Here is a 60,948-nt window from a genome sequence, read left to right on the forward strand (position 1 = left end):
ACTCTAATTTTCTATATTAATGATGATGGTTTCATGAGTTTATATAGCACCCAAGTACTTCTTGTTAAATAGATGTAACTTTTCATCTATAAGTATACATCATTTGAAAAGGGAATTCACCTAAATAACATAACCTTTCTAAGAAATATGGTTAACATTTTTCATTCAATTAGTAAAATTATATATTACAATATTTTATGTTATCATATATAATTTCCAACAATCCCCCACATGAATGAAAAATCAAGAAGAATTTAAGAGTACAGGAGGACAAGAGATGCATCAGGAGAGGTGTCTTTTGGACTTGAACCTACCCTAGTGAATACTTATCGGGTTTACTTGGTGACGTAATGGATGTGGAAGATCTTGAACTGTTCACCGCAACAGTAAACCAAGACAATAAGCAACACACATCACTAATCCTAATATATTATGGTTTATACGGTTGTGTTTATTTTGGTCCTGAACAAATCCCGGATTCATGAGAGCTTTAGAGAATTTAGCCATCTCATTCTCATAGAAGCGACCCACTTCTACTCTCACATAGGTGACCACTGATTAAGAATAGTCTGCTTTATTCCTCTTATTTATAAGATATCACTGTCATTAAGTATAAATATACACCCTAAAACTTCTGAAGACAACACACTTCTTCCATCATAGGAATGAGGTATATAGTGTGTTAACTTCTTTGAATCATGCCTAACCAGTTTGCCTATTGAACTTAGACCATGGGATCTCCAATCAACTAAGTTAAGTTTTGGCCCAGCTAATTCATTAGTTATGTTGGCATTAGCCTCATTCCCCTCAATGATCAACTTACTCTCTAGTCTAACCTTTAATAATTGGATCCACTACTAGGTTTTTAATGGTATGCACAATTCATCTGATGAAATTATATTTCATATGAGAGTAGTTGTTTCTCAATTTGAAGCCCTCAGAAGTGTGTGTGTGTGTGTGTGTGTGTGTGTGTGTGTGTGTGTCTATATATATATATATATGTGTGTGTGTGTGTGTGAGTGTGTGTGTTGGGACTTTTGTAAGTAATTTGCTAACACTAGGACGTAGACTTCCCCCACATTTAAAATATTTAAAGAAAGATCTCTAAAGCTTTATGTACCTTAAAATTGTATATTATTACGTTTAGGTAGCAAATTCTTTTAGTCTTTCTTGTTAAGTAAATACCATTATATCTTAATGATATTTAAGCAACCCCACAATTCTCTCATAATTGTGATTGCTTTAAGGTTGTTAATGCACTTCTTTGGACCTTAGCCTCCTCTATTTATTAATCCAGTTGTCATTTTATTAAGACGAAAGTAACTCATCCAGAATAAGTTCAAGCTCTATGATTTGAATATGGTATTGTGTATTGTTATCACAAATGCGTTCTTACCATGAACAACCATGATATGACAAACTCATTGGTTGTCCTTGCTTACCAAATAAGCAACATCGCATCTTTTGCAAATGTACAAAAGACCTGTAGAAGACCCCCACACTCTCAGTGTCTTATTCTTTTCAAATGAATTGGGAGTTGACTTCATCCATGGCTAACTTGGTCATTGCGCGCAAGATTCTTTATGATGCTTGTCATAATAGTAATTAACTGCCTTTTTGGCTAGTATAATTAACAGCCTGAAACTATTTCTTTTTAGCCGTAACACAAATATCTGATAGACAATATTATCATCTTCTTGTAATAACATCATTTAGATGACAGCATTAATTATATCCATTTTGTGCAAATAGAACACCAAATCAAAACACCGCTTCAAACAATATTGCAATTGCTTTAATTTGTTCATGTCTCTTCATTTTACAAACTAATATTGGTTATCGTTTGGCATGGAATTCTTGTCCAAAACACCTAAACAATTCCCAGGTTTTGATCTTGGAAATCAACTTGCAAACCCATCAAGAATCCTAAGCGGTTTCTAAGTTCCTTCATCAACGCAAATATGTCTCGCATATTTATAGGAACTTCTCATTTATAGATCATAAAGATAGCAAACTAATTTAGAAAACCACAAGTTCTTATCCACATTTTAATAGCAATGTCTCTTTTTCCAAAAGAAGGAATTGGAAACACCGATAATTAGTTATTTAAATTGAACTGCATATATGTACAACTGATCGACATGTATTTCACAGAAACATGCATGTATCCTAGAATCAGACTTGTTCTAGATTAATGCATAACTTATAACTTTATAATACTAGATTATAATGCAAGATCCTCGTGGCCTGTGTATATGCATGCCAAGTCAATTAACAATTCATGGACAATTCTACACGTACCTCTTATGAAGTGTCAAATTTTCAAGGACGCCAAAAAGGCTATTGAGACACCTCCTTTGTTTGAATCAAATCATTCAATCCAAAAGGCATGAATCAAAATCCAAAAATCCATTCTCTTTTTACTTTTATCTTCATCAATATATATATATATATATATATATGAAGTCTCACATTTAGATATCTCCTATCAATCATTTGTACTTAAGAATGTGGCAATTTTTTATTTACGCTACCATGGAATACAACGAAAGGTCATACTTTCATAACGATCATCACATACAATGATTTGAAGATCTCCAACTTGTTTAACGATTTTTTTTTTCTTTTTCTCTTCACTGTTTTACGTATACTGCATATACGTCTTATAGCATATTTTCTAACAATTGCATATAAATTTTGTCTTTAGATTGTTAGAGCATTATTAGAAAATATGAAAATAACATAAGAATTCCAATAATAATAATCATAAAGAAAATCACAACATCAATTGTATAATTAATAAACAACTAGTGATAAAATTAGAAAAACTGACAAACTTGGAAATTGTGACTTGCATAAATGCAATGTCCTAAAGACAGAATTTCGCCCCTACTCATGTGCATGTAGTTCGGTAGGTGTCCATCTCTTAGGATTCAACAATCTATAATCTGAAGTCAAAGCACTTCACTTTTCATACTCTGGCAAACTTTATATATTCTGTACTCTCAAGACACAACTCGAAATTTGACACACGAAACATGAGAGAAACAAAGTGGGGAAACCCTATTTCTCAAGAGTAAAAATTAACTCTAATTTTCTATATTAATGATGATGGTTTCATAAGTTTATATAGCACCCAAGTACTTCTTGTTAAAGAGATGTAACCTTTCATCTATAAATATACATCATTTGACAAGGGAATGCACCCAAATAACATAACCTTTCTAAGAAATATGGTTAACACTATTTTTCATTCAATTATTAAAATTATATATTATAATATATAATTTCCAACAAATCCTACAGTAGTGAAGTTGTTTGAGAAGAGAATCCAACTCTTGGAGGGTTGAATCGACAGTGTGAACCGCTTTTGGACCCGTAACAAAGAAAGTGACACTAGTGTAGGATATACCACCACTCGAATGGGAGCTTGATAAGTGGTGTTATACCACCACTTGGTCCAGGGCAACCAAGAACTCCAACCAGAAGGTTTATCACTGATAAAGCATCTCAGATAATGCTCCAAGGTCATGTTCAGTAATTCCGATTGCTGGTCCGACTGTGGATGATAGGCAGTAGAAAAACAGAGTTTTGTACACTACGCTTTGAAGAATGTTATTCAGAGTCGACTCATGAACATGGAATTCCGGTCACTGACGATGCTTTTTGGCAGGCCATGTAGGCAGAATATCTCTTTAATGAATATATATGCCACCTTTGAGGGCGTGTAAGGGTGGGTAATAGGCACAAAATGCCCATACCATGACAAACGATTGACCACCACTAGATTGAGTTTTCCATGTGATGGTGGCAAACCATCAATAAAGTCCATTATGATGTCCTACCACACATTCTCCAAAATTGGAAGTGGTTGAAGTATAAGGAAAAAGAAGGTGGGTTTGGGAGACATTTGGCTGAGACAATTATGATTTGGGTATGAGTATTCACAATTCTAATTTATTTAATAATATTTTAATAAATACAAGCGGTCCTTTACCACAGTAGTGGAGAGGAGTGTTGTATTTGCATCACGGTCTGGATTTGAACCACGTCGACCCTCTAATTTAACATCTAATCTAACAAATCTGTCGTTTGACAAAAAAAAAAAAATATTTTAATAAATTAATCTATGTCCTTACTAATTCTGTAATTTGGGCTTCTTTAGTTGAATGATGGTCACTTATGGAAATAGTGTATCTAATTTGTAAAGAATAGCTATAAATATTATCTCATTGGCTACACTTTACACTCTCCTTTTGATCTTCTTTTGATCTGCTTCATCTGATGATCAGAAATAAAGAGAAAAGTGCGTGAGATGGAAAGGTCAAAAGGTCAATGCAAAATGACTCCCCTTGCAGAAAGTCCGACGACGTAACATAAAACTGTCAGCATGAAGAGTTTAGGCAAATGGAGCACAGCAAGTCAGAACAAAAGGGAAAGATACGTATCAACTATCAAGCATACGTGAACATTTGGAATAATATCTTTGCATATATTTTGAAATCAATGTGTACAATAATACAGGCACATGTTAGAGCTTGCAATATACATCACTGAAATTATTCTAATTCTTCTGCTGGCAGAAAAGAGACCCTCCATTATTCTAGTTTCAAACTTAGTATAAACCGGAAAATGAACTGCCGTTTTTAATGTCGAATTCAATGCAACAATCGAAGTTACTCAACCAATCCATCTCTGATCAACTCTTCTAACCCTCTCCTCAGCCTTTCTGCAGCAGCTTTGCAGTCATCCTCTACCAAGCCAGCAAAGGAGATTCTCACATTCCCCGGGCACCCACATGCACTTCCAGGGATCACCACCACCCCATGCCTGTGAGCAAGCCAGTGAACAAATTTATCGTCATCTGCATATTTGTCCGGAAGCTTTGCCCACAAGTATATAGCTCCCTCTCCGCCTTTAATGGCATTGTCCCCAAGGGGAGAGAGCGCTTTTATAACGATGTCTCTGTTCTTCACTAGACTTTTCACTCGTTCACTGACCCATTCGGGTCCCATTTCCAATGAGTAGAGGGCAAGGTGCTGTGAAATTATTGAAGCACATATAGGAATGTTGTCCTGAACTTTGAGGAGTTGGGTACCAAAGCCCTCTACTTCTGATGGGTATGCTATCTGCATAAATTCATCAATTAAGTTGAATCAGCAATGCTGACTCATACGTCCATATATCGATTTTAATAGATTATCAAGTTTGAAGATACAATTTTGAGATCAATCAAAACTTCTATGACTCGTGTTCTAGACAGACATGTGCAGTCGTAATGGCTATTTGATACCGTGTCTATCAAGATTCAAGATGCAAAATATACATACTACTGAAGTAAAACTTTCCCAATAGTTTTCCAGATCCATCTACTTAACAAGCATCTAAGATAAAGGGTATTTCTTACATATCCGACACGCCATCCCATCATTCCATAAGCTTTCGAGAAGGAAAAAATGTTGACTATGTGATTTCCCTCAACACATGTGTGTTTCAAATCATCATACATAAAATACCTGCAAGATCAAACGTTATGACAATCATTCTTCAACCGAAAGCAGTTAAAACTCGGACACAACTGAAATGGAGAACAGGAAAAGAAAAATCTCACTCAAGATTAACATGAAACTCTGTATTATTACATGCTAATCATATTAGAAAAATTTAAATGTTTAATGCAGTTCACAGTTTTGAAACTTTCTTAATACTCATCATTTTTCATGGACGTAGGCAGATGCAAAGATCAGCATCATCGTTGCCAAGAAATTGACTGAGATTTTGAGGACCAGAGTAACTTCCATTCTTCCTAAATGGGAACCCACATACAGTTTATTTGCGTGTCCTGAGATTTATACGAACGAAACAGACAGACGAGTATCATACAGAACCATGTCATCAAGTCAGCAAAATAATGACATCAGCACATATTATTGCAACATTGCTGATAAGAAAAAAATCGATAGACTTACTCATATGTATTATCCACAACTAGCCATGATCCAGCACCTCTGCATATATCGGAAATCCTCTACTCACAAAGAGAGGAAAGAAAGTAAGAACAGCATATACAAGATTTTATTGTGCACACAATCAACGGCTACATACTCTTTTAAGAGAGCGAGATAGAGAGAGACCTTAAGAAGAGAGTCCGGAATATAGGTTCCACTTGGGTTACCAGGATTAACAACCGTAACAAGTTTTGGGGTTGGTTTGGTTTCCGATAATGTTTTCTCCAACCAGTCTGGAATCAACAAAGTAGTATATATGATGATAAGAAAGAATAATGGCTATCACATGTAGCAGTTACAGTCATAAATTGATAACTTAAGACAACAAGAATTTTGACATGATTTGACCGACGACAAACATTACAACTGAAGATAACAAGGCTTTTGACATGGTTAATTTCATATCAAGATCTAAGGAGTAGAAAATGATTCAATTGAAGTTCAAGAAAAAATTCATTCTTTTATGTCCCTCTGCAACAAGAAGTTCATGAAGCTTCTCACCTGCATCTGGGTAAAGTGTCTTTGGGTGACCAGGACCCACGAGTATATTAGTGACTCCCGTCATTTGGAAGGACATGTAGGCATTGAAGTAGTATGGTGCAAACATAACCACAGAGTCCCCGGCATCACACAATGTAAGAGCAAGGTTCACAAATGCCTGCATTGAAATCATCATATTCAAAAGGCTGAGAACCTAACGATCAAAATAAGTTGCACAGACGACCATCATGTTTGATTTGTCTCACATTCTGTGTCTGAATCAGATGATGCTGATGCAATATTTGAGAGAACATGATATTCACAGGGTGTAACAAGTTTCTGGTAGCAGATTGCATGCTTATCCTAATAGTGCTAATCACTCCATGATTTAACGGGGAAGTCAATTTTCTTCTTATTTGGGCTGCTAAGCTACACACAACTATAAAGAAAACTGTTTGCATCTCCTAACAACTTTTGTATCATTTAATAGTCCAGACATCTGTTATTTTTTATAGACCTTCCATGAAACCACAAAACACAAATATAAATGCATTAATAATCACCTGATTCGCGCCTGCAGTAACCATCACTGAAGATTTGCACAACTTATTTTCACGACGCAACTACAAAACAAATAAAGAAAAAAGAATGACAAATATGTTTGCCAATTATAAAGTTGTAGTTGGATAATCATACTTTTCATAAGTATTGATCTCAGACAAAGACAACATTCCAACTTCGTCGTAGACTGAAACATTGTGCACAAGAGAAGGCCAAATTTTTTTTCCTTGCAATGAGAAAATTCGTTAAAAGGGTACCAAGGGGGCATAACCTGTACACAATTAGTGTACAGGATCAAATGAACGGGAGTGGCGTTGAATCTGCCATCCATGAAAGAAAATGAGTTGAATCCACATATCTTTCCTAACTTTACCATGATTAATCATAAAGTAGCTTCTTCAAACTCACACCCTCTTTCATGAATTCTAACCAATAGTAATCTAAAGGTACCCCGTATCTTGTTCCTAAAACTGACCTTTTCAATCGTATAAAGCTTCAGTTTACAAAAGGGTAGGCAGTAAAACAATTAAATATATATGACTAGCCAGTAGCCATGCATTATCTGAATATAACATTGAACACAACCCAAGCATCTGAATGCATCAAGAGATTAAAACGGATCATAATTAGAAGAAACATCGAACTAGTTCTAATGATACCTTTTGTACTAATGCCTCCCTGAGTTCAGGTAAACCTTCATCAGCACCATAACGACTAATTGAAGGCTCCCAAACAAGTTCTTTCACCTTATCCAATGCCTCTTTGGGTGGTTGCCAGTGAACTACTCCCTGCAGCGCGTTCCAACCAAAGAACATTAAAGGCTATTTTCCAAATGTAACTAAGTCATAGAGACAGCATAAAACATCCGAATGCAAAAGCAGTGACGAGAAAATTTGTATCTGATGAAAAAAATTCATATAATGCAACCCTCTGTTGAGAAAACTATTAAATTAAATAGCACAAACTATCTAGCAGTTTGAGCAAAATATAGATAAAAAAGGTCTGAACTTTGGTGAACTTAACTTGGACATATAACAATACAAAGTATGTTGTTTCACTAAAAAGGCCTAAAGTTCAGCAAGTGGAAAAAAACAAAGGTCTAACAATTAGGATGGACTCCGCTCCCGTTGGTCATGATTTCAGAGATTTGTTATTTGGGAATTGGGACGGACTCGCTCACCTTGCTCCCTAGCAGTTTCCCTTGTTAATAGTTTTCAACTTGAAGGTTGCAAAAATTTGCACTTCTCTCTCACTTGTGTGTCACCCAGAAGATAAGGCACGCACAAAAACAGCTTCTTGAGTGCATGGTTTCCAAGTGAAAAGCTATTCTAATATGAATAATCAAATGCTTCTTTTGCAATACAATCGTTTCCAGCAAAAGAAACCAGCACCAAACACGCAACTCACACTCGAAGAACAAATCATACGGTTCTCATTGTCCAATAGGTTAATGTTTACAATTACCTCAGCCCAAAACCAAATGACAGTTTGGCATTGGAACACCCAAGGTGAAAAAACAACCATTCTCAGTGGCTCCATGGTTGTAGTAAAACAAAAAATATCAATCAAAATTAGATTTCAAGTCATTGGAATCAGAGAAGCAAACCTGAGCCAATGACACAGCATTTTGGGCTCCTCGGACCAACTGCTGTATCTGCAAAAGGAAACACAATCCCACCATAAACATTGAAACACCCAAAATGATATAACATATTCGAGCAATACTCTACACTAAATTAATCTAAACTACGAGGGGCAGAATTCAAAGCTACAAAATTCAATGAGTTAAAGAAAACCCCAGTTGGGGTTTTGGCCTAAACACCTTAACCATGATCGGCATATCAGTCTCCACGGCCCTCCTTGCAAGTAGTTCATAGGAACCCATCTCACCAACCAAACCAAACGCCCAAAAAAATGATCTCCAATACAAAATTCTGAAACTTTCCCAGAAATCCAATCCAAGAGAAAGAACAAGAAACCCCAAAAAGGTTTTGTCCTTTAGCTTCAAGGATAGAATGCCCCCGCCTAACCAATAAGCTTTCAGCCCCACACAACGTTTGACAATTCACCAAAACATTAACAAAGTAGGTAGTAACGTTATCAGCTAACACCCCCGCAACGTTTGACGCTCCACATAAAGATTAGCAAAGTAGGTAGCAACATTTATCAGCACTTTTCGTTTAATTTATTTTTAGAAATTTTTTTTTTCAACACAGCTTTCTTTATCTCACACTCAGCTATAAAAAAATATTCCACCCTGTGCCTTACAATAGTGGCAAAATGTCTCTTTCAAAAAAAAATGGCAAACAGCAATAATGCATTTGCAGCGAGTTCAATTTCCATTAATCTTCTTACTCTCTATATTTAACAATTTAACACACTAACGACTACCGTTTGAAAGAAAAGTAAAAAAACAAAAAAAAAACCCTAACGGCTGCTTAGCAACCCTTCTCTCATGTCTTCGGCAACCACGATCTCTCTTTTACTATTTTCGTACGTCTCTTCTCTCTTGATTCCCTCGCGTGCATCTTTACTTTCTCCTAATTTTGGTAAATTATACCCAATGTGTTTTAGTGAATAAAAAAAGCAACCAAACCCTACAACCGCAAAGCTTCTGTGCATTTTCACTCCAACACCCATCTTGCTGAACATTAAATCAAATTAAAGGAGAGAATTTAAAAATTAAAAAGAAAAAAACGATATTATTTACACTAAGCTGAAGCAGGTGAGCTAGTAATAATGTAGTTCAAATTCGTTTTTGACAGAAATCTAACTTAGGACCGTTCAAGTGAGGAGGAATATCATTGGAGCGTAGTACCCAACATACTTGTGAAAGTAACTCAATCAAATGAAGAAAAAGAAGATCCTTTCTTCATCATATAATAGAAACGAATGATGATTATCGAGGAGTTTGGAGAAGTGTTGCTGGCATTACGGTGAGGTTCACCGGATTAAATAAAAATTGAGTTCAAATAAAACTTCCTTTTATTTTTTTTGTTTGTCAACATTCAGAATTCAGGTAGTGGCTGCTCTCTTTTGGGTACCTTTTCTTTGACTTGCTATTGTCTCCCAGTCCTTCTTGGTGAATTTCAATTTTTTTTTTTTTTTTATACTTTTGGCAAAAATAAATAAAATTCTGTTTCTGTGATTTAATTTATTAATCGGAATCTCCCAGGATTACGCTTACAGGTTCCAATTTTTTATGTTGTGTTTTTAGTTTAATGCAGTTGGGTGAACGGTACAGACAGAGTAGCCGAAACGGGGGATCTAGAAGACCGGGAACTTGTCGGGTTCTATTTTCTTCTTGGGTGTTCCGGAGTATTCATACTCTGAATTCTTTTTTTTTTTTTTTTTTGTTTTTTGGAGTAAACAATAGAATTTACATTAAGGGGATGGACGAGTGGGTTAAGCATTACAATGGATCTGTCATAATAATGTGATTAAACTTTTCGCGAGAACCGAACCTAAAATCTCTCACTTACAAATAAAAAGGAATACCGTCAAAATGTAATACTAAGTGGTTATACTATGAGTGTTTTAACCATTTGTTTTTATATAAAAATACAAAACTAAAATCTAACCGTTAAAACACCCTGGAGCATTGGGTACTCCGGAGCATCCTAGAATTTTTTTGGAAATAAGATTGAATTTGAGAATAATAGAAAAGGGGATTGAAGTGTTGGAACCCCCAGTCCCACATCGGACAGAGGGAGAAGAGAAGAGTGCTTTAAATAGAAATATCTCTCTCTAATTAACACCGAGGCCTTTTGTGATAAAACCCCACACCTGAGGATTGTGCAGGTGGTTAAGTGGGGACAATATCGGTGTTGTTGGAGTGGGCCCTCGGCCCGTCGACCTGAAAATTTCCACATGGTATCAGAGCCAGGGGACGGGCCCGTACTGCCACGTGATTGGGTGGGTCTCCATTGGCCCCGCGTGATTGTCCACATAGGCCAAAGATGCCACGTGGTTGGGTGGGTCCCCATTGGCCTCGCGTGATTGGGTGAGTCCCGACATGGCAACCACGTGGTTGGGTGGGTCCCCATTGGCCCCGCGTGATTGGGTGAGTCCCGACATGGCTCCACGTGGTTGCCGATGTGTGGAAATTCACGTGTGACCCATAAGTGGGGTCTCACGTGCGGGGGAGTGTTGGAACCCCCAGTCCCACATCGGACAGAGGGAGAAGAGAGGAGTGCTTTAAATAGAAATATCACTCTCTAATTAACACCGAGGCCTTTTGTGATAAAACCCCACACCTGAGGATTGTGCAGGTGGTTAAGTGAGGACAATATCGGTGTTGTTGGAGTGGGCCCTCGGCCCGTCGACCTGAAAATTTCCACATGAAGATCTCCAAAAGAGATGTCAAGTTTAAAACATCAAAATGATATTTGATGGCTTATGTGGCAATTTGAAATTTTGTACAATTTTTTGTTTCACCAAATATATTATTCTATGAAAAAAATTTCTCTCTTTGTGGGGTCAAATTAGAGACAACAAATCAATACTTGAAATAGACAACTATATTTTATAAACTGCATCACATCTATTAAAAAAATCATTACATGAGTTTGAATGCATAAGGCTTTGCCTTTAATTGACTAAGCGCCACATAAGAAATTGAAAGCTTAGTTGAAGAGAGTTTTTTATCATTTTTTACTGTTATATGTCTATATGGCAGTTTTGACATCTCATTTGGAGATCCTCTTAAGTACATATAATATAACTAGCTAATCTTTAACAGTGATTTCAAATTGATCCAAACTTTCGAAGCATTTTAAATAACTACCCAACGTTTTGAAATATAAATATTTATTAGGCGGATTCAAGATTCTAACTTCCTCATGTTTTGTAAAACATTCAAGTTTTTATTAGATGGAAACAACCTTTGAAGAGTCAAGTTTTAAGTGAGGCATTCCATCTGCCACTTGGTGGGCTTATAGTCATATGTCGAGCCATGTCACACATTTATAGATACTAACAACTTCTGAACGAGTATATTAATAGATGTCGATCCTTATTGTTGAGTAATGTCAAAGTGTTATCTAGATTTGTCAAGCAAACATTTCATCGAACACTTGATAAACACTCACGGTCCCTTAGCAAACATGTGAAGGGGACATCAGAGCACCCATACTAATTTATTTATTTATTTATTTTTTTTTTTTTGGGGGGAAATGAGAGCTTACACAATATTGATTAACTACTTGTTTTCTTGGAAGGTGTCGGCTTTCGACTAACTGAACTTGCAGAACGTCTAGTTTATACATAAAGACCCAAGGCAAGAACTAAATTTGAAAGGAGAGTTAAGTGGACCAAAGAAAAACCCGGATTCACACTTGCTGGGTTAACAAATAGTGAATCCAGGTCCCAACCATTCAAAAGGAAAGGGGAAACGGGATCATCATAAAGGGCAAAGATAATATGAAATAAAATAAAACAAAAAAACAAAGGCATAGTGGCATACAGAAATATAGTTTTAATTTTTTTATTTAAGCGGTATGTTATTTTAATTTATATTAGAGAAATAGGTTTTTTTAAACAATCGATATTATCTACGCTAAGACCTACTCTAACCTTTGAAGTAAAACTCAAATTTTAAAGTTATAAACTTATCTCAACTTGCTCCAACCTTTGGAATAAATATGAGTTTTAACCCAAAGCTCATTTTTGGGGCAAATTTAGCCCAGAATTTCCCCTGACTTAGTGGGGTTGGTCCACCATATATATGTATTTTTTTTAGTTTTTCTTTATGATCAAATCCAGCTGTAAAAAAAATAAAAAAATAAAATAAAAAAAAAGGAGAGATCTGATGGTTCAAATTTATATCCAACTGCTTAAGTAATTAAAAAAATATTATTTTATGTGTTTCATATTCTTTCATAGTATTCCACGAGTTTAATTGTGTTGGTTTAGTGTTTTTTCAATATTTATCAGAATCTAAATATTTTGAGGTTTTGAAAAAGAAAAGAAAAATTAAATAAATATATATATACACACACACACACACATATATAGGTTAAAATGTACATAAAATTAAATAAGGATAATCTACATAATTTATTTTTTTTAAAGTTACTATGAGAAAAAAATTATCTTATATTCATTCTTTAATAATTTCAAACTAAAATTAACCCAGAAACAGTTTTTCTTCTCCAACCCTTCTAGGTTAAATTTTTAGCTCGAGATTATTAAATAATGAATTTAGGATAATTTTTTTCTTAAAGTAACTTTTAAAAAAAAATGTAGACTATCCTAATTTAATTTTATGAACATTTTAACCTGAAAATATTTAGATTCCGATAAATATTGAAAAATCATTAAACCGACACCATAAAATTCGTGGAACACTATGAAAAAATATGAAACACATAAAATAATATTTTTTTTAATTTATTTAGCCGTTAGATTTAAATTTGCACTGCTAGTTAGATTTAAATTTGCACTGCTAGATCTTCTTTTTCACCGTTGGATTCGATCATATTAGATCTTAACCGTTGGATTCAATGAATTTATAATATAAAACTAAAAAAATTACACATATATAGTGGGCCAACCCCCACTAACTAGGGAGAAATCCTGGACTAAATTTGCCCCAAAAATGAGGGATGTCGTGGAGAGTGAAGCCTCAGCACTGCGGTGAGGCTCTAGGGATGGAAGGAGAGTGTGAATGAGCACAAAGGAAAAAGATGAAGGTGTTGATGGGACGGAGGAGGAAGAAACAGGAGAGGGGAGAGGAAAGAGATGAACTCCCAATTGTTTTATTGTTTAAAATTTTTTTGGTTAATTAATCTTTCTTTATTTGCTTTTTATTTACATGATGCCAAGTTGGCAACCACATCAGCAAAAATATGAATTTTATATTTGTCACATCATCAGTTAACGGTTAAACATTTTTTTTAGCTGAGGCATGATATTGAAGTGAAATGATAAGTAACATATGAAATTGAAATGTTTTAAAGATGTTGTATGAGATCGCAATTGCATCTAAACCTGAGGGTGTAAAATGTAATTTATCCTTAATCTAAACTATCGAAAGAGAAATTCCAACTTGAATGCAAAGAAGGGTGTGTGTGTGTGTGTGTCTGTGTGTGTCTGTGTGTGTGTGTATATATTGAACAAACGATTGTATACACTAAAGGGGAGGGAGTTGGGCTTAGCCTTACAATGGGCTAGCAATAATGTGGCTCAAATTTGCCTATGACAAGAATTGAACCTAAAACCTCTCACTTACAAGTGAAGAGGAATACCAGTAGACCGTAGTACTAAATGGCAGGAGAGGTATATTTAACTAAGATAAATCTAAGTCTCGCTCCAAAAGAAAACCCCAAATGTGCAACCAAACTCAGCCGTCTGGCCCTTATTTCAACTTAGGGCCAGTGGTAGCCTCTCCCCACGTCCTCCTAGCCTCTCCCACCCCTATCAAACCTCATCCACACTTGTTCGTCCTTACACCCCTCCGCCTCTCCTCCTCCTCTTCTCCTCCCCTTCTCCCTGACTACTTCCCCAGTGACCCACCCTCTTTTTTCTCCATTTTTCTTTCTATCTATGGGTGTTGCCCAACACCTGTAGTATAACACCCCACCCCCCCCCCCCCATTTTAGCAGCCTTTTTTTCATGGCTCTGTTGGAACGTCCACCGAATTTCTTGATTTTCCTATCCAAGGCCTTTCCCTTGTTTTGGGGCTAAATCTATGAACTTAGGTTGGTTTTTTGGTTGTTGGTGAGTTGGATCCTCTCCTATGGTTTGATTTTCAAGTTAGAACTACTCTTCTTGACAAAATTGTGGCAACGTCGTCTTACCTGGACAGATCGTGGCGGTTCCCCCTTCTTAGCTAGCAATAGTGATAGATCTCACATAAGCGGCAAAGTCTCCAGTGTAGACGAGCAATGTGACAATTCGTCCCTAACTTTACGATTTTATTAATTTAAAAAAAGTGAATGGACGAAAATGCCCTTGAGGCGAGATTGTTGACCTTCGTTGACCATCAATTCGTGAGTTGAACAGGCTGTTATTTTATCGTATTCTCGAAGTACTCAATGGTACGAATGCATGGGCGCCAACGGACCTTAATTTCGAGTTAGAACGGAGAAGTTACGAGCCTCGGAAGTAGTGAGACCTTTTAGACATGTGGACTTACTATTAGCAGTAAGTCTCTATAATTATTCAGCCAAATTAGAAAGTTTCCATTTGAGGAAATTGACCCAAAAGCCTAGAAACCCTAACCCAATTTGGGACCCAATTGACCCCCGCAACCTCCTATTTTCTAACGTCGATTCCAGCCAACTTCGATGGATTTTTTTGACGCCACCACCACCACCATCTTGAAGCTCTCACTCCCCTTTACAAAATACCCAACCAAGAACCACATTGATTAACCACCGTACGTGGCGGTGCGAGGCCACAAAACCCGATGAAAACCAATGGTGCTTCGGCCACCCTTTTCTTTTTTTCGGTGAATCGGCAAAGCGATGGGTGATGCCACCCTTTGGGTTTTGTAGCCCATCATCCCAGGAGTAAATCCTGACCAGCTTTGACCCCATTAGACCATTGTAGGCAACGAATTCACGCCAGGAAACTTTAGGCATCCGCCGCCTTTATCGGCAAATTGACCATCTTGCATCCACTTTTGGACTTCGTGGCAGATACAAAACTTGTTCTTCTTGTTGAGCTCTATCTTCCTGTAAATTTTGGTAGATTTTGGAGTTAGTTGAAAAAGTAGGTTTCTGGTCCCCGGAAACCACCACGCGCGGCGGCGAAAAGGGCGGCACATGGTCAGTGGGCCAACGCTACATTTTTAAGTTAAATTCGATGTTTTGATTTCAATTTGATAATCATTTGATATAGTTCGATAGTTTGAACCTAGTATGGAATACTACGCCACTTGATCATTTTATGATTCAACGACCCGATTATTGGATCGTCACCAAACCTTAATATGTTATAGTACGTAATATTTGTGGACCACAGGAACTAATGGATTGGAAATCCGACGTACAGATCTTCCCAAATTGAACTTCTAAGTTTGTAAAACAAACGTTGATAGCAACCTAATTCCAGCTATTAGCGGAGATCCGACCGTTGGATCGTAAAGAACTTTTAGTATGTTGTTCTAGAAGCATAGTGTGAACTATGGGAAGTTACAGATCGGAAATCCATGGGCGGATGTTATAGGTTGACTTGTATAGGGTTGTGGACCTCACCTTTGATAGAGACTTGACTTTTGGACACTATGCTACGAATTGATCTCAAATATTAAAATCAATATTACTAGAGATTATGTAGGGCTTAGTTGACACACCCTGACCCCGAATGTCCACTAAGACCCCGAATCGAGCGGTGCTGGCCGACACCAGGAAGGTGACGAAGCCATAAAGTGTGATAATGTATAAAATGTGAATAAATTAAAATCTAAAAGTGCCTAAGTACACGAGTGCGCGATGAGCGGGTCTGGACCCATTTCACACGTAATACAGAGCATAGGTATAGTACAGTAAGGTAAGATAATAATTATACCATCATAAGAAGAAATTTGTACTGAAAGGTGCCATGAATTCTCGTCGATATGGAACTCTGCTACTAGAACCTGGAGGGGTGCAAAAATAGAAAGTGTGAATAGGTGAAACAAAACTTTTCAAACGAATTTCAATTACCAAAGGCAATAACCCCTCGCCGTAACACCTGTATAATTTCCTAGAAAATAACAGGCGTGACAATAATTTAAACCATAACCAAAATAACAGTCTCACAGTTATGCCGTGTCCAATATCTCAACAAGAATAAGTAACCCAGATGAAATAAATCAATATGAAATAGTATATCAGCCGGATCCACCTATTGTGGCCTGTACGGCTGAATCAATAGCTCATCAACATACTAGCCGGAGTTACCTCACGTGACATGTACGACTTATTCATATCTCATCAATTAATGCTAGCACATAAGTCAGAGTCACCTACAGTGACTTGTACGACTTAATCAATATCTCATCACATATCTCATCAATCAATGCTAGCATATAAGTCGGAGTCACCTATAGTGACCTGTACGACTTATCCATATCTCATCAATCAATGCTAGCATATATGTTGGAGTCACCTATAGTGACCTGAACGACTTAATCAATATCTCATTACATATCTCATCAATCAATACTAGCATATAAGTCGGAGTCACCTATAATGACATGTACTACTTATCCATATCTTATCTCATCAATCAATGCTAGCATATAAGTTGGGAGTCACTTATAGTGACCTGTACGACTTATCCATAGCTCATCAAACATGCTAGCATATAAGTCGGGAGTCGTCTATAGTGACATGTACGACTTATCCATAGCTCATCAAACATGCATGCACATGAGTCGGAACCACCTCTAGTGGTCTGCACAACAAGACTAGGTGTAAATAAATACGCTCAAGTGCTACAATCACGTGAAGACTATGCGAATAATCGCGGGTCACCTACGAGTCGGAACCACCTATAGTGGTTTGTATGACAGGACTGTGCACCTACCTTGGATCCAAGGTGAGCGTAAGGTGCGGGAGGTGAACATCACGTGAAAGACTGTGCCCTGGCCACGGGCAGGAGCACTAACACTGGGGTGCAGGTTATGAGCTCTCATCACATCTCACATAATCATCAATTCACTTAATCAATCAATAACTCACCTAGTACTTACCTGAGCGTCTTGCGTTCACATTTGCACTTCAAAGCATTCACAATAATTATGTGCAGATAATACATATATGGATATGCCATGATGCAATCTAAAACACAACCATAACATAGTGTTTCCAAATATATGTATATATATATATATATATATATATATATATACACCCGGGCAGGATGTGACATTAGTGGGCCTATGTTGATTGGTGAGTTATCCCAAATAATATATACATTGGTTGACTTTTAGGTTAACCGTTGACTTTTTGTAAAATTTGACGAGGACTTTCCTTAGCGTATTTCTACGCGTTGATTCCGAATTCGCCTTCCATTTTCCGAAATTTAACTGTTTTAAGATAATTCATTTATTAGCCATACTTTGTACGAAAATGCGTAATTTCATTAGCACGTTTTATTTACCTAAATGGTTTCGTTTCTAGGCGAAATGCATCACAAGGATTCTCGATGCTACGAGGCTGGTTTGACTCGGCGACATGATCTATGAGTGGATCTTTTCTTTATATATATATATATATTAGTTAGTTTCCATATATACAAGCATTAATAAATTCTTTATGCGATTGGCATGATTAAATTAATGTTTATAAGAAATGCCTTATTGTTGGAAAATGATGAAATAATCCTACGGGATGCACATGTAAGCTTACTATAAGGAGAAGCCTTGATTATATTTATGGTCATGAATAGTACGATATTGATTAGAATTGTTGAATGGCTATGGCATGACTATATTGATATTATCTGCTCATCGTTTGCTGCACTGGTGTTGGTACTCGCCTGGGCCAATGCCAGTCTTTCACATGTATGTGCACATCACACCGTACGTTCACTTTGGGTCTATTGTAGGTGTCAATCATATCTTACAGGTTATCATAGGCAACTTTGACTCGTACGTGCTGCGCATAACGTCAGTCTTCACGTGATTGTAGTACTAGAGCATATATTATTATTACACTCAGTCATGTTCATGTCAGAACACATCTGCATGAACTCATGTGTCATCATGTGTCGATGAGCACTCGATATGATATATTGTTTATGTGAGATTTTGTGATTATGGATATCATTCCCTTATTTACGAGATATTGTGCCGTAATGAATTCTTGAGATTTTGCAGGCTACGGTAAGTATTTTTATACTATATGTAGTAAGTATATTTTGGAAACTATACTTGTTTTACGGCGAGGGGTTACAATGTTTTCATAAGGGTTTTTATAAAACTTTATTTTCAGACCCACTCACCCTTTTTTTTTTTTCGCCCTTCCAGGTTTTAGTAGCTGAACTTTCTTATCGACAAGGATTCTTGGCAAATCTTGGTGTGGACGATTACCTTCGATGGTATAATTCTCACCCTATCTTATTGTACTGTACTTATGCTCTAACATCATGTGTGAAATGGGTTCATTCCCGCTCATAGCGCACTCTATTACTTAAGCACTTTTAGGTTTAGGTTTATACACATTTTCCACACCACTACACTTTATGGCTTCGTCATCTTCCAGGTGTCAGCCAGCATAACTCGATTCAGAGTCCAAGTGGACATTCCAGGTCGGGGTGTGTCAAGCAAACCCGTGGAGATGAGTTGATGGGTGGATTCCCTTCTCAGATTAGTATAGGTTTTGTTTGTATTGCGTCTAACGGGTAATGTCTCACCTAGCGAGTGATGTGGCCTTGTTTGTCAGGGACAATTTGATGTGGTCTCGCTTGTTGGCAACGACATTAGGTGTGCCTAGTTTAGGTTCATTGCATCTGCAGTATTTGTGACGAATCTAAACTTGTGCGCTTGTGTGACTACAATAGTGCTTGTGGTAGCCAATTAGGGAATTATTTTTATGCTTGTTCGTGCGAATTATCTTCAGACAAATGAATTGATTACTGAAGAATGTACCCATGTGGACAACCTTCGTATTTGTTCATATTTGTCAATGAAATCACAATATCTTGTAGAAAAAAGCTAAACCTAAGCCTATTCTAGTTTGTATATTTTAATTATACACATTATATTTTATACATTGCTAATTGGTCACGGCAAAGTAATGTAGTTGAAAGGTCACGTTGTTGAAGTTTTTCAACTTTGTTCAAGTGAGATTTGGATTGGAAAAGCCAACCCTTCAATTATTTTTCTTTGTTTTCGGTTACGTTGGCTGGCACGTAACATGCGCGCTTATTGCTTAATTTAAAAATAAAAGGGGACTAGTTAGCTCCCTTCATGTGGTGGTCCAGAGTCCAGATCAGCTTCAACTGTTGAAGGTAAATGATAAATCATAAAACTGTCATAAAAAGCTGCAACATCACATGTTAATGGTAATCAACTTCCCCATCCAAATCCAATGATGTAAATAATTGCTTCAAAATTCAAAAGCTAATCTCCCCTCCATTTCCATCGCAATGCTTCCCCTCCACATCCCACAGACTCGATTTGAATTTGGATTAATAGAAAATGCATGCCAGTGAAGACTCTTAGTTAGAGGAAATTACAAACCAGAAATGCAGGCGGGTATGTCTCTCGGGAGGCCAAATATGTAACTTACCGTTTGACTTAATTTTCTTTGTATGGTAAGCGTTTTTTTTAATGGCCATAGAGCTACATGATACTGTTTATGATGTATGTGTTCTTGGAAGACAAAATGTATTTGGGCGAGGTCCCTTAATTCTAGTTAATTCATGAATAAAACATCTCTTATACTATCGAAAATCTTTTAAAAGGTTGAGATCAAACCATCGAAAGAATAAACTACAAAATATGAAAGGAATTATAAATTCACTACTTCCACAAAATGATTTGCAAATATTTCCCAAATACATTTGTAATCTTCATGACGTGCATGCAATTTTAATTTCTCTTATGTAACATTTTGCAGTTAATTCTTTACTACCTTGACATCAATCCCATAGACTTTCAGTCTGCCATTACACCTTGAGAAGTAAAATTCTAGAGAAATTTCACTAACATAACCTAAACAACGTAACTCCATTTGAATATTTTTGTTTAATTGCACAAGTAGCTCACAATGATGGTAAGTTAATGATGTGGTGTATTGAACTCTTTACACACTCATATCTAATATTTTTGTTGTTCTTGGTTGCCATTTTAAACAGTAAATTAATTAGTCATACTCTTGCACGATCTATAATAATACTTAATTTTGAGGTTTTCTGTACCAACCGGCTACCCTTACATCGTACAAAATAATTTCGAGGTTCAAATATGTTCATCGTAACAGTATGTTCGACGAGACTTCATAAATACAGTGACAAATTTATTTGTTTATTTTTATAATAAGTGTAGTGACAAGTGTTGAGAGTGTTAAATGTTAGGGACATACCCGCCTACACAACATGTTAGGGACATACCCATCTACATTTCTTGTTCATAAGAAGTAGGTGTGAAGTCACAGGAAATTATACAACTTAATACTACGTTCAACTGATATTATTCTCTCACTTGTAAGTTTGTAAGTGAATAAGTCTTATGTTTGATTATTTTCAAACGTAAATTTGAATCACATTATTAGTATCGCTAGCTCATTGTGAGGTTAAACTCACTCCCCTTCCTCTTAATGTAGATAATATCGTTTGTTCAAAATATCAGAGGAAATTACATTTTCATTAACACCTACTTTTAAAAAATGCAGGTGTGAAATCATAGTCCCGAAGATTTTTGTTAATTAGAGGAAATTACAAACCAACAAAAATACATAGTCCTTAGATTTTGCATATGCTTATAAGTAATTGCTTACTTCTTATATTGCCAATTGATTTGATGATGCAACTTCAACTTTTTTCATGGTATCAATTCAGGTTGTCCCATGTGTGAAGCGCAAGAGCCACATATGCTCCACGTCACCTGATTTGTGTTGTCCACGTGCTAAGTTTGAAAAAGCGCCACATTAATTTCAAATGGAGAAATGATGACTCTTGCATGTGCTTATAAGTAATTGGACTACTCTCTCCATATTGTCAATTAATTTTCTAGTGGAACCTCAACTTTCTTCAATAAGACATGATAAAATCGCTGCACATCAACTCCTTTCATTTTGTGATACAACCATGTATAAAGAGTCATACATATTCGTTTGTAGGTGAATTCACACCTACTTTTTAATAAAATATTATGTTAATAAAAATATTAGAGATCATATTTTCAAATCATATTGTGTAGACCGCATGATGTGGAGGATGATAATTGAATTATTTTTTTTAATGCTTTAAAGGAGGAGTTGGGTTTCTAGTTCTACCCATATGTTCTTGGTTTGAAACTCCCCCCACTCAAAAATTATTTTAATTTTTCTCTATCAAAATTAACACAATTTCATAATGTTTGATCCTTAAAGTCTTTCTCTAGGGTCCAGACCCCAATATACTCCATTCTCACAGCTTATAATGTTAGCAAACATTAGAACCACTTCTAATGTGTGCGATTCTCTTTCATGCACTCCCATTCCTGTTTTAGAGAGAGAGAGAGGGGGGGGGGGTTGTATTCATTTGTAAATTTTAAGGATTTTAAAAGACTATGGTATTCAGTTAAAATTTTAAAAGAGTTAATGAAGTTTCATAATATTTAATTAGGATTTTAAAGGATTTCTTTTTACAAACGATATATTTATATTAACACATGAAGGAATAAAATGATATCGAACTTGAAATTCATGAGATTTGAATCTAAGAACTCTCATTTATAAATGATAAGGAATACAGTTAGACCATAGTACTACGTGTCATCATTTTAAGGGAGTTTATAAAGGTCCATATAAATTTAGAAGTATTCACTAAGAATTTTAATTGAGACTCAAGCAGATAGCACAACCACCAACCGTACAAGCATCGACGGCGCATGGCAAGAGTAACTGAGATAGTGAAGCGGGAGGACATGGAGGAGAGATATGTAAGGTTTCAAAAAGTGGGGCTAGGCTGGAGTCGCATAGAGAGAGCGAGAATAGAGAAATGAGGAGTCGCAGATAGCAAAACCTCTTTTTCCCTACCTTTTCATCAAGGGTAATGATAGAAAGTTAGAGAGACCAAATATTTAAACTGAATGATATGACATGGTTGTTGATGATTGAATTATTTACTTCATTGTTACATTGAAGTGCTTATTTCATATTGATGACACATCATTTAGTTTGCAAATTTAGTTTAAAATTTAGTTTACTTAGCATTATCTTTTTATCAATTATGTCAATTAATTTAGGCCAAGAATTGTAAGGAGATGGAGATTGAGGTTGTTGGGGGACAATGCGGCGGAGAGATATGGGGAAGACTGAAGAGATGATTTCAATTTTTTTTTAATTGTATTTTAAGTAACTTGATTTAAATAAAGGAAGATTTTCTTCTTTTTTAATTTGATCCATTTGGTGGTTGTGAATTTTATTAAGCGTAATTTTTTTTTCCTTTTTTTCCATTAATCGTCCATTTTTATTTTTAAAAAGTAATAATACTTTGAATTCTTTTTATTCGGTATAGTATCAAACACAGTATAATAGTATTATTGTTAGTACAATACTGCATCAAACATCAGACTAGTTTAGTCAGTAGTATCCGGTGACTATTTATCATGTCCTACTGAAATAGTTAGTACAGTCTGAGCTACTAAACGAGACCTTATTGTAGTATGTTTAATATTGGTAAAAAGTGCATTTGATTTATTTATTTATTAATTAGTAAATGAAATAATTAATTTAGGACAAGATTATTTTAGTAATTAAATTTTTTTTTTTTATTCCAATTCAAGTAGATTAGTAAACAACTTATATGAAATCATTACCATTCATTCTTTGATTCCACAACACTTTAGTAAACAACTTCAATAAGATATTCTAACTTCTTCTCATTCCAACTATTCCTCAATTCAATTCCTCTCATTTTGATTACAGATTGTAAAAGAGCCTCAGTAAGTCTTCCCTGCTCATGGAAGGGTGGACTGCTGTCACGAAACCACCAACTAGTCTTTTTTTTAAATAAAAAAAAACGTTTCCTACTGCACTGAATATATAATATATTGACAATATATGGGTATCATACGGTAAATATACGGTCAATAAAAGGTGGATACAACAATTTGAAGATGTCAAACAAAATGAAAATAAATTAAACCAAAATTTGGAAACTTAAGGGAGAATGAGTGAGTGATTAAAATAAAAAATTGGAAGAAAACAAGTCATGAAGAATCACGAAACCCAAAGAAGAGAGGATACCTATGAGTGAAAGAGAGTTACCCTCTTCTCTAAGTTTGATTTGCATTAGTCGATAGTGATAGTGAATTTACTATTTTGCCCCGAAACCCTATTTTATTCCCAACAAAAATAAAAAATAAAAAAAATTTCTTCCATTCGTTAGAGTTCTTCTCACTGATGTGTGAGAGTTTCTCGGATCCGTTCATCTTATAACCGCTGACCTTAACTATGACCAGAAGTCGATGGCTAGCAAAAACACAAAGAGAGGCCTTATTTTGGGTGGAGAAAGTTTGATCTCCTCCTCACTCTAAAAATCCCTTCAAATCCAAATACAAATTTTGAAGTTTTGAACAAGTCAACTTTTACCAAGTGAAAATATGTCTTCCAAGTTCCAACAGCTTAATGGTAAATTGAAATTGAATAATTTCTAACAGCAATTAAAATTTGAAATCTCACCACAAAAAACTACCAGATGATTCTCAACCATACAAGGCGTAAATCTCAACTAAATCAAAATAAAAAAAATAAAAAAAACAAAGCTAAGCCACACACTCAATGAACTGTCTTTTAACCTTTTGCAGTCAAACCAGTCAAAACCCTTTGCGGACAATATTATTAATTTTAAATATATTTATTTACTATTAAATCAGTTTTCATTTTCCAATTTAATTTTTCCATTAAACATTATTAACCAGCAGCAACAACAACCTCCACTTTGCTTCTGTGTCAGATTTTCAAATTGTGCCCAATCCCGCTCACTCTTCCACTCTCTCTCTCTCTCTCTCTAAAGCTCAGAGCTTTCTCTCTCCACCTCTCCTTGGAGGCCTTTGGAGTATTTAGGGGAGAGAGAGAGATTCATTCCTTCAGGTCAATCTTCAGCCCAACAATGCAATATGTGTGTCTATACACATCAAAATCTATGTATGTAATTCAGGGGTTTCCTCAATTTTTTGTTTTGTTCTGGAGATGAATCGATTAGGGTTTCAGGGTTTGTTTGCATTTTTTGAAATTCTTCGAGTTTTGGGTCGTTTGACATTGTTCTGTGCGACCAATGTATGTTCGGTTAGTGAGAAAATGTGGGAAAGAAAAAGGAAATAAATCAATGTTTCACGACTCTTTCTTTCTTTAATTTTTCTTGTTTGATGAAAATTTCCACTTAACAGAAGCTGGGTTTTACTTCTTCTATTTGGTTTTTTGTATAAGAAAAGAAGAAATTTCCAACTTGGCTCACATTTTCTTTTGTGTTCTCCCATTTTCTTGGGGATCAAACGGGTCAAGGTGTCAAATTTAGAGATCCTGAAATTTTAAAAATTGGGTTCATAGCAAAAAATGATTTTATTTGGAACTGCAAGACAGCTCGATGCTTTTGCTTGATTGCTGTGAATTTGTGGGTAAAAAAGCAAATGAGCTCAGTTTTTCAGTCCTTTTATGTTTTTTAATCCCACTTCTATCTGATCTGAGTAGCTGAAATTTGAAAATTCCAGATTGTAGTTTGTCTCCTTGAAAACGAATTTACTGGCTGAATAATTTTTAGCTATATATTCATGCTTGTCTCTGGATTTTCCTTGCATTTCATTCATACTTTTGATTATTATGGTCAATGTACTAGTCTGAATGAAATCCAGTGAACATCAAATTTCCGTTTTTTCGGAAAAAATCTTGGCATGATGCTTTTCCAAAGTTTGCTCAACATGTTTATCATTTGAAACTTGAATACACACACACACACACACACATATATTTGGGTATAAGCTGAATCAATATTTTCCATTGATCTGCACTTTATGACAAAAATGGTTAATTTAATAATTATCCATGTAATTTGGCACTTTGGGACTACGTAGAAAGATCATTTGGGACTTTGACTTCTATGATCATTGATCATCATTCAAATATTTCTTATATCCTGATACGGACGGGATCTTGTGTACCGTATGATTAGCTATATTTCATGTTTGTATCAGATTCAAATTTTATGCATTTTTGTACGAATAACTTTATTTCCACCAACATGGTGTACTGTTCTACTGCACTAAAATAAAAAAAGTTCTGTTGATTTACATATTTTCGTGCTTATCATGGTTTTGAATTTCATGAGATGCATTGCATAGCAGTATCTCTTAATATCTCCTTACAAATGTCATACTTCCTGCTTGAATTGTTAGTCTGTGGTAGTCTTGTACTAATTACTCCACTTCTTCTTGAATTTACTTGGCCCTGGTTTTATTGCAGGTCACACTGATTGGTTCCATTTGATGTGGTGAGCTGTTTCTCTCTCAACTCTGCAAACATGAAGAGAGAAAATATGGTCACTGCAAATGTTAGGGAGCTTTCTGGTAGAATAACACGTGCTCGAGCTGCTGCACTTCATGCATCTGGACATATTCCCCCACCAAAACCACCCACACAACAGAGTCAGAAGCAGGCTTTGCGAACAAATTCAAAGAGATCTGCCACGGATGAGAATAATACAAAAGCTGCTGGTAATGCATGCATCCAACACAAGAGGAGGGCAGTACTTCAAGATGTGACCAACGCTCTCTGTAAACCTTCATATGGAAACTGCATCAATGCAACTAAAATTCAGGTCAATTGCTTGTTAGTTAGATTTTGTCCATAATAAGTAGTCAGGTTTCCTCATAAATGTTGAGTGAATACAATAAATGCTTGGTCTATGTTAGTGTACTGCTAATTTAGTTGCCTGAATGTTAATAATTTTACAAGACTGAGGGAAAGAGACGACTCGCAATTCTTTAGATTTTTCATGGTATTAGTTCGCTTGAAGGACCATTTCCAGATTATAATTTCCATTTCTCAGTATCTTCCTTGTAGCAAAGTTTTGTAGGCATATATGTCTATATATTCACATCATGAACTTTACCTTTTTTATTTTTTTATTTTTTTATCCCTCAAAAATCTGAGTTCTGCCTCTAATTAATGCAGGCTAAAAAGAGTAAGCCAGCTAAAAAGGGTCATGCAAAGCTGACGGAAATGGCCCCTTCTGTTGCTGTAGATTCAAAAACCAATGTTGTCCAGGGAACAGTAAAACCAGAAATTAAATCAGATGAATTTTGCCGCTCAATCAATGTGGAAGATGGCAACATACTTGTGCGGCCAACTAAGGATGTGAAAGATGTTAGTCAGTTGGAGAATCAGAGTTCTGGAGTGAATCCAAAGTTCCAAAGCCCTGCGTATAAAGGTTTGCATCTCTTTAATTTTCTCTCCTCCAAACATGACAAATCAATGCAAGCTTGAGTTGAAATGCGACAAAAGAGTAACACTACATAGGAGTTTATATATATCAATGTATTTCCATTTCACTTAATGTACAAAGGATAATAGGCTGATAAATAGCATGATTAGACATCACTTTGCTGATTAGCTGTAATTACCATAATTCAGTAGTTGTTATATACTGCAGAGCTCAAGGGCTATATGAGCTTGGAAGGTTTTATCTGAGGAGGTTTCATTCATTTCTCCTATTAGCAATGAGGTCATATGCACTAACCACTACAATAGAACATAATCATGTTTTCTGTAAACTCAATCCAACTCTAAAAGTTTGAACAAATATAGACTGGAAGGTTTGATGGTGTACTGGTTATGTTCATGATAGTTGTTGTCCTTGAGAATTACATTAAACTAGTTATTGGATAATGATGAGAAAGAAGTTGTGGTTCAACATGATTCACAAATTACTATATAAATCTTCCCCTTCCAATAGTATGCTTCACCGTGTCGTGACATTATATGACCCTTTGTACTTCTGAAGACAGTTGATCCATGTCAATGCAATACAATGATTTTCTGAGCTACTTGAGTACTAGATGCCAGATGATAATGTTTCTTTTTAGGATCTTCTGTGGCTTTAGTATTCAGTAGTTTGTGACCTTTAGTATTGTATTGTTGCAGCAGATAATGGTAGTCTTTCAGCGGACATGGTAACATCAGGCAACCAGCATATTGTTAACATTGATGCGGATTACAAGGACCCTCTATTGTGTAGCCTCTATGCCCCTGACATCTATAACCATTTATCTGTTGCAGAGGTTTGTGCCGTTGATGCTTTTTTATATGTACGGCAGTCCCTTTTTAGGAGCACCAGTATTTTAAATATGTATGCATTACAGTGATTAATTTATCAATTGGATACCAAAGCTACACATTTATGGACAAGATGTAGTGATACTTAAGACACATTGAATTATCTAGCTTAACAAGCATAATGGCCTCAAACCGCAATGATGTAGTGATACTTAAGACTCATCTGAAATTCTGATACATGATTTCCGGCAAGCTGTATTATTTAGCCTCCTATCTTCATTAGAACATTGTTTTGTTGATTGCCTAGTACAGGTTAATAGATAAGCCATAAAGGATATTAAAGATGGTTCCTTTCCATACTGTGCAATGAAAATAACCGGAAATTTTCCTTTGAGATAGAATCTTTTGATAACAAAATGAAAACTATTTATAGATGTTGTTGGAAGAGAACATTCAAGTGGCATAGGTTACAATTTCATCTTTAGTACGAAACATGTAAAACAAACTTTTGTTCCTTATACCAGCTGCCGAATTCTGATATATTACTCAGGTGGACAGCCTTTATTGCATAAAATACATTAACCTGTATCATGAAGTGAAGTTGTATATATCACATATTTTTAAAGGAACAAAAGATTCTCTTAAAGGAGGTGGCACTTAAGAAAATAAACCATTTTGAAGCTATTATTTTTTAGATTGTCTAAGCCTTTTGTCATATGACGGTGTGTTCTGGTATATATTAGTTCATAAGCTTTAACAAATTAGAAACATAATTGGTTGATTATAATGCAGTGCTGTGCTAAGCTACAGTGCTATTTGACTTCGTGCAATTCTTGGCACAAGGAAAGGTCACAAACCTATTAAAATGCATGTGATCTTTTGCTCTCGTTTTGTTTCCAACATAGCACTCAGTGCTGGTGCCTTTGAGCTTCCATCTTTCTATCTGGAAAACTAAATTTTATTTTTGACAGCTTGAAAGAAGGCCATATGCTGGTTTTATGGAAACTATACAGCAAGATATCACCAAAACTATGAGGGGGATTTTAATTGATTGGCTTGTAGAGGTTCGATGGTCCTTTATCTGGTTTTTTTTATTTTTTATTGATAGTCTACATAGCTCATTTATCTGACATGAAAATAGTGGTTGCAGTTTAGGCAGCTAGTTCATGCTACCGTCTACAATTAATTTCGAGTTATATTAGTGAAGATATTGCTATCATTTAGTACTATATAGAATTAATTCATAATGGATATTTTCAAATTTATCGTTGATGGACTGAACTTGAATTTTCAATCTTCACGGAACGCAAGTTATTCTTGGTAAAAGCTTTGTATCTTGCTCTGAAATTTGTCCCACATTGTGCCTTTATCAAATTGGTATGTAAAGAATCGAGTAGTATATCAATGGCATTTATATAACCCTTACTCCCGATTGATCAACAATAAGCAGTTTCCTGGTCCATACAGTGCAAGTTGTTGACTCAGTAATTGCCTTGTGTATTACTGGAAGGTAACTGAGGAATTTAAATTAAAAAATCTGTTATCTATTTATTTTACAATATAGCTTTGTCTTATTTTTGTTCTCTAAAGTAAACGCTTCCTTACAATGCCCATGATTTCACTTTCATGTTATGAAATGCTCACTATTAGTAAAGGAGATGGCATTGCATTTGCGTTTACCTGATATTGCTATCCTGCTTATAAGATTGTTATGTCTTTTGCATTTTGTACTGTAACTTTTGTTCACTCACGACTTGTTTAGCAACATTTGCATACAGCTTGCACAATAAGTCTTATATGAAGCTCCTATTCCATTACAGAACATAGCCGTGAACATGAATGCATCTTATTTTTTATTCAATGCTATAATGATGTATTATGCTTTATATAAAGCGTGTGAATACTAATAGAGTTAATTTGACAAAACGATAATGGTTTCAGGTGTCAGAGGAATATAAGGTGGTGCCAGATACGCTTTACCTCACAGTTTATCTCATCGATTGGTTTCTCTGTCACAATTATATTGAAAGGAATAGACTTCAATTGCTTGGCATCACTTGCTTGCTGATTGCCTCGTAAGTATTCATGCCTAATTACCTATAGCAGAGTTAACTGCAATATCTTGTTACAACTTACGATTCTTTATAATTGTGTTTTTATTTTATGCAATCACTGTTATCTGTAAGTCCTAATCTTAGCAGTCAAAAATATGGAAACCTAAAATTTTCCAAAATTGTCTCTCAACTGGTTGTATTAAAAAGTGAATGATCAATGTTGTTGGTATTTTTAGATCCTTGGTCACTCAGAAGTCGGAAGGAGTTTATTTGTCCAACATGTTTGATGTTGTTGGTTTTCTTCAATTTACCTCTTCCATTTCAACCAAGGACCATTAGATGGGAAACAAGAAACCTTAACCAAAATACTGCATGATGGTTGTTTAATACGAAGTTTCATAAGGTTCATTCAAATGCCTTGTGCGGCAACGGCAAGGGAAATATATGTTGGATGAAATATGCACCGACACAATAAAGATTATTCTATAACTGTAGAAGATTTGTAGACTAATACGATAAATTGATTTAGTTATGAATCTCTTGCAAGTGATTGTATAATACTGAGTTTCAAAGGGTTCATTCAAATTAATTTCGCAGACATAATATCTATCAAATGTTGTTTATTGAGATAGCAGATGTGGTTCTTCTCATTTTAATCTTATTCAGGAAATATGAAGAAATTTGTGCACCACGTGTTGAGGAACTTTGTTTCATGACAGACAACACTTACTCGAGAGAGGAGGTATGTCATTGTCCGTTCTTACTCCAATAGACAGGTTAAATTACAAGAATTTATATACTGATGAGGAAAACCCTCTTCCGAATGAGGAAATGCTTGCTAGGGGATGCTCCTAAAGTAGTATAATGTCTGCCTCTGCACATAAATAGATGAGATGAAAATGATCTTGTAGGATCGCGCAACTTTACAGCTGGTAATTTCATTTTCTAATATCCTTTTGTCCCTGCTATACATGGGGAGAAGGCAGGATGCCTTTTATTTCCATGTCAGACGTCTGAAGTTTATGAGAAAAATCTTTAACCCTGACCCTCCCTCTCTTTTTATACTGAAAACCGAAAACCTGTGGCAGGACTTGCATGTGTTTATTTTGTAGTTAAATCCTTAAGGGTTTTTAGGCTTCAGGTTTATTCTACCCTATTAAAATTCTTTCATTGCATTCCTAAAAAAAAAAAGAAACATTGCAGGTACTGAAAATGGAGAGTCAAGTACTGAAGTATTTTGGTTTTCAACTTTTTGCACCAACTACAAAAACGTTCCTCAGGAGATTTCTTCGAGCAGCACAAGCTTCTTATAAGGTACCGTGATTAGTTAAAGTTGCTTTTGGCCTTGGGTTACAGATGCCATGCTTTTTATTTATTGACCTTTGATTTGTAGAAAGACGTACGTATTGAATCATAAATTTTTTGCAGAGTCCTAGCCTTGAACTGGAGTACTTGGCCAATTATCTTGCTGAACTAACTTTGGTCGACTATAGCTTCTTGAATTTCCTTCCATCTGTCATTGCTGCATCAGCTGTTTTTCTTTCCAAATGGACCTTAGATCAGTCCAGCCACCCATGGGTTTGTCTTTCTCCCTTCCAGTATCATTATTTCCTCCAGCATGTTGAATATATACCGGAAATGTGACTTCTGTTGTGTAACTCCAACAGAATCCAATACTCGAATACTATACCCGTTACAAGCCATTGGATTTGAAGATCACAGTTCTTGCTTTGCAAGAATTACAGTTGAACACTAGTGGTTGTCCTCTGAGTGCCGTGCGCATGAAGTATAGACACCAAAAGGTATCAAATAGCACAAATTTGAAACAACTGCTAACGCTTCTAAACTCCTTATGAATTTTCGTTACACCAGACTTGGAACGTTATGTGAGTTTTGACTAATGATGTGGTTTTTGTTACGGCAGTACAAATCTGTGGCGGGTTTGTCATCCCCGAAACTCCTTGAAACGCTATTTTGAAGATGATTTTAAGGGAGAGCTAACAGAGACTGTGACATGTACACTTTCCGGACAGAAGTTTCCTGGGGTTTTTTTTCAATCACACTCCAAGAGGTTGTGCTAGACCTAGACGTGCCATCTTATCCCCTCTTCGTGCTGTTTACGTTCTTTTATCCAATTTCTTACTTCTTGTTCATAGATTTTCCGACCTGGGTCTGTGCTACAAGTGAACTAGGGTTGTCTGGCCACTTAAGTATGAAACTTGGTTACATGAATTGTTAATAGTCGTCGTCGTTATGTTGAGTTCAGTTTAATCCAGCGCGTAATCAGGTTGTCCTCGGTTTAATTAAGTTGTAAAGTTTTTCAGGACCCTAATTAATTAATGAGATGTAACTTATGCAGCCAAAGCTGTTAATCTAATGAACCATATTTTTGTTTGAATGCAAGTTTCCTTGTTGCATGATCAGAACTAATAGTCTTACATAAGCCTAATGAGATTGACTTGGATTTGTGGTCAGCTACCACTCTCCAATACTCGCATTAAAAAGGATATAAATCAAATTAAACCTTTATGTTTGATTCAAAGTGCATTGGTCGTCGGACTTTGCTCACTTAGAGTATTGATTTCTAGTTGAAAGTTTGTGAGTATTAATTCTTGAATTTATCACAATATGAAATAATGGTCACTTTGGATAATATTGTTTGAACTTCCATCCAAAATATAGGGCTTAAATGGGTAAATAAAGAATGGAAGTTTTGTTTAAGAGGGATTAGAATAGCTATTTCTCTAACCTAATTCACATCTATAATATTGGTATATACCCTTGGAGGTGTAAGTAAAATAAGATGACAGTTGAGCTTTGTATCTCCAAGGGAGGTAACTATTAGATAGCAAAGTTACATTGCTATGCCATGCAAGAAACACACGTCTCCAACGGTGTTAGTAAGTTGGGTTCCACAATATATTTTATTTAAAAGCACTCTTTTTGTAGATTTTTATTTTTAATTTTTTTTAATTTTATAAACGATAGTGTTAGGAAGTTCAATTTTTCATTGTAAAGGGAGGAGGGAGATTGGTGGAGTCGAACCACGCCCCAAGGAGAATAGGAATGATTGCTTTTCGACGTTGCGATAAAATGTCATCTACTTTGTTGAATGATTCAGAAGTATAGTTTAATAAAGAATTTAAAATAATAATAATTTATAGAGAGAGAAAATTTGAATAATTGGTTGAAGAATGAGTTGAAGTGACAAATTTTTTAAGTAGCATAAAAGTGTCAAATAGGTAGTAAAGTACACTTCTTAAAAAAAAATTGTTGGGGAAGTATAAAAAAAAAAGATGGGATTTTCCTTTTTTTCTCTCTACCTTCAACTCAAACAACAAAAACCACAAACGCCAGCCCTAGCCTTTGGTTGGGTGCCAATGGCAACGCCATTTCCTCCCTACTTCATTTTTTTTTCTGCTTCAGTTCCTAATTGAATCATTTTCTCCTACTTCCTTCCTTCTCTTCTTCCTTTTCTCTCTTCTCAATTTTCCATTGAGTTTTCTCTCAATTTTCCCTCAGCTTGTCTCAGATTTGGCTTCATGCCCCTTCCTCGGCTTCCCCGATGTTTTCCATTAGTTTTCACTGCCTTTTGTATTTTAGTTTTCCTCCCTTCCTCTTCTTTGGCCGTGCTTTTCCTTCCTCTCCTTTGCTTCCCCTCCTCTTTTCCAACCCATAATCATGAATTAGATTTCATAGTGTTGCACTCGATCTTGACATAAGCCTATACACCCACAGTCTACTGCTGAACTGGCATGTCGGAATTTTGGGTGAAGGGTGGAACAATTCACGTTGGAACAAGGGTGTTTTACACACCCCTTGCCCTCCCCTCCTTTTGTTACTTGTGGTGACTTTCTTTGCAAGTGTGGTTATGGAAGTGGTTCTTAATGGATTGATCTTGCGGAACACTCTCAGATCTAGATTTTAGTTTGGGGTTAGGGATGAGGCAGTAGCGGCTACGGATCCGTGGCTTCAGTTTAGGGTTTTTCTGTTGTTGCTTGCCCTTGGTAGGCTTAAGTTTGTGTGGACCTCTCATTGTATATTGGTTGTAACTCTTCTTTTACTTGGTGTTGAAAATGCTGATGGGTAGTGAATGCCCACAGTGTCTTGGTGGAGTTTTTCAATGCCCTCACAGATTGATTTTTAACATTGGCATTGTTTATGACTACACACACACCTAGTCCATTCCCATAACAAATTGAAAACTGACTTTGGGAATGCAGGATATCATATTGTCAAAAGTGTGTTGTAAATTTCAAATGTAGTAATACAAGTTGCTCTATAAATAGAGCACTCGACTGCAATCAAAAGATACAGAGAAATATACAGACAGAACGAAAGAAAGATCAATAACATCATCTATTCCTCCGTATTTATTTGTTATCCTCTTGTACTATAGTTTTAGTGTGACATTTTACATCTACCTCGTACCTACCATTAAAATATTATCTCTCTAACTTTGACATATTTATAACACGTTATCAGCATGAGTCTCTAAATATAATTATTCTTTCATCTCTTTTCGCCGAACGAAAGAAAGAAAAAAAAATGTTTTCTTTAAGGTTTTTACTGTTCAACTTCTTCCTTTGCCTCAACTGCGCGGTATACCCTCGCGACGAACTGTTTGCTCCATGCCTGCTTTTAGTTCTCAACCTAATAGTTACATACATCTTTGATTTCTTGTTTGGTTTGGATATTGATTACTAACCCAGTGTTTATTTATGTTAATTTTACTGCAATCCAAGATGGTGCGGTACAATCGCCCATCTTGAACTGCAAATTTATTCTTATTGTGATCCAAGACGGTGCAGTATCATCGCCTATCTTGGACTGCATATTTAATTTTACTGCAAATTTTAGGTGGAGCGGTATAATCGCCCACCCTACCCTACATATTTAAATTTGTCTGCTGTTTAATTTTATTGCAATTTTAGGTGGTGCGGTATAATCGCCCACCCTGCTCTGCGTATTTAAAATTTTCTGCTACTTGAGTTGTGCGGAATAATCGCCCATTCTATGTTGCATTATTTCAATGAGAATGGTGTAGTACAATCGCCCTCCTCATTCACCCTGAAAATCTCAAGCCAGAAGTTTCAAGTGCTTATTATTTTGGCCTGAAGATCAAAATGAAAAATTTGTAAGAACCAGAAGTTCTAACATTATATTCCTTTAGGAATACATATTATTGCAAATTCTTACACATCTCATTTTTTTTTCAGAAAAGAAAATGACGAACTTGGCGAAACTTGAATTTACTGCCATGGATATTATCGGGAAGAATTACCTGACCTGGGTATTGGATACCAAGATCCATCTGGAAGCAGGGAATCTTGGAGATACCATCAGGGAAGAGAGCAGCTCATATTCTCAAGATCGGGCAAAGACCATGATTTTCACTCGTCGCCATCTTGATAAGGCGCTAAATAGCGAGTACTTAACAGTTGAAGATCTGTTAGCTCTCTGGAATGCCTTGAGAAACAGATACAATCACCAGACAACGGTGATTCTTCCAAGAGCTCGCTATAAGTGGACTCATCTGAGGATCCAGGACTTCAAGTCAGTGGCAGAGTACAATTTTGCGTTGTTCAGAATTACCTTTTAGATGAAGCTCTGTGGGAATACTATTACTGCGGAAAATATGCTGGAAAAGACTCTTAACACATTTCATGCCTCTCACGTGCTCCTGCAGCAGCAGTATAGAGCGCGAGGCTACACTGAGTACAACCAGCTGATATTTGTGCTCTTAGTAGTTGAACAGAACAATGAGCTCCTGATGAAAAATCATCATTCCCGACCTACTGGATCTGCACCATTCCCAGAAGTGAATGCTGATTCCCTCGAAGTGAATGCCACATCCTCTGGTGGTGATAATCATAAATGAGGACGTGGCCACAAGCGAGGTCGGTGGAACAGAAAAGGCAAGAATCATGGAGTTCAGTTTCACAACCAGGTTCCGAAGCATAATTCAGGCCCGAGCTTCAAAAATATGAATCGCCACAAAGGCAAAACTCATATGAACAATGCTCACAGGAACTCTGAAGGAGCTTGCCATAGGTGTGGTGGTAATGGGCATTGGGCGCGTACTTGTCGTACCCTAAAACATCTGGTGGATCTGTATTAAGCCTCATTCAAGGAGAAAGGTGTTGAGACCAATTTTCTCGACCAGGCTAGACCAATGGATATACCTGATCCAATGTTTGACTTATCAGGGTAGTTGAGCACAACCCACCTAGATGTTCCAGACTTTATTGTGAAAAGGGGAAATGAAGTATACCGGTCCGATTGAATCATTGATGTACTTTTATTATGCTGAACTTATAGTATTTCAGATTCAATAAAAATGGCATGTAAATTTATTGTTATAACTTGCTTTTAACTCTGATTCTCTTACTCAGAGAGCATGAATAAAAACTGTGGTTATTCTCAGAATATGAGAAATGGCGAAGATATTTGTCTTGCAGACAGCGCAACCACACACACAATACTTCGTGATCGAAAGTATTTCTCAAGCTTAATACTTACAAGAGTAGGGGTAACAACAATATCAGGACATTCAGATGTAATTGAAGGCTCAGGGAAAGCCCATATTATGTTACCAAATGGAACAATATTTTCCATACAGAATGCATTGTATGCTACTCGATCTACTCGAAATTTGTTGAGTTTCAAAGATATACGTTTAAATGGATACCACATTGAAACGGAAAGTGCAGAAAATGTTGAGTATCTATGCATTACCTCTAATGATACCCAGAAGCGTACATTGGAGAAGTTGCGTGGTTTGTCGAGTGGATTGTATTATACATACATAAGGACAATTGAATCACATACTATCATGAACCAGAAGTTCATTGATTCAAAGGTTTACATGCTTTGGCATGACCGTCTGGGTCATCCAGAATCCACCATGATGTGTAAGATCATTACCAACTTTAATGGACATCCATTAGTGAGCAGACACATTACTATCTCAAATGATAACCCTTGCAAAGCTTGTTCTTAAGGGAAGTTGGTAATTAGACTATCACAACTAAAGGTTGATGCTGAATTCCCATCATTTCTGCAAAGAATTCAAGGGGATATTTGTGGGCATATTCAACCATCATGTGGATCATTTCGATATTTTATGGTTTTGGTTGATGCATCTACTTGATGGTCACATGTTTGTCTCTTGTCTACTCGGAATGTAGCCTTTGTGAGACTTCTTGCTTAAATAATTAAGTTACGAGCATAGTTCCCAGATTATCCCATTAAGTCAATCCGACTTGATAACGCTGGTCAATTTACGTCTCAAACCTTTGATGATTATTGCATGACATTAGACATTGATGTTGAACACCCTGTTCCTCATGTCCATATTCAAAATGATTTAGCAGAAGTATTGATCAAACGGCTTCAGTTAATAGCTCGCACTCTGCTTATGAAAACCAAATTGCCAGTCTCTGCATGGAGACATGCCATCTTACATACTGCATCATTGGTTCGATTGAAACCTATAGCCAACCATCAATACTCCTCAGTACAACTCGTGTTTGGACATCAGCCAAACATTTCACATTTATGAGTTTTCTGTTGTGCTGTTTATGTGCCTATTGCACCGCCACAACGTAATAAAATGGTACCTCAGCGTAAACTGGGAATTTACGTGGGTTTTGATTCACCATCCATCATTAGATATTTGGAACCCTTGACAGGTGATATGTTTACAGGTCGTTTTGCTGATTGTCACTTTAATGAGACAGTCTTCCCGTCGTTAGAGGGAGAAAAGATCGTTCCAGAAGAACGGAAAGAGCTGACATGGGTTGTTCCCACCTTGTCTCATTTTGATCCTCGCAACATTCAATGTGAAAATGAAGTAAGAAGGATCGTTCATCTTTAAAGCATTGCCAATCAAATGCCAGATGTATTTAATGATGTTATGAGAGTGACAAAATCACATATACCAGCTGCAAATGCACCTGCAAGAATTGATGTTCCTGTTGGACAAAATAAAGTGGCAACGAATGATTCATTTGATGCACGCCTGAAGCGTGGTAGACCCCTAGGTTCTAAAGATTCAGCCCCTCGAAAGAGAAAGTCGAGGGCACAACTGAATCCAAATAAAATCATTTAGGAAGAGAAAATGAACGATAAATCCATAATTCATGATTCTGGACTTCCAGAAAAAGAAAATATCCTTGATGAGACACATGTCCCTCAAGAGACAGAAATACATGAAAGTAAAGAAATCTCTATAAATTATGCATGTACAAATGAATTGTGGGATCATTATGAAATAATCATCGATGATATGTTTGCATTCGCAGTAGCCACTGAAATCATCTTAAGTGATGATATTGAGCCCCACTCTGTTCATGAATGCAAACAGAGACAGGATTGGCCTAAGTGGAAAGATGTTATCTAGGCAGAATTAAATTCCTTGGAAAGGTGGAATGTTTTTGGACCAGTAGTCCAAACCCTGCCTGGTGTAAACACCGTGAGTTACAAATGGGTATTAACAAGGAAACGCAATGAGAAAAACGAGATTGCAAGATATAAAGCACGACTCGTTGCACAAGGCTTTTCTCAAAGACCTGGAATTGATTATGAGGAGACATACTCTCCTGTAATGGACGCAATTATGTTCCGTTAATAAGTTTAGTGGTTTCAGAAAGACTCGACATGCGACTTATGAATGTCATCACCGCGTATCTATATGGAGAATCAGATACTGACATCTATATGAAAGTCCCAGAAGGACTTAAGTTGCCTGAAACAAGTAACAAAGCACAAGGTATACTCGATCAAATTAAGGCGATCATTGTATGGGCTAAAACAATTTGGACGAATGTGGTATAATCGTCTTAGTGAGTATTTGATAAAAGAAGGGTATATCAACAATGTCATTTGCCCTTGTGTGTTCATTAAGAAATCCAATTCTGGATTCGCTATAGTGACAGTATATGTTGATGATATGAATCTAGTTGGAACTCTTGAAGAGCTCAATAAAATTGCTGAATATCTGAAAAGCGAATTTAAAATGAAAGACCTTGGAAAAACAAAATTTTGTCTCGGCCTACAGATTGAGCATTGTGCTAGTGGAATTTTGGTCCACCAATCAGCTTACTTTGAAAAAATTCTAAAGCGATTTGGTATGAACAAGGCTTATCCACTTAGCACGCCAATGGTCGTTCATTCTTTGGACATTAAGAAAGATCCATTTCGTCCACAAGAAGATGATGAACTGGTCCTTGGTCCAGAAGTACCATATCTGAGTGCAGTAGGTGCTTTGTTGTATTTAGCACAATGTACTAGACCAGATATAGTTTTTCAGTTAACTTGTTAGCAAGGTATAACTCTGTTCCAACAATTCGCCATTGGAAGGGTATCAAAGATGTATTGCGATACCTTCGTGGGACAATAGACATGGGTCTCTTCTACTCAAAGAACTCCACAAATAACCAGGTCCTTGTTAGATATGCAGATGCTGGTTTTCTCTATGATCCGCATAAAGCCCGCTCACAAACTGGATATGTGTTTAAGAATGGAGATACATTAATCTCATGGCGCTCAATCAAGCAAACATTAGTTGCTACATCTTCAAATCATTCAGAAATACTTGCTTTACATGAAGCAAGTCGTGAATGTTCTTGGTTAAGATCACTGATCCATCATATCCGGAATTCATGTGGTCTAACTTCGAAGATAGACAATCCAACTGTCATCCATGAAGATAATGCAGCCTGTGTTGCCCAAATGAAGGAATGATTCATCAAGGACGATAAAACTAAACACATATCTCCAAAGTTTTTCAGTGCACATGAGCTTTAGAATGCTAAAGTTATTGAAGTCAGACAAATCCGTTCAAATGAAAATCTGGCAGACTTGTTCACCAAATCTCTACCAAAGTGCACGTTTCAGAAGTTAGTGCAAAGTATCGGATTACGTCAACTTGCCAAATAGCTAAATTCGGAGAATGCGAAATCAGGGGGAGATACATATCAGGGGGAGCATCCATGATACATGCTTGTTGTACTATTTTTCCTTCGACTAGGATTTTTCCCGTTGGGTTTTTCCTATCAAGGTTTTAACGAGACAACATAAGCATACTTAACACTATATCAACAATCCAGGAAAAGTTGTACTCTTTTTCCTTCGCTATGGTTTTTTCCCACTGGGTTTTTCCAAGCAAGGTTTTAACGAGGTAATTGATGTTGATATGTGGGCATCCAAGGGGGAGTGTTGAAAATGCTGATGGGTAGTGAATGCCCACAGTGTCTTGGTGGAGTTTTTCAATGCCCTCATAGATTGGTTTTTAACATTGGCATTGTTTATTACTACACACACACCTAGTCAATTCCTATAACAAATTGAAAACTGACTTTGGGAATGCAGGATATCATATTGTCAAAAGTGTGTTGTAAATTTGAAATGTAGTAATACGAGTTACTTTATAAATAGAGCACTCAACTGCAATCAAAAGATACAGAGAAATATACAGACAGAACGAAAGAAATATCAATAACATCATCTATTCCTCCGTATTTATTTGTTATCCTCTTGTGCTATAGTTTTAGTGTGAGATTTTACATCTGCCTCGCACCTACCATTAAAAGGTTATCTCTCTAACTTTGACATATTTATAACACATGGGTCTTTTTACTCTTTTATCTGTTTTTGTTTTTTAAGGGTATTGTGTTTTGTTTGGACTTGGTCCATCTATAACATTTGTAATTCTCCCTTTATCTTAATGAAGTTTGTTTTTTGTCCAAAAAAAGAAATTTGCTAATTGCCCTTTTTTTAATTTTTAAAATTTTTTAATTGTATTTTATTTTAATAAACGATATTACCATTAAAGGAGATGGGGTTGAGTTTTGCCTCACGCTAGTAATAATATGGTCTAATTTAGCAGGAATCGAACATAAAATCTCTCGTTTACAAGTGAAGAAGAATAAGAGTGAGCTGTAGTAATTTGAAGATGTATGTTTAAAGGAAGGAGGTGGATTGTCTGCCCTTCCATTTTCATGTTTTCCTGTTTGTATGGTCACGGTTAAGCCACGTCAACATTTTATATTCTTATTACTTTTTATTTTATTATTTCTATAAAAAATTAATATAAAATGTTGATGTGACTTAACTGTAACCACACATTACAAGAAAGTATGGTAAGAGTATGGAAATGGGAGGGCAGACAATCCACTCCTTAAAAGGAAAGAGACAACAGTAATAAATAAGGGTGTTTTAGTACCTTAGCAGAATCAAGATTTTTTTCAGCAATTCTTGCCCGCTTCCACTCCACATAACCACTGGTTTCTGGTTAGAAAACATAATCAACAGAGAAAGGGAGAGGAGGAGAGAGAGAGAGAGAGAGAGAGAGAGGGAGAGAGAGAGAGCGATGAAGATGGCAGCTGTGAACATCTTATCTCAGCCATGGCCGCCCACAACATCTCTCTATGCTTCCAATTCCAATATTAATTCTTTTTATATTTTAAATAATTATAATAATAATAAGTCCAATGCTAATAATAGTAAATTACATTCTTATCGCCACTCAGCTGTCTCCTCACTCAATGGACCAAACCCACCATGCAAGCTCTCTCCAATGCCCTCCCAATTCTCCAAGTCTGGTAATTTTTCTGTTTCCGGATGTAATTTCATTTTTTCACTTCTGTTTTTTCTACTGTTCAATGTGAATTTGATTCCTGTAACCTTCATATCATTCTGCTTTTGATTGTGAAAGAAAACTTACCAATTTTTGGAATTGAATATGGGATGCTCCTTTGTTAATTTCTCAAATAAAGAACTAAAACCAAATATTCTTGCAATATAATGTTGTTTTGTTTTATTTAGCTTTTGTGATGGGGTAATTAACATTGATCAACAAGTGCATTGTTATTTAAAGGGATTGTTGAATGGTTGATTGGCAGAAATCGGTTACTCCACCGGTGTTCGTCCTGACACCAGGGTACCCTGAAAGGAGCCCATACATGTCATAAGGTTAATTTCACTGACACACATCAATAACAAAGCCTTATCCCACTAAATGAGGTCTGTTGTATGAATACTAGAACGCCACTGTGCTCGGTTTTGCGCCTTGTCTTCCATTAGCTCAAGTACTCTGTGTCTTTTCTTAAAGTCTCTTTCCAAGTCTCCACAAGAATTTTGAGCCCAGTTTAAGTTTTGAAATAACAAATTTCACTTGGGATATTTTTGCAATAAAACTGTGTTTATTGAAGAAAATTAGAATGCAAGCCAACACCAATGAAAAGGTGTGTCCAGTTTCCAACACAATAAGTCTAAGATATTGGCATTTGGATAATGCTAGGGTGACCAAATTTTTTAAACCAAATTTACAAACCAAATGATGTGTTTGTTGATGATTGGATTATTACTTAATCGTTGATTAACGTGTTTATTTCTTATTGGTGACACATCATTTGGTTTGCAAATTTGGTTTAAAATTTTGGTCTTCCTAGCTTACCCTTGACATTTTAGTGCAGTGTGTCTAATTTCCAACACAGTAAGTCTAAGATATTAGCATTTTGCTGCAATGTGTTTGATCAGGCATCATTTATTAAAAGCCTTGTGGATGGATTCCTTCGATTTCGGTCATGATATGCTCATATCAACTTTTGAAGAGTTTGTATCTTTGGATGGACTTTTATATATTTCTGAGCTTATTAGTTCTGCTCTTATCTCTTTGTGGAGTTTAATGGGTAACGAGCTTGTTTAACTAGTTGCACTTGGGTTTTTGTATTGCCGCCTCACTTATCCATATTTTGTGTCAAGCGTTCCTATAAAAATTCTATATCTTCCATTGGTTGAAACCTGAATTTTGAAAAAAGTTCCCATCTCTTCCTCGGATTTAACTGATTATTGAGGTGTATGCGTTAGCTAGTTGGGGTGGATTATGTGCTCATGATCCCTACCCATGTTATTCAACTGACTCTAGTGTGCTTTTCTTAATTCTTACTAGGATATGACTACACTTCTTATTGAAGCTAAAGATCTCCTAACTACTGTCTATTTTATTGTTCAGTTGTATGTTGAATTGCTGATTTGGGAGAGTTAACTAGTCTTACAGCAGTACTAGTTCTAGGTCCTAATTATGGTTGTGTGCCATCTTTTGTTAGTAGTACATTCTGAATAAATTTTTTATTATTTTGGTTTTGAAGAGTACTATTTTCCTTTGATTTAACAAAATTAGAAGGAAAGAAACTTTTGTTCGTTGAAAATAAATAGTATATGGATTTAGGTTGGCAGATAGATTTACGTCGTGAATTATGACTAATGGGTCAAGCAAAATGGTCTGAATGCTGCAATTGAAATTTTGTCACTGCAAAATAATTTGTAATGGTGTCGGCAGGTTCATGATTGGTCTTCACCTCTTTCTATGTTCGGGATTCTACTTGCAGGCAGTGGATGTTCCTGGATGCAAGACAATACCATGCGTCACAACAATTCTGCCAGCAGTGATTGTGGGGAGGGTCCATTGTATTCTGTGTTTCCTACGAAGCCTGCAGCAGTTTCTTCTGTGCAGGACCTTTTTAAATTTATATGCTCAGGTCCTTTGATAGACAAATTGGGTCTGACCCCAGAAGCAGTGGCGGAGTCCATTGACAAGTGGTTGTCATATGGGTTGCACCTGTGCCGGCTGTTTCAGCTCAATGAATTGTATCTGAACGAGCCTCAGAAAGTTAGGTTGTATCACTACTATATTCCGGTATTTTTTTGGTGTGAGGATCAGATATCTCAGCACAGATCTTTGTACAAAGATGGAGATGATATTCCACCCCTAGTGGTACATCACTTTCTATTCATATTATCCCCCGTCATTTTTTGTACTTTAAGATAAGCGGTCGCCACATCAATGATTTCATTTGTGCCATTCTTATATTTTCGTTTTGTTTCATTGTGCGGTGCTGATTTTTGGTCTGTGATGCAGATTGGTTTCAGTGCACCACAAGGTTGTGGAAAGACTACACTTGTCTTTGCTCTTGGTTATCTTTTCAAAGTCACGGGCAGGTTAGCTATGAACAACTGATACTCCAGATTATTCATGAAAAATAAAGGAATTTGGTTTTGCTTACTGTATGTTCAATTCTCAGGAAGTCTGCCTCAATATCCATTGATGACTTTTATTTGACGGCAGAGGGTCAGGTATGTTTGGGGGATTTGTGTTGCATTTTTCTTTATATTTTTGTTTTCTAATGGGATATTGTACTATTTGTAGGCTAAACTAAGAGAAGAAAATCCAGGAAATTCACTTTTAGAGGTAGCAATCAATTCCTTTTCAAGTAATTCCACTGATAGTTGACATTGTAATTCACTAGGAGCTGAAAACGTTTTCTTAGCAATAACATGTCTTGTTCTTCTGTTTCTGTAGTTACGTGGAAATGCAGGCAGTCACGATCTTCCATTCTCTGTTGAAACATTGTCTGCTCTAACTAAATTAAGTAAAGAAGGTGATTCTCCATCATTCATTTTCCTCTGCTACAGAAGCATGCCTGTTTTATAATTATTCACATAAAAAATTGTTCAGGTATGAAGATGAAGCTACCCCGATATGATAAGGTGCACAACCGAGAAAATTGCTTTCCTTCTTCATTATTTCTCTAAACCAGATTTTAGTGCAAAGTGGCTCTTTATAACTTGTTTCCTGTTGCAGTCTGCTTACAGTGGAAAAGGCGACAGGGCTGATCCTTCAACATGGCCAGAGGTTGAAGGGCCACTTACAGTAAGTCTTTAAGAGGATTTTTCGTTATATCTCGCAGTCAGTGGCTTAAGTTGATGCAAATTGTATCGCCCATATAGCTACCTGATTGTATGAAGATAGATGTTTGAACATATCAAGAATCAGGGGCAGATAAATGCTATGTTGAAGTGTTTTTCAGAAGTAATAATTAGGGTTTGGATGTGAAATAAATAGGTCAATCCAAAGGTAATCATTAGGTGGTATCGGTCGGTTTTTTATAGAATAGCATTATTCACCTTGCAATTTATTTGGGTTTTGGCTGGGCATGTAGGCTGTTCTCTTTGAAGGTTGGATGCTTGGTTTCAAACCCCTTCCCATGGAAGTTGTCAAAGCAGTTGATTCACAGGTTAGAAAACAGAAAATATTTTGATTGGCTTTGTTGATATTACTTGTGCTGTGCACAAACTTCATCAGCGGTTTTCAGTATACTAAAGACGGTTCTTAAATTTAAATTTCCACTAAACAGCTAGAGACGGTAAATAAAAATCTTGAAGCGTATTATGATGCATGGTACAAGTTCATTAAAGCATGGATAATTATCAAGATCAAGGACCCGAGCTGTGTCTACCAGTGGCGTTTGCAGGTTACCTGTTCTTTAAGTTCTTTTTTCTACTGTGATTTTTTAATTTACTAGTGTTGCCCCAAACTTGCAGGCTGAGATTGCCATGAGAGAGGCAGGGAATCCGGGAATGTCCGATGATGAGGTTGCCAGTCTATCTATATTTGTATCTTATAAGCTGTCTTCAGAATCTGCAGTCGGTTCCATAACCTGAAACTGATGTTTTCTTTCTGAGAGCTCGATTTTGCAGGTAAAAGACTTTGTTTCGCGATACTTGCCAGCGTACAATGCCTACCTTCCCACCCTTTACTCTGAAGGACCAGAAGGGTCGGACCCAAAGCACCTCATTGTCGTGGAAATCGATGAGGGAAGGAACCCTATCCTTGGTAACTAGGTGAAATAGTTTGAGAGATGAGATCCATTGAATCCCAATTTTGATTTATTGGAGATGTCATTTGGTAGGGGTGGCTGGTCTTACAGAAGCATCATGTAATGAAAAACATTTCAATGTAAAGAAATATTGTGCAATTACAATTCCCGCCAGTATCCATTTGGCAAATTGGTAATAAAACTTGTAAAGGATTCGCTGCTTGCTTGTTCAAAATCTTGTGTCGCTACCCCGTCTAGCCGCCAGCCGTAGTCCTCTTCTCCTCCCTTTTCTTCTTCCGTTTTCTTTGCCTCTCCGACAGCTTCTGTTTTCCCCTGCCTTTTGGTTCGGTCGTTATTTTCCTACAACCCCTTCTGCATCTGTCACTGTGCCCAGTCCCTATTTTCATTCGCCCCCCCCCCCCCCCCCCCCTTCCTTCCACCTACACGATTTGCCCTAATCCACTTCATATCTTTCTTTCAATCGGCTTCATCTTTCATTGATCCAACAATTCGGTTCATCACCCGCTTATTCTCAATTCAATTTTTTGCAATTACAACGCGATTTCTCGCAGATCTCTCTGAAGGTGTTCAGAGCTTCGGCTCGGGTGTTTACACCACCTCCTTCCTTTAGGGTGTCTTTGATGGCACAGATGCTAGTGCGTTTCTTCCCACTGGTTTCTTTCGTTGCGCAGTGGCCAACGATGTTGTGCTCTCTGATGGAATTTGGAGTCTTCTTCATCCATGGATGGGGCTGTGTATGGCTGGATTTCAGAGGCTTGCAGGGGACGTTGGTTTCTGTTGGGTGGAAAGCGCCGTGCCGACGGCATTGTTTGGGCTCAAAAGTCAAATTTTGGGCTTCCTCTTTTTCCTTTGGTGGTCCATGTTTTGAATGTGAGTATATTGTACTTGGACCTTCTTTCTTCTAATTATGTTGTTGGTAATGAATTTACCTTTCTTCCAAAACATAAAAATTAAAAAAATCTTGTGTCGCTAAGAATAAATTAAAGAAACTAGGCCTCGTTTGTTGTCTAGAACTGATTTGGTTTGGATAACACACTAGATTCAAATAATGTTGAATGAAATATGAGTGTTAACTTGCGTATTTTGTCCAGTGGAAAAATCAGGAAGAAAAATTTCCTCTTAATCCCCACGAAAGTGGTAAAACTGAGAGCGACAAGTTTTCTTCAAAATGGTCATCCTACACATTTCCTTATATGAACGTTTCCTTTGTGTTTTTATAAGTTGTTTGAAGTGAGTGACTTTTTTGAAATTCTAATAATAACTCCCACCAAGAATTATATTTTCAGATTCCATTGAGAACTTGATGCAAAAACCTAAGGAATTTGACCACGCTCGTCTCATTTTAAATTGAATTTAAATGCTAATCTCAAAAAAAAAAAACAAAGAAACAAAATATATGGTCTCTGAAACCGATATCGAAGCTTAAAATATGCAGAAACAAAAATAAAAATCTAAACAGATATTAGTGTGTATCTAATTAAGTATACAATCCAAGTAAAAAAGAAGAAAAAAGTGCGATAAACCCAAAATTGGGGAGAAAGCCCTCCATCATCAAGTGCATTAAATACCAAAATTGGCAAAATGCAAGCTTTATTTTTGTCATTTTTTTTTATATCTAATCTAATCTAATCAAAACTCCCCAAACAACAAGAGAGAGCCTCCTTCAATTTGTGCTTCTGCATCGCGGAGGCGTGCTCGGAGCTAATCCGATCGCCTCCGAGCTTTTCATCAACCGGAGTCGCTTGCATGTTTCCACAAACATTCTATTCGAAGAATAAAAAAAGGGATCAGTATTAAGTAAATATGTACAATTTTCAGACTACGTGAATGTACGGATTTTTGTGGGACGAGAGATCGAAATCTTACTTCCATGGTACATCTCCCACCAGCATCCAGTCCCCATCTCTGTCTTCATAAGTTGGTACATATTCCACTCCATTTGCAGGGTCCATAAGCTTGCTCTCATTTAAGCAATTACCTGCGGAAACAGTAATACACCATGAGACATGAAAACTAGGACATCGGTTTAAAAAACAAAAAACAAAATAAAAAACCAAAGCATAGCATGCATCGCGATTCTTGGCCGTTGAATCTTTAGCTATTAGATCTTTGACCGCACATCCATGTGTTCGTTCTAGGATGTACATTGCACCGTTGGATCTTTCGAAAAATGAAGATAAAAACCTAGGATTCTAGAAATTTTAGAAAGTAGAGATAACGCGTTAGGTACATACGGATGGTTAAGAAGGAAAACATGTCCTCAAGAGCACCCAAAAGCTGCTGATAGCTATTGTACATCTGAAGATCAACCTTGCGCAGATATGGAGCTCCATCAACTGCCACTTTCACATACTTGCAGCTCTTCATCAACTTCTTCCTTGAAACTCTCACCGGTGGCCAACCAACCACTTGTGCCCTGAAATATTCACAAAGAATGTCCATCAAAACACTTTGTAATAATAAAATTGAAAGAAAACCCTTTTCAGTTTTCATGTAAATTTTCCATCAAACACATTAAAAGTTTGACAATCAAAGAAAACCGTTTCAAATTTTCACGTAAATAGTACAGTAATTTCATATGAGCATCCTTAAAACCCATTTCAATATTCATGTGGCCATCAAGAAAAGAAAAAAAAAAAAAAAACAAAAAAAACTCCCCTCAAACAACTCAAAATATTAAAGAAAGTTCACGCCAGTTGGTCAGGATAGCGCGTCCGTATCTTTCACCTAAGTTGGCTTTTTCGTCATATTAGAGCAGTTTAGAATATCGAAAGCATTTCAATTTTCATGTAAATGAATTGTACAATAAGTTAATCTGGACAAACTTACTTTGCAGCAGGAGCCTTATGAGTAGTGACCCCACCATCATCAACACAACCTTGATCACAACATTCCACCCTTGCTCCTGACGATGATGAGCTTGAGCTCCCAAGACTAAGATCAACCGTCTCTGAAAATCCACGTTTCGAGCCCGAACCAGGCAACCCTAAGGTCAGCTTGGTCTCGTCGTAGTTCAGTCCGGCCGGCGACTGCTGCTTAACTTCCGGTGCCATTTTGGGAGCTTTTGCTTTGCTTTTGGTTTTTGCTTCAATGTGATAGATTGACCAGCAAGATTTTAGCCGGCTTCTTGCTGCCCTGCACAATATATAATGGTGAGAGGGAGAATGTGGCCGGCAAAATGATACGGCCAATGGGCAGTGGACACGTGGTAGGAAAGAATGGCTGTGATTTGTCCCCGTGGCAGCGTGTGATGGATGGAAAAGTGTCGTTTGGTGATTTCAATGCTTGAAACTCAAAGCTTGGCCCCCATGGTCGGTCCAGTTCCGACCGTGGATCCGTCTCATCATTTTTATTTTTTTTAACTTTGATTTTATTTATATATAATATTTTTTACTAGAAAGGTATTTTATTCGTGTCATCATAAAATAGTATAAAATCAAAAGTAAATTCAGCAATTAAAATTATATTATAAAAAAATATGTTATCTGAAAATAGTATCACGCGGTATAAAGAAACAAAAAATACGCTAATCTTCAAACCTATGATGAGAACACAAAGCCTTCCATAATATTGATACTCTGTCGACGGGTTCCATATTAGTGAAGTGAAGTGAGTCTTAGTAAAAAAAAACCTTTTAAAAAAAAAATCACGTAGGACAAAACTTTAAGATTAAAAAAAAAAAAAAACGAGCGTCACACATACAACTTATATCTTGAGAGGAAGTTTAGGGCTGGTTTGGTATTATTGTGCTTTGAAAAAAGCTGTTTTTGCTGTGCTGTGAGAATAAGCAGCCGTGAAATAAATCAGCATAGTGTTTGGTAAACTTTTTTGTAAAAGTGCTTTTGAAAAAAAAAAAAAGTAGTATTATAGTGTTTGATAAACTTTTATATAAAACAGATGTGAAAAAAACTGGTTTTTCAAAGCTGGGTTTTGCAGCTTTGTGTTTTTGGCTTTTTTTCACCCAAAACTATGAAAAAAAGCTGAAGCTGAATGTTTACAAATATAAAAAAGCTTCAAGTTTTTTTTTATAGTCACTTTTTTTCAGAATCACTTCAGTACCAAATTAGGGTTTAGTCAACTTGAATCAACAACTTTTCCAATCCAATTTACAATCTATCTATCACCAATTCCGCTAACTTCATTCATAACAAGGACGTCCAGCCCATAATATCGTCAAATTGTCTTCAAAGTCTTGAGTCAAGTTGTCTCCAAGACTAATAATTAAGGAACCTCCATGATAATCTTCAAATGAATATTCTGGAACAAGAAACACAAAGTAAAGATAACAGAGTGACGAAGAGATAATCTCGCCTAATTCGTATTTGTAAAATAAAAAAATAAAAAATAAAAAATGGAAATAACCAATGATAGAAGAAAAGAGTATAAAATAATTTACAATCATGCAAAGAAACGTCTTGTTTTGCATTGTGCTTGTTAATATTTCAATTAAAACATTTCTTCTTTGAGACAGGTGAAGATCAAATTCCCAAGAAAACTAGGGATTTGGATTCCATTCGGATTCAAATTATGGGAATCCTAGAGGTCCTCACATGTTAATCATTTATTGTACATCGTCTAGTTAGAAATCATTTGATTTTTTTATTTAAAATTAAATATAAATAGCACCTGACGAAAATTGACCGCACGATGTATGATAAATAGTCATAATGTGAGGATCCCTAGGACCTCCACCAAAAAAAAATTCGAAGAGGATCCTCATCCGAAAACTAGGGAGGCTCAAGGATAAACTAAATGTGGGAGACTGAAGAAACGTTCCAAAATAAATGCAAAAGCATACCATACCATTTGTTAATTTTGGTTGCCTGTTTGGTAAAGTAAAGAGCAAGAGCCGAAGGCCTTGATTTCATTTCATTCATTCATTCGTTTATGTAGCACTGTACATAATTTTATTTTATTTTTTAAATTGCCATTATTAATCCATTTATCCAGTCTCTAAATGCAACAACAATTTTAACGACGACAAAATAAATAAATAAATATAGTTATATGTTTGTAGCTTACGTTGTTTAGAGGGGTTTTCTTTAGTGATACGTAGTATTATGTCTTGTTTTTTTTTTTTTTTTAATAATTAAATTAGCAAGATTGTGTGATATTTAATTTAGTGAGTGGCCTAATCTTCCTAACAAATGAAGAGAAAACCTACAGTTTTTCTGAGGTTGAGTTTTGAGATGAGAGTAGGATACGCATGCATCGAAAAAATCCGTTATCTAAAGAGAGTGGAGTGATCTTAAAGTGTTTTCTATTTTCATATTTTAAACTTTACTTACTCGACCTAACATGCTATCATTTACTTCTATAGCTCCAACATTATAAATCACATGTCCTAAACCAGATCCCTGCCTTCATATATATATATATATATATATTTATGAATTACTGTTCTGCTTTAGTTAGTGAACCTAAGCACATGAAACTTTCTTGCTAGTAAACCTAAACATGTGGTTTGTATATGTTTAGTGAACCTATTATCGTTGTCTCTGTTTTATATTGAGGTTAAGGAGTCAAATCAGAATATTCCACATTTTTTGATAATAAAATTGGATATAAATAATTATAGTTTTTATTGACATACTCTATCTAATTAAAATTGCAAAAAAAAAAAAAAAAAATTACTTAGTATTACGGTCTAGTAATATATTTTTTCACTGGTAAGTAAGAGGTTTTAAATTCAATTCTTGCTAAAAAAGAATTTGAATCACATTATTACTAATTCGTTGTGAAGTTTAATTCACTTATAATTCTTTTAATGTAAATAATATTGTCTGTTAAAAAAATAAAATAAAGTAATTTAGTTCATATGCGAGAGTACACTAATTGATGTTTAGCTCAAAATGACATCACATGGAGTGACGTGGAGTAGATATTTTAGGTTGAAGAAATCTCCATGCTCCTTCCTATGTAGAACACTGTAGAGTTTCGATCAACCTACTAGATCTGCAAGTCTAGAAGCTGGAAGCCGTGAAGCGAAGGGAAGAAGGAATCCGGATCCTTTCGGATCTTTTTTTTTTGTAAGAGTTTAGGAGATTTATGAATAGTATTTGATTATCATATATTGCGTAATTATTTTTCATTAAATATTATTTATATTTAATTTTAAATAATAAAAAATAATTTCTAATAGCACATGAATAAATAAAATACACGAATCCTGAAATCATTACGAAAAATACTTATTCAAAAAGAAGGGCCTGGGACCCACATCTTGTCTCCAGTATTCGAGTACACGTAAACTTTGTGCTAGTTTTCCATGTGCCACCAAATTCCTCAAACTCAAAAGCTTTCAGTGGGATGGGACCCTGTTTGTCTGTCGGTCTCTGACGCTTTCTCCCGCGGATTACAGTCGCTAATCAGTTACTCCCTTTCGTCATTAACCGGGATTTCCGGACTTCTTGTCTCTGCCTTCCATTCCATTTCCAGTAATCTACTTCGTCGGTGAAAACTCATTCCTAATATTATCCAACGCTTATATATAATTTGTTTGAACATATGTATTCACTATTCTAAAAAATCTCCACTTAACGTCTATCATTCCCATTAACTATTAGGAATTTAAAAATTAAGAAAATGCACCTAAATTTGCTTAGGCATTCGTCTAGCCTGCTTGGACGCTCATCTAGACCTGCCTAGGTTGCTACTCTCATTTATATAAAAAATTGATAACTTTGATTTTTTATTTTAGTTTTTTAATAAAATATAAGAGACTTGTTGAATACTCGAATGATCACTCATTATATGGTTTTTCCTCATGTTTTCAATATGTTTTAATACTTTATAATTTATATTTCGTTTTATTTTACAATTTTTATCTCTCAATAGAATTACGTATCTTTTTAAAGTAAAAATAAGAACTTATTGATACGATATAAAATAAATTTACATAAATTCGCCTAGGCCCCCACTTAGGTCCCGTCTAACGTCTAACGTCTAACATCTTTTAGAACATTATATGTATTTAATCTAATCTTTTTATGATTATCGAAATGATGTACATTTTTTTACTTTTTTTCGAACAAACGATATTATCTATATTAAAGGGTAGGGGAGTGAGCTAAGCCTCATAATTGGTTAGTAATGATGTGGGTCAAATCGCCTTTAGCGACAATCGAACTTAAGACCTCTCACTTACAAGTGAAGAGGAATACTACTACATCATAATATTAAGTAATTGTTGAGATGATGTGTTTAAAGTAAGCTAATACCCACAGTTTGACTTGCACATAGTTTAATTTGTTTAATACAAACTACTAACCTACTTCAAAACACACAAATTATTTATAAGAAAATATAAATTAATACCCACTGTTTGACATGCACATCGTTTAATTTGTTTAATACAAGCTACTAACCTGTTTCAAAACGCAAATTATTTATAAAAAAATAATACTACTTTTATAAAACATATTTGAACTCATTTAGGATCCACAACTACAGAGGGCTTGGCATGTGGGAGTGGTGGTTATTTTGAAAAGAAAATCTTCAAACATTTGTAACTTACTGGTTGGTCAAAGATACAATAATTAAGATTTAACAGTTAAATATTTTAAAATATAGAATATTTAAAATATCATAGATCAAATTTTATGTGTAATTTTACTAATTTGACTCGCCTTATCCTTCCATTCTTCCCCTTTGTTTGATTTCCATTTTACATCCATTGTATCTGAATGGGTTTTCAATAATATAATGTCATCTTTGCTTCAAAAAATTATATCTTCTATATATAAAGCCAACACAAAAGGGTGAATAGTGATTTTGGTGTCACCAAAATTCAACAAAAATATTTAAACAAAAATGCCCCCAAGACAAAAAACTTCAACGGCATCCCAAAATAATACATCAAATAAGGTAGGGGCATTTTCATCATTTTAAGTGTATTTTTAATAAGTAATTTTTTGGTGCAATATTTTTTTTTAATTAGTGTCTTACAATAGGCTAGTAATAATGTGATTCAATTTCTCTATTTTTAAACATGTTCAAAACATCTTAAGAGGTGTGTAATGCAAGTTATAAAAAAAAGTACTTCGTACGCGGATAATAATGTGATTAAATAAGTTGTCAAATGATTGTTTTTTTTTTATTTTAATTTTTTAATTTTTTTTTAACAAGCAATATTATCTACACTAAGGGGGAGGGCGTGGACTTAACCTCACATGTAACATCTCACATCGATCAACGGAGAGGGGGTGATGTGCCTTATATGTACATGCCCACCTCCATATAGCACGAGGCCTTTTGGGAGCTCACTGGCTTCGGGTTCCATTGGAACTTCGAAGTTAAGAGAGTTTGGGCAAGAGCATTCCCAGGATGGGTGACCCATTGTGAAGTCCTCATTTGAGTTCCTAGAAACAAAACCATGATGGCGTGGCTAGGCCCAAAGCGGACAATATCGTGCTACGGCAGAGCCAAGACTGGGATGTGACATCACAATGGGCTAGCAATAATGTGATTCAATTAGTTGTTTATTAAATATTATTTTCTCTATTTTTAAAAATGTTCAAAACATTTTAAGAGGTGTGTAATGCCGGTTATAAAAAAGGTCTTTCGCATGCGGATAATAATGTGATTAAATTAATTGTCAAATGATTTTATTTTTTAAACAAACGATATTATCTACACTAAAGGAGAGGGGGGTGGACTTAGCCTCACAATGGGCTAGCAATAATGTGATTCAATCAATTGTTTATTAAATATTATTGTCTCTATTCTTAATGTAAATTTTATAGAGACCAATTTTATTATGTGAATTCAGTTACTTTAATTGGTTTATGTGGGGTTTCTTCTAGCATGATCTAAAATTATTCATGTACTTCAAATATTTGACTTTCCTTTTGTCAATTTACTCATATAAATACATTTAAAACGTGTAAATCGTGTGTAGCACGTCATGATTCAAAAAATGCTTTTTGCACATGCGTGAGCGCGTGCATGAAGGCTAGTACATTATTAATTAAAATGCTTTAATTTTGTTGGTTTGTCCGTACTTATTTGTAGTTACACACTAAGAACACCACCATCCAGCTATCTAGAATGGATTTTTAACGAAAATTAAGTACGGACAAAAAAAATGTGTTAAACCTAAACACTTTAAGTGGCTCAGTGGTAAAGACACAGACTGCAGCTCCCTAATAAACAAAAAAATATGGGAGGTTTCAAGTTCGATGCTCCGAGCTAGTGAGTCTGCTTGACAATGGCCACGGGCAAGGTGAAAGTCCCTATAGCCTCTTTGGACCTGAAAATAGTAAATAACCGTAGATTGTTACCAGTTGTTCCATTTTTTAAAGAAAAAAACAAACACTTCAAATACCTTTCGATTTCCCTTTCTCCCCCACCACTTCTTATCAACCAAAAAAAATGATTGCACAAATATATAGTGGACACTTTATATCCAATTTAATTTTCAAAAGAGAACCATATCTGTACTCGAATTGTCTCTTGAAATGGACACCTTCTTAGTTTTGATAAGAAAGGATTGACCATTTCTCATCCATGACCATTTCGTTCAAGGAATGGAACTAGATGAGTCGGGTGGTGTTTCAATTTCATTGGTTAATCCTTGATTTGTAGAGATTGATGATATTATCCTTTTTAAAATAAGATGTGATTTGAGTTTTAGTTTCATTTTTGTTATAGTTGAGAACAAAAGGAGGGGACGTGGATTTTCATATTGAGTATGACGTCGTAAATATTTGACAATAACATTAGTTTTACAGAATGAAATAATTATAAAAGGTCTCTAACTGGCCAGTATACATCTCATTTAGTCACTGTTATACCTTTAATCACCCCACTAGCTACCGATAAAACCCTTTAGTGGTCACCTAATTTTGTACAACTAAGGTCATTGTTTGTTTCCATTTCTTTTTTTTTTTTTCACTAGGGTTTAGCTGGCCAGTGTTTTGGGCTCCATCTGAAACTCAATAGCTAAATGTACACTTGGTATTTTTTTATACGATAATATATTTACACTAAAGAGTGGAGAAAATAAATTGGTATCGAACTTATGAAATCAATTAAACACTTAATCTTAAGCTTCAAGAGTTTGCTTGAATACTTTAGAAATTAATTAAACAAATGCATTGTTACAAACCTACTATATATAATACACTAAATAGTAGTAAATACTGGACCTCATGCAATGTACTGCGGAACCCAAGCCAAATCACACTTTGTTTTCAGTTATCCGAGGCTAAATTCGGGGAAGTCAGATTTGTAGAGTTGCGATATCAACAATACATTTATGCATGTCTGTAGAATTTGGATAGAATAATCACCTCAGATTTGTACAGAGTTAAAGTTACAACAACAATACATTCATGCATGTCTGCAGAAATTGCATACAATAATCACGGGTTAAAATAATATTTTCCGAATCCTGCTTTTTAATCCGGCACTGCACTAAATACTATTCTAATACAATTTAGTCCAAATCAAGCCAATCCAACTTGACACTTCAATATTCTTATACTGCTTAGTCCAATTCAAGCCAGTCCAACTTAATCTCCGAAACTAGTCCGTTCCTAACTAAAAATGTGAAGAAACGGTGCCTATCAGTGTGACCCAAGACAATGTTATCGATCTCTTTGATAATATAATACTGATGTGAACAAGAATTTATATGATGCGGTCAATCCTGAAAGGATAAATTAACCATTCCACTACGTTATTATATTTCCAATTTATATGATAAATAAGAGATTCTATTCGCCAACTAACTTTCGCGATATATGAAAATGCAGATAATTAGACCAAAAAAAGATTGTGTACCTGGAGTTTAAGCTAATTAAGCCCTAATCACGTGCACAAGAAAAACAGAATTAATGTGTATATGGAAAGAATATCAGAACATGATGTTTTCTCTTTTTTGCTGGAAGTTGTCGACTTTTTTAGCATCTTTCAGTTTAAAGTCAAAAAGAAAAATATGGCATGTGTCGGTAGATTTAGCTGGCAAAAGTTCGCTGATTTCGTTAATGTTAACGTTAGGTTTTAAATTCAAGTCCCTCGTGATGTAGTTTAGCTGAGAACTTTCTAATAATAGATGTTTCTTAGTAATGTTTTATACAATTACTAACACAATGGAAAACTACTCTTTAATTTGAATCAATTGCGAAGATTACTAGTCGTTGATGTATTTACCGATTTACTGCTATTGAAATTTTAAATAAATGACAAAATCTTTTTATTTGAACGAGATTCATTCATCCTTAATTAAAAATTTAGGATTAAGTACCTAAAATATCTCAATCTTTTAGTGTCATTTTAAATTGATCTCAACATTTTTAAGCATTCCAAACAAAGTAACTAACCAATTAAAAATGTCACATCCGTTACGCCCCAGTTAATTTTTTAACATAAATTATATTCAAAACCCACAAATTAGGTATATCATTGTCAACATTAATATTAGTTGGCTCAAAATCTGAATTTCAAACATAGTTTACATAATATGGAACCCCATGATCAAACAAGTATTTTGATTGAATTGAAAATGGACACAAATTGAAATTACATTAGGAGGGCAATCTCCTAACAGAGAAGAGGGTTAAGAATTCAGTTAGGGGTTCAAGAGCCTGTTTCTGCTCATGTGATTTCCTCATTCATCGACTCTTGACTCATAAAGCTTTTAGTTCTTCTTTGTGGGTGGTGAAGATGGTGGAGGCCGCATCATGATAGTCCATACTATTTCAGCAACCTCCATGACCTTTTTCTCGACATTGATGGCGTGAGTTATAGGGTGGAGTTGGTGGTTTTGTGTTGGGTTAGGAGGTGATGGCATGATGGGGAATGGTGGCGACCGTTAGTTGGTGGAGGTTATGCTTCCATCACTAGTAGAAAAAACCATTTGCGTGACCAAACTTTATGCGACGACATAAAACTTGTCGCGCAAAATAGGTTAGCGCAACGAAGGTAACATTCCGTCGCTCAAATTGGTCGGAAATAATTTAATGGCACAAACATGTTAAGCGATGCAACGTTTCGTCGCTACCGAATCACTTATGCAGAATTAGTAGGATATCGGAAGTTAGATATGGTGAACAAGTTTAGGGAGGACGTTGGGGTATTGGTGCGTGACAAATGTAGAGTGAATTGGAAGTCTTGGAGAGACGTCCCCGAGGAGATAAAGACGGTCATGATCGATGCATTAGTAGTAAGTGTAAATTATTAATTAGTTAAATAATAATTTAGTTCTTTAGATAAAAAAATAATAGTGATATGTATAATTTATTTATTTTTGTATATTAGCCTGGTTGGGACATTGACAAAAGTGACACAAATTTGATGAAGTGCATCGACATCGTGTTCAAGTATTGTTTTTGGGAGTTGAAGTTTGATGTTGAACATGAGGCAGAGCGGCATGGAGTGGCTGGATCAGAATAGTTTTTTTTTTATTAGTCTATTTATGGTTTATTAAATAATGACACTGAATTACTATTAATTTGGAAGAATAAATTTATATGGACTGTATTTATTTTGTTTCGTTTCGAGAACTGATTTCCAAAATATTATAATATTGACATTATTTTGTTGAGAAACTGTTTACGAAATAAAATAAATATTTCCAATTAATCGCGCAAGGCTTTACGCGACAAAAACACTATGAAACAGTCGGTTAGCGTTTAAGGTGTTGTATTTACTACGTATTACCACTTAATTACACGATGAAATTTTGGTCGTGCATAATGTTGAGGGATGAGACTTCGTCACGCAAAGCGATGGTCAGTGGCATTGAAGTTGTGGCATTTATTGCATATTCTTTTTATACTTTGTGTGACGAAGGTTTCATCGCTCAAAGGTTATGCGTGACGAAGGCTTCGTCAGGTAAAGTGTTACGTGTTCTTTATAAGCTCAAATTGTTTTGCAATTTTCTTCACATTGTTTTGTACATTTGATGGCCGATAATAGGGATAGTAGGAGAGCATTGGTCCAGGATCAAATGGTGGAAAGAAACAGCACACCTTCTAGGCCCCATGATATGATGCAATATGTGGAGTTTGCACATTTGATTCATTTAGCAATGCAGAACAATTATCCTACTGCTGAGTAGCTCTCTTGAAAATTTGTGTCCAAGGACGTGAAGAAGGCTGTGATGGATCAACTATTCGTAAGTGTGACAAATGTTGAAAATAATTAATTTTGTGAAATTGTTTTTTATATGTTGTAAATAATTATTTGCATATATGTGTAACAATGTAACTATACTCTTGATGATACGAACTAAGAGTTGATGAAGTTAATGGAGGAGGCGTTAAAGAGGGGTTGTAAGCAGTGGTGTTATAACGTGGAGCGGAATGGAGGACCAGCGGAGTAGTTTTAAATTTATATTTTTGAGGACAATATTTATTTTTAAGGTTTTATTTTAAGTTATGTATTTGGACTTAATTAGCCTTTAATACATGTTTTGTTGTTTAAATAATTGAATTGTTTAATTTACTTTATTTAAATTTTCTATTGTTTTTAGAATAAATATTATAATTGAATAAGTCTTTGTAATTATGAAATTTGCGTAAATATAGATTATAAAGATCTATGTTTGCGCAAATTTCACAATTATAATGAACTACGTATTTGTTCGTCGCTAAACATTATGTGCGACGAAACATTCGACGCAATAAGTATGTGAGGCGAATTACTTATTCATCCCGCACATATCCAACCCCAACGAAGTGTTCATTCATAAAGGTTGTAAAAAAACAAGGTTAAATTTACCGTCAAATTTAGAATCTATACGTTTTGAGCGACGAAACGTTCATTGCGTAATGGTGAAATCAAAGGGTGATAACTCCGGAGTTTTGCATGATAAAGGTTTCATCGCGTAAGATTTTTACTCTAGACGGTTAGTTTTCTGAGTCAGAGGATTCAATGCTATTGAATCAGAGAATTAGTGCGGCATTTGCTGAGGGGTTTTGTGCAACAAAGCTTTCATCGTGCAAGGTGGCCAAGATTCCTATAAATAACTAGTTTCGATTTTTATATTTCTCAAATCTTTTTTAGGATTACAATTCCAATTGTTATTCAAATTTAAGCACGATTGCCGACTCAGGTGCTCATTCGTCGAAGAAGATGGAGGGCGAGAGTTCTAGAAAAGGTAATACCCACCAAATTAACTTTTTTTAGTAGACAAGAAAAAAAAAAAAAAAGAAAGAGTTGTGCCCGTGGTCCGATATAGTTTTGGAGGGAGTCGCTACTGAATCAATTATGAAGAATTGATGGGAATTCAAAAGTCGGATATGCACAACAAGTTTATGCATGATGTGCGGGTATTATTGCGTGACAAATGCAATGCGGATTGGGAGTCTTGGAGAGCCGTCCTTGAGGAGATAAAGACGCATTGGTCGATGACTTAGAGCTTGATTAGGACATTGACCAAAGTGACCCAAATTTGATGAAATGCATCGACAACATTTTCAAATCATCTTTTCGGGAATGAAAGTTTGATGTTGAACGTGAGGCAGAATTGAACCAAATACCAGAACCACCAACAGCAAAATAGAATTTTAGTTATGTTTAATTAAATAATAACATTTGGGTTTGAAGTTTTTATTTATGAACGTTACTTTTTAATATGCAATTTTAAAGTTTTTGTTGAATAAAATATTATTGCAATAAACGATTATATTTATGAAATATGCATGAATGTTTAATTAATTTAAACATTTGTAGATTTGTTCGGTGTAATTTAATACTCTGTTTATTAAGTGTGTATGTAATTTAAAATGAATAAAGTAATAAATGAAAAAAAAAGTATTTTAAAACCAAAAATAAAATAAAATTAACAAATAGTGACAAAATTACTTTTTTGTCCCTCAAAGTGAAATTGTGCGACGCTACACTGTCATCGCACAAAGGTTATCAGAAAACGTGGGATTGGCCATGAGTTGGCACTAGAACGTGGAATGCATACGTTTTTATGTGACGAATGTTTCGTCGCGCATGGTGGGTAAAAAAAGGTGGTAAAGGAGAACATATTTGGCGCCATGTATTCGAATGCACATATTTTACGGGACGAATGCTTTGTCGCACAAGAGTGAAATTTAATTCAGCTTCCCAGACGCAGAGAGGCAGAAACTGTAAATTCGTTGTAGCTCTGCCTCTTCTCCCTCAACTCACTGTCTCTCCTCTCCCTAAGCTCTATTACTCGGTCTCGTGCTCCCGCTCTTCACCACCTATATATCATTTGGCAAGCAAATTTTTTTTCAATAATTTTTTTTTTTGAAATTACACAATGAAACTAACA

General features: G+C 35.7%; 5 protein-coding genes across 7 annotated transcripts; 3 read left to right on the forward strand and 2 right to left on the reverse strand.

Annotated features, from left to right (window-relative positions):
• Positions 1-4,453: 4,453 nt before the first annotated feature.
• On the reverse strand, positions 4,454-9,126 carry LOC137707605 (aromatic aminotransferase ISS1). The gene is made up of 9 exons (XM_068446510.1): positions 8,872-9,126; positions 8,656-8,703; positions 7,709-7,837; positions 7,052-7,111; positions 6,510-6,666; positions 6,135-6,241; positions 5,970-6,028; positions 5,408-5,516; positions 4,454-5,129 (listed from the first exon to the last, which is right to left on the reverse strand). Exons 1-9 carry the CDS (start codon positions 8,932-8,934, stop codon positions 4,677-4,679), a joined length of 1,185 nt encoding a protein of 394 aa, XP_068302611.1. The 5' UTR covers positions 8,935-9,126; the 3' UTR covers positions 4,454-4,676.
• Positions 9,127-24,621: 15,495 nt separating this feature from the next.
• Positions 24,622-32,384, forward strand: LOC137708888 (cyclin-A2-4-like). Of its 2 annotated transcripts, none has more exons than XM_068448049.1 (11): positions 24,622-24,835; positions 26,147-26,501; positions 26,858-27,113; positions 27,827-27,963; positions 28,930-29,022; positions 29,900-30,033; positions 30,679-30,754; positions 31,216-31,326; positions 31,441-31,590; positions 31,680-31,814; positions 31,937-32,384. In XM_068448049.1, the coding sequence occupies exons 2-11, from the start codon at positions 26,205-26,207 to the stop codon at positions 31,988-31,990; spliced, it is 1,443 nt and encodes a 480-aa protein (XP_068304150.1). In that variant the 5' UTR covers positions 24,622-24,835; positions 26,147-26,204; the 3' UTR covers positions 31,991-32,384. The 2 variants fall into 2 exon arrangements, with proteins under 2 accessions (XP_068304150.1, XP_068304151.1); XM_068448050.1 differs by having other exon boundaries at positions 27,830-27,963.
• Positions 32,385-35,239: 2,855 nt separating this feature from the next.
• LOC137708964 (uncharacterized) lies at positions 35,240-35,893 on the forward strand. The gene is made up of 2 exons (XM_068448119.1): positions 35,240-35,512; positions 35,615-35,893. Exons 1-2 carry the CDS (start codon positions 35,240-35,242, stop codon positions 35,891-35,893), a joined length of 552 nt encoding a protein of 183 aa, XP_068304220.1.
• Positions 35,894-41,309: 5,416 nt separating this feature from the next.
• LOC137707894 (D-glycerate 3-kinase, chloroplastic) lies at positions 41,310-45,909 on the forward strand. Of its 2 annotated transcripts, none has more exons than XM_068446829.1 (12): positions 41,310-41,618; positions 43,407-43,792; positions 43,937-44,016; positions 44,100-44,151; positions 44,225-44,266; positions 44,378-44,456; positions 44,534-44,565; positions 44,660-44,728; positions 45,018-45,092; positions 45,213-45,329; positions 45,400-45,450; positions 45,556-45,909. In XM_068446829.1, exons 1-12 carry the CDS (start codon positions 41,387-41,389, stop codon positions 45,697-45,699), a joined length of 1,359 nt encoding a protein of 452 aa, XP_068302930.1. In that variant the 5' UTR covers positions 41,310-41,386; the 3' UTR covers positions 45,700-45,909. The 2 variants fall into 2 exon arrangements, with proteins under 2 accessions (XP_068302930.1, XP_068302931.1); XM_068446830.1 differs by having other exon boundaries at positions 41,489-41,618; positions 43,358-43,792.
• A 1,216-nt stretch (positions 45,910-47,125) lies between these two features.
• LOC137708498 (auxin-responsive protein IAA1-like) lies at positions 47,126-48,813 on the reverse strand. The gene is made up of 4 exons (XM_068447590.1): positions 48,525-48,813; positions 47,930-48,111; positions 47,562-47,673; positions 47,126-47,458 (listed from the first exon to the last, which is right to left on the reverse strand). The coding sequence occupies exons 1-4, from the start codon at positions 48,746-48,748 to the stop codon at positions 47,359-47,361; spliced, it is 618 nt and encodes a 205-aa protein (XP_068303691.1). The 5' UTR covers positions 48,749-48,813; the 3' UTR covers positions 47,126-47,358.
• Positions 48,814-60,948: the final 12,135 nt, after the last annotated feature.

The sequence above is a fragment of the Pyrus communis genome, chromosome 11 (genome assembly GCF_963583255.1).
Source record: "Pyrus communis chromosome 11, drPyrComm1.1, whole genome shotgun sequence".
In the NCBI taxonomy this organism is placed as follows: Eukaryota; Viridiplantae; Streptophyta; class Magnoliopsida; order Rosales; family Rosaceae; genus Pyrus; species Pyrus communis.

Bases quoted from the DNA above. Each gene is read 5' to 3' on its own strand.
- LOC137707605 (XM_068446510.1), bottom strand. From the start codon at position 8,934: ATGGGTTCCTATGAACTACTTGCAAGGAGGGCCGTGGAGACTGATATG. The intron at 7,112-7,708 runs GTATCATTAGAA...TTTGTTTTGTAG, and splicing joins GGGAGGCATTAGTACAAAAG to TTGCGTCGTGAAAATAAGTT. The intron at 6,029-6,134 runs GTCTCTCTCTAT...CTTTGTGAGTAG, and splicing joins TTCCGGACTCTCTTCTTAAG to AGGATTTCCGATATATGCAG.
- LOC137708888 (XM_068448049.1), top strand. From the start codon at position 26,205: ATGAAGAGAGAAAATATGGTCACTGCAAATGTTAGGGAGCTTTCTGGT. The intron at 29,023-29,899 runs GTTCGATGGTCC...TAATGGTTTCAG, and splicing joins TAATTGATTGGCTTGTAGAG to GTGTCAGAGGAATATAAGGT. The intron at 31,591-31,679 runs GTTTGTCTTTCT...TAACTCCAACAG, and splicing joins ATCAGTCCAGCCACCCATGG to AATCCAATACTCGAATACTA.
- LOC137708964 (XM_068448119.1), top strand. From the start codon at position 35,240: ATGACGAACTTGGCGAAACTTGAATTTACTGCCATGGATATTATCGGG. The intron at 35,513-35,614 runs GTGATTCTTCCA...ATTACCTTTTAG, and splicing joins GATACAATCACCAGACAACG to ATGAAGCTCTGTGGGAATAC.
- LOC137707894 (XM_068446829.1), top strand. From the start codon at position 41,387: ATGAAGATGGCAGCTGTGAACATCTTATCTCAGCCATGGCCGCCCACA. The intron at 44,566-44,659 runs GTGCACAACCGA...TTCCTGTTGCAG, and splicing joins AGCTACCCCGATATGATAAG to TCTGCTTACAGTGGAAAAGG. The intron at 45,451-45,555 runs GTTGCCAGTCTA...TCGATTTTGCAG, and splicing joins CGGGAATGTCCGATGATGAG to GTAAAAGACTTTGTTTCGCG.
- LOC137708498 (XM_068447590.1), bottom strand. From the start codon at position 48,748: ATGGCACCGGAAGTTAAGCAGCAGTCGCCGGCCGGACTGAACTACGAC. The intron at 48,112-48,524 runs GTAAGTTTGTCC...TGAATATTTCAG, and splicing joins CATAAGGCTCCTGCTGCAAA to GGCACAAGTGGTTGGTTGGC. The intron at 47,674-47,929 runs GTATGTACCTAA...CTGTTTCCGCAG, and splicing joins GTTTTCCTTCTTAACCATCC to GTAATTGCTTAAATGAGAGC.